This window comes from Ailuropoda melanoleuca, chromosome 12 (assembly GCF_002007445.2).
Source record: "Ailuropoda melanoleuca isolate Jingjing chromosome 12, ASM200744v2, whole genome shotgun sequence".
NCBI classification, from domain to species: domain Eukaryota; kingdom Metazoa; phylum Chordata; class Mammalia; order Carnivora; family Ursidae; genus Ailuropoda; species Ailuropoda melanoleuca.
Genome location: NC_048229.1, coordinates 32,826,111 through 32,896,745, shown reverse-complemented (window position 1 = coordinate 32,896,745; position 70,635 = coordinate 32,826,111). Strand labels below are relative to the sequence as shown.

Below are 70,635 nucleotides of genomic sequence, written 5' to 3'. Positions count from 1 at the left end.
GGCCAACCCCCTGGGGGGAAGGTGGGCTGTTGTCCAAAGGCCAACTCTGAGGTTTCTGCCTGGCCCGGAGATTTTTAAAGGGGTTTCATCAGTTAAGGGAGCACAGGGGTCTGTGACATTTCTGGCTTATGTGCAGACAAGCATGATGCAAGCTAATGAGTTATCTCCATGCTCCAAGGTTCTGCAAGAAATTTTAGTTCCTTGGTGCCCAGGGTTTGGACGAGTTGCCCAAGATGGTCTGATTTCTCCATACCCAGGTGTTCTGCAAGAGTATTCTGTTCTTTCTGGAAAGGAGGGCAAGGTTTACAGATGGGCAAAGGGAGGTCGGTTAAGTCAAGGGCATGACCTTAAATAGGAACATTTTGCTAAGAGTTTTGGAGCGGGTCAGGAAGCCCAGGAGGCTTCAAGCAGACATGCTGGCCTGTGTGGCCTGGGAAAGTTCTGGTCCCTTGTTGCCCAAGGCCAGTGGTCTGTAAATCTCAAAGAAAGCAAATTAATTCTCCAGATCAAGGGTCTTAAGTCAGGAAAGAGTGAGTTACCTTGAAGCAAGTTAACCCTTAAGACAGGCTGGAGGGCTGTCATAATCTGAGGATGGGTGCATATCCATGAGCCCTCCTCCCCTAATTTGGCAGGAGTCTGCGTGGGTTAGTGTGTGGTCTTGTTTGTTTGTTTTAAATATGGAGCCCTTCACAAATTTGCGTGTCATCCTTGTACAGGGAGCGTGCTAATCTCTGTATTGTTCCAATTTTAGTGTATGCGCCGTCCAAGCCAGCACTGTGTGGGTTGGTATTTGCATGTGCAGATTTCCACAATGTCTCCCCACGCCCAGGACGCCCCAACAGGAGACCCAACCCTGGAGACGCCCTTACACAGAACAGCTGAAGGGACCACAGACCTGGAAGAATTACATTCCTGTCTTCTAAGTGAATTAGCTGGTATTTCATTCATAATCCTGAACCTACAAGCGAGGAATTCCTGGCCACGTGGAGAATGCTCTAGATAAACATTTCAACCGACTATAGAGGGAAATCATAAAAGTTATTAGTAGAAGAATTAATCCCCATAGAGTTAAATCATCTTCGTAGAAATCTCATGAACCCTCTTGTCAAGCAAGAAGCAAGGCTGGTAGATTCGGCCAGTAAAAACCCAACCCAGTGAAAACCGACTGGCTCAGTCGGCGAGCACGAGACTCTTGATCTCGAGGTCGTAAGTTCGAGCCCCATGTTTTAAGCCCAATGCGAGGCTTGAAGGTGTGACTCTGAGATCAAGACTTGAACTGAGATCAAGAGTTGAATGCTCTACCGACTGACCAACCCAGGCACCCCCCAAAATAAAATGCCTTAAAAAAAAAAAAAAAGAATCCAAATTCTTATGTCTTGAAACATTGTTATCCAAAATGTTTCCGGAAACGGACTCAATTTGGATCATAAGGAGTATGCTGGAGTCCCCAGGTTCCGTGGTATTTACAAATGCGTTTACTTTATTTGATACTTTTAAGTACCAGCTAGTGAAGTGTGGTTATTGCGTGTATGCGAAGAGACACCAAAGTTCCGAGAGCTAAGTCATTCAACAAAAAAATCCCACAGCTTATAAACGGTAGGGTCGGGGCTCTAAAATCATCAAAGAGAATTCCAAGCATATTATTTAAAACTATGAAGGGGCTAACCCCAGAAATTGGTAACAAGCATGGGACTCAGGAGTACAGATGGGATGGAGGTCAAGGGAAGGGAGAGCGATTTTTATTTTTAATTTTTAAAAAAGCATGAGCTGGAAGTTTTACCCTATCTATGCATGTCTTTGAAAATTTAAAAGGAACCTAGGTTGGGCAAATAACCAGGGCAGTCTCCACCTGGCCGATAAGAATAATGATAGTGTTAAGCATGGGTGCTATGGGGGACAAATATGGGGTTCTTCTTATTTTTTTTTAAGAGAGAGAGATAGTGCGTGCACAGTGGGGAGAAACAGAGGGAGAGGGAGAGAAGAATCTTTTTTTTTTTTAAGATTTTATTTATTTATTTGACAGAGACAGCCAGCGAGAGAGGGAACACAAGCAGGGGTAGTGGGAGAGGAAGAAGCAGGCTCCCAGTGGAAAAGCCTGATGTGGGGCTTGATCCCAGGACCCCGGGATCACGCCCTGAGCGGAAGGCAGACGTTTAAGGACTGAGCCACCCAGGTGCCCCGAGAGGAAGAATCTTAAGCAGGTTCCATGCCCAGCATGGAGCCCGAGCCAGGGGCTGGATCTCATGATCCTGAGATCCTGATCTGAGCCGAAATCAAGAGTTGGTCACTTAACCCACTGAGCCACACAGGCGCCCCTGGATCCTTATTCTTTATCGGTGGGGGAAATTGGCAGCATTTGGAGCGTGGGGAGGAGGGGTGGTCTGAGCCCAACCCTGCAAGAGGATTGAATGACTCACATGAAGGGCCAGGGGGGCGTCAAGCAGGGACCCACAGGTGAGCCATGTTTGGAAGCCTGTTTGGGGAACCGTGGGGACTGAGCGTTGGGTGCTCGGCGGAGGCCAGCGGTGCTGTTGAACAAGTAGGGCAGATGCTGGCCGTGCTGGGCAGGTTGGGCTGGGTTTTATCCTGGAGGCAGCGGGGAGCCGCTCCATGATTTCAAGCAGCCTCTGGATCCAAACCGGGTCACGTTTCTGTGACCCTGGTGTCTTCCCTCATGCTCAGGGCTGTCACAGCCATTGTAGCAAGGGAACAACTTCCCCAAATCACACACCTGCTCCCCGTTATTAATTCATTTATTTACAGCAGCCCCCCCCTTTACCTGCCATCGAGGGGGACAGATAATCCTCCTCCCGAAGGATTGTCTCAAGGTCAATAGCAGCCTAATGTTGTGTCTCAATGCCTGCCATTCCTTTCACTTCATCTCCTCACGTGGGCATTTTATCACTTCACCTCATCACTGGGAGGATGAGTGCAGTACAATAAGGTATTTTGAGAGGGAGACCACACTCACATAGCTTTTATTACAGCACATTGTTATAATTCTTCTTTTATTATTAGTTACTGTTATTACTCTATTCCTGTGCCTAATTTATATATTACACTTTATCAGAGGTGTGGGTATGGATACCTATGGTACCCTATGGGAAAAAACATAGTATTTATAGGGTTCGTACTATCCACGGCTTCAGGCATCCACTGGGGATCTTGGAAATGTCCCACCATGGATGGGGGGGGCTACTGTAGGGGTTTCTTTGTTTTAATATTGTTTGTGGGTGTTGGTGACCATTCTCAGTGGGTCTCTGGCATTTTTGCATGTCTTGCTGGGAGGCATTGACTGCTGTTTCTTCCAGGCTCTTTTCAAGAACTGTTTGTAGTGTGAATAGCCTTGAAAGAGGAGAGGGGAGTGTCCCCCTCCAGGGGAAGGACGGATTTGTTTAGTGTCCTGTGTAATAGTGGTAAGATCGTCCTCTAGGACGAAAGCTAGGCAGGCTTACCACCCATTACGAAAAATTCAGATTCCTGACTTCAGATACAGGTTCATTTCCTGTAATACAATCCACTGTGTGTGCTGGCTGGCGTCCCCTGGGCCTCCTCCCTTGCCCTGTGGGAACCATGGCTCAGGGGACAGGTGCCGAAGCTGGTACCTGGTTACTGTCTATTGCTGGAAGCAAAAACTATCCTTTGTCTCTGACTCAGAAGTCTTGTGTCTTCGGGAGAAACTGTAGAATGCGGCAGGATACAGTAAGGTTAATATCTCAGTCCCTTCCCAGTTTCTGACAAATGGTTTATTTATGTTTGTCTTTATTTATACCTTGCCATTTCTGAAGATCCTTAAATGTAGCGTGCTGCTATTGACCATCACAGGTAAAGACAGACAAACTCGGGACACCTGGATGGCTCAGTTGGCTAAACGTCTGCCTTGGCTCAGGTCATGATCCCCAGGGTCCTGAGGTTGAGCCCCATGTCAGGCTTCCTGCTCAGTGGGGAGCCTGCTTCTCCCTCTCCCTCTGCCCCTCCCCACTGCTCCTGCGCTCTCTCTCTCTCTCTCAAATAAATAAATAAAATCTTTAAAAAACAAAAAAGAAAGACAAACTCATACATAAGTTTTTTTGTCTTATTAATAGAATTTATACTACTTTTGAACAACTTTATTGGGATCTAGTTTACACATCATAAAGTTTACCAGTTGGAAGAGTATATGATTCAGTGATATTTTTGCAGACTACATTTTGAGATTTTCCATTTTGTGTCTAAGGCCACAGTCAGTGACTTTCCAGGAACAAGTTCTGGGAGAAGACAGTTCCCACAGGGCAGTGGGGAGCTGTCCAGGCAACACAACCACAGCAGGTTACATTGTGGGAGAAAACCCACAACAGTTAAGAAATGAGAATCTTTCTTCATTTTGCTGGTTTTTATCCACTCCATTCCTGAGAGGATTTGTTGAATTCTCTTTGACTTCACCTCTCACAGCAACTCAGTTAGCACCGTTCAACAGAACTTTCTGCAACAATGGACATGCTCTCCATCGCACTGTCCAACATGGTAGTCACTGCTTTAAGTGTGGTTAGTGAAATTGAGGAACTCGATCTTATATCTTATTTAATTTTAATTGATTAAAATTGGAGACTGTAGTTCTTTAAAAAAATGTCAGTGCTGGGGCGCCTGGGTGGCAGCGTTGTTAAGCGTCTGCCTATGGCTCAAGGCGTGATCCCGGTGTTATGGGATCGAGCCCCACATCAGGCTCCTCTGCTATGAGCCTGCTTCTTCCTCTCCCACTCCCCCTCCTTGTGTTCCCTCTCTTGCTGTCTCTATCACTGTCAAATAAATAAATAAAAAATCTTAAAAAAAAAATGTCAGTGCTGTGGCTTAGGAGAGACCCTCAAGATTTGTGACCAGATCCCTATTTTCTCCAGGATTTCATCCACTGGAAGACATTTCTGAGCTATAACCTGAAGTCAGCAGGTCCTGGGAGAGCTCTGGGTTCCGGGAATTCACTTCAGGCTGCGATCTCTCTGGCTAATTGCAGGCTGCAGCTGACACTGTCTCTGGTAGGTGAGAAGAGGGCTCCAGGGCCAGAAATACAGTGTTTCTTTTTTTTCTTTTCTTTTCTTTTTTTTTTTTTTTAAAGATTTTATTTATTTATTCGACAGAGATAGAGACAGCCAGCGAAGAGAGGGAACACAAGCAGGGGGAGTGGGAGAGGAAGAAGCAGACTCCCAGTGGAAGAGCCTGACGTGGGGCTCAATCCCATAACGCCAGGATCACGCCCTGAGCCAAAGGCAGACGCTTAACCGCTGTGCCACCCAGGCGCCCCAGAAATACAGTGTTTCTGATTGGGGAGGGTGGCAACAGCAGTGAGACCCCCATTTAGGCACACACATTGGGAGAAGCAGTCATTCCCTGTTTCTGATCCATAGGTTGGTTTCAAAAAGAGCTAGGACTGCTAGGCTGTGTGCCCATTTTTCCAGCCTTCCAGCTGATTCTCGGGGCTCCCTGGTACCCTTTTGATAAATTCTTTTTCTTTTTCTTTTTTTTTAAAGATTTTATTTATTTATTCGACAGAGATAGAGACAGCCAGCGAGAGAGGGAACACAAGCAGGGGGAGTGGGAGAGGAAGAAGCAGGCTCACAGCAGAGGAGCCTGATGTGGGGCCCGAACCCATAACGCCGGGATCACGCCCTGAGCCGAAGGCAGACGCTCAACCGCTGTGCCACCCAGGCGCCCCGATAAATTCTTTTTCTAACTGAATGACTCCGAGTGTGTTTATCCTGATTGAAATTTTGACTCCTCACTGATGTAGAGGATATTTAAAGTTATAGCCCTGAAAAAATTGTTTCGCAAACACTTATAGGGATATTTATCAGGAGGCATTGTTCTGTCTCACTAGACACATTTGTCATGTTATGTGCTCGTGGATACAAACACCAGTACCATTGAATGTACATATATAATAGGGTTTACTGGGATGAAATGGAGAAATAGCTGATCAGATTCGATCCCTGGAACATTTAGTAGCCCCCCGAAAGTTGTGTTTGGACTAGGCATAGCTTGATGGGTTACACCATCCCAGCCCCTCCCATCCCACAGAGAGCTCACACAAGCTTTCCTCATGTCCAGTCTGACTCCCTTCGGAGTGACTTGGGAATTGGTCATTCTTCCAGGGTCCTGGAGAGCCCGAGACCAGCTCTGGGGACACTGCCCACTTCCTGCTGGAACCAGATCCCAAAGAATCCGCTTCCAACTAACACTGAGCTTTAGCCAGAAGCCCAGCTCTCCTCAGAGCATATCCCAGGCAGGAAACATGACTCTAGCTCAGCCCCATTGCCAACCCCGTTCCTTTCCCACGAGCTGGTCTGCATCCTCGTGCACTTGTGCTCAGACTCAGAGGGAGTCTAGTTGAGGATAAGGAAGAGGGAGAAAGCAATTCATAGGGTGATGGGGTGGGCTTCTATATGACCCCAGCTGGGAACCAGGTTAATTGCTCCCTGGGGCCCCCAGCTGCTCTGGCTGAGGCTCCCCCGGAGCTCTGGGCCCTGGCCATGCCAGCTAGCCTGGTGTGGGAATCAGAGCCATGCCACCATGAGAACTGTTGTATCAAAGGGACCATAGTGCCCTTTGTCGCATAGGTGGCTATAAGAGCACCTACTGGTCCTGCTTCCTGCCTCACTGCCTTGAAATCGTTGGTTTCCTAGGAAAGGTGACTTTGAGGCAAAAGGTGCCAGGTGGGACCTCTGACTGCATGTCCGTTCCTGTTATCAAGAAATGACATGAGACGCCTCTAGGCTGGAGGCAGGAGTGGAGAGAGCCGGGGAGGGAATTTCTGTGTGTGGGTCCTGTGGGTAGGGCACCCTACCGCACCCTCCAGCTCTTGCCCCAGATGCTTGTCATCCCCAGTCTCAAAAAGCACCTCTCACCATCTTTCCAGTTGAGGAGCAGCTTGCCAGAGGGACTGGAACTGATGTTTCCTGTGGCAGCTGAAAGAGGAGGCTGGAGTCCCCCTGGCCTGGGATACAGGGGTGCGCAGGGCACACGGATGGCTTTGGAGACCACAGCCCTACATCTGCTATCTCATCGCGATACCACTCAAAATCAAGCAAGGCTGAATGTGAACGCCACACTGAATTGTGTGCTGAATTGCAAAGAACTGTTCTTTCTTGATTTGTTTTGCTTGCAACTTGTGGAATAAGGTAACCAGATGTGAACTCTTTCCTTAATTGTCCTCCTGGTTTGCTGGTTTTTGAAACAAGGGTGTGCTGTGCATTTTGTGGGGTGGAGGGCTGCCTCTGCGTGGCTTGTCTTGCCTATGGCTTTCTTCCTGAGAGGTCGTTGGGAAGACTCCAGACAAACAGTCTAAGTGTTTGTGATTGCGGTCGGAGGCAGTACGTGTAGTAAGAGGAAGAATTTCAACTGGCTCGGGCATCCCTGGACCCAGCCAGCCTCAGGGCCCCTCAGGGTGGCGCATGGCAAGGCACGTCTGCTCTGAGCTCTGGGGACCTATATCGTTTTGTCCAACTGACTTAAGTGCCCACTCAAGCTGGGTGGGTCCTCATCTAGGGACAGTTTCACCAGGGATTAGGATGGCAGGACCTATCTTCCCTCTGTTGCTGGATTCTGGCTGGAGGATCGTGCTTAGTTCTAGCTCCGTGACTGCAGGCAGCAAACGGAAGGCTGTCCAGTCAGCTCTGCATAGAGCAGGTGGTCAAGGGCAAAGGGCTCCTGGACTGAGAATATCTATTCCTATTACTGACTGTCCCCAGAAAAGAATGGGGACAGAGAGCTTTGTTACAGGGCCCACCCCAGAGGTCAGGCCAGCCACTGCCAATGCTAAAAAACGAAAGCTCCTGTCTCTCCCCCCCCCCCNCTGTTGCTCTCCCCCCCCCCCCCCCCCCCCCCCGCCTTTCTCTCCATCTGGATTTTCCATTGCTGAGGCCTTTTACTTTGTCTTTTTCCATTCTCTGTGACTCTTCTCTCCCGTTAGTCCATCCATGTATCTCTTCTTTTCTTTATCCATCCTTCCTTCCTTCCTCCCTCCCTCCCTCTCTCTCCCTCCCTCCCTCCCTTCCTTCCTTTCTCTCTCTCTCCCTTCCTTCCTTCCTTCCTTCCTTCCTTCCTTCCTTCCTTCCTTCCTTCCTTCCTTCTCTCTCTCTCTCTCTCTCTCTCTCTCTCGTAGGCTCCATGCCCAATGTGGGCTTGAACTCACAACCCTGAGATTTAGAGTCACATGCTCTGGGGCACCTGGGTGGCTCAGTCGGTTAAGTGTAGGACTCTTGATTTTGACTCAGGTCATCATTTCAGGGTCATGATCTCAGGGTCGTGAGACCAAGCCCCACATCAGGCTCCACTCTCAGTGTGGAGTCTGCTTGAGATCCTCTCCCTCTGCCTTCCCCCCTGCCCCTCCCCACACTCATGTTCTCTCTCTCTTTCAAATAAATTAAATAAATCCTTAAGAGTTGCCTGCTCTACTGACTGAACCAGCCAGGTGCCCCTCTTTGCCTATCTTTCTTAATCTTTAAATATGACTTAAATTAACAATACGGACAATGGGAATATATTTTATTGAAAAATGTTGCATCTGTTGAGAACTAGAAATTATACAGTGAGAGCTGATAACCTTCTTCATTACACCCCCTCCCCTCCCACATGGTAATGGCGTTTACAATGTAGTGTTTGTATTTTTCTATAAATTACACACACACACACATACACATACCTGTAAATACATGCACATATATACCACACTTGTCCATTTATAAAATAAGACAATATTATATATACCCCTTTAAAATCCCCAAAGCACACAGGTATTTTTTTTATAGCTGCCTAGATTTCCATTTTACAAATAAATTGTGATTTATTTCATCCACGTCTTTTTGAAAGTTACCTAAGTTTTCTCCAATTTCTCAGTCTTACCCTAAAAATGTGGCAATAAATATTCTCGTGCTTACGTCTTTGCACACATATTAGAATACTTTGCCAGTAACAGCATTTGAAGAAGAAATTCTAAAGCAACTTGGGTATGATGCACTGAGTCACATGCAATGGAAACAGCGAAACAATATACCAATTGGTTATGTCCTACATAACAAGGAGTATGACTAGCCTGGGCCCAGGGTTTTAGTTCCCGGTGTTTAAGCATGGTTTTTTTTGGATGGCCTCCAACACATAATTTGCACCGATTCCAAGCCCTCCAAACAAGAGATAGTCATGTTTGTTGGAGATTTTATTTCTGGAGATGTTACTCATTGTTGTGCAATTGCGCAGGTTTCAGGGAACTTCTGATTTAATTATCCCACACTCAGGTCAAAATTTCCAATCCTATTCTAGGAAATTAGACTTTATTCTGTAGCGTTTGTCATGGAGAAGCGTCCTTACTAACTCCCATCAGAGGTTACATCTATCAGCTTACCAGCTCGCCTGCATTTTATTAAAATGAAGCTCCTCTCAAAAACTGAGACCTAGTTTAGGGAACTAGACAGGCTTGCTTCTAAACCCTCTCTTACGTGGGCGTAATATTTATTTATTTATTTATTTATTTATTTATTTATTTATTTGACGGAGAGAGAGAGAGGCAGCAAGAGAGGGAACACAAACAGGGGGTGTGGGAAAGCTGATGCAGGGATTGATCCCAGGACCCTGGGATCATGACCTAAGCCAAAGGCAGACGCTTAACAACTGAGCCACCCAGATGCCCCTGTGTATGTATTCTTTATCAAGGTGGCGGGATTTGATTTATTCTGAGTATGTATTTTGTGTTGAAGTTGTTTTTTCTTCAAGTTATTGTATCTTGGGAAGAAACGAGTCATCTTCAATGGGTTCACTTGCCTAAATCTCTCATGTGGCCCCCAGGAGATGGCATTACCCTGTACTTCCCTGAGTCTGTGATATCTGCCCAACAAAAGACAGCCCCCAACAGGCCTACAGCCCTCAATCCACTCTGCTCCTTACAGACCCAACTCTGCGGTCTGTTGGCAAATGTAGAATCCAGCTCCATGACTCTCAGGGGCCAGGAACTCAAGGACTTGATCCGGTTCTTTCTCTGCCCATCTCTGTGAGTTCAGCTTTTCTCCCCAGTTTGCTTTCCCTCACTCCAGTGGCACAGGAACAAGTCAGCCAGCTCAGGGTTTCCGTATGAATTCAACTATGACACCAGTCACATTCACCTCTCCTTTGAACCATCTGTGAATGAAGGGACGTTACAGTTGCTCTAGAAGAATGATTATTCTCCCGAAAAACCACTCCCTTTCTTGTTTCCAGTTCCCTCCTATCTGTCTAGTTGGTTCAGCTCCTTTGCCACCTAGAGACCTAGGGGAGTTTCACAGCAAATAAAGAGACATACAAAGAAATAAAGAAATGATCTATATTGAATGGGAATGGGGAGGTAGACGAGGAAGATAATCGTGACTTGTTGGGAGAGAAGGTGATGTGAAATCAGGAGTCTTGATGGTGCAAGCCTGATCTGTTGATCAAGGACATGAACAGAACTAATTGGGAGTTTCCTCATGAACCAGAGAAGGGGCAGAATAGCATTTTTAAAGAGGTAAAAGAAAATGGCAGTCAATCTACTCTTGGTTTTGGCTCAGGTCGTGATCTCATGGTTGTGAGATCGAGCCCCATGTTGGGCTCTGTGCTGAGCTGAGCTTGGAGCCTGCTTGGGATTCTCTCTATTCTCTCCCTCTGCCTCTTCCCCCCCCCCAAACCCCCCATGCTCAACCTCTGTCTCTCAAAACAAAAAAAAATTTTAAAAAATCAATCTAAAATTGCATACCCTAATAGAATGCCTTCTGAAACAAATGTGAGAATTCTCCCACTTACGGTCATGAGGGTGCTGACTGACACCAGACTAGTTTTTCTGATAATGATAAATATAGGGGCTCCTGGGTGGCACAGCGGTTGCGCGTCTGCCTTTGGCTCAGGGCGTGATCCCGGCGTTATGGGATCGAGCCCCACATCAGGCTCTTCTGCTATGAGCCTGCTTCTTCCTCTCCCACTCCCCCTGCTTGTGTTCCCTCTCTCGCTGGCTGTCTCTATCTCTGTCGAATAAATAAATAAAAATATTTTAAAAAAATAATAAATATAAAGCTGAGGCCAGTAATTTCGGGTAGTGGATAAAGGCAGCATAGGGCCTTGACCTCTGAAAGAGAAGAAACTCCCAAGTGAGTACCCGGGTAATCAGGCTCTCTGCCTGGGGACATTTTCCCGGACTGAGTTGCGCAAGCAGCAAGGATCTGAGTAGAGCACAGCCATCCTTTAGAAATGAGGTTGTTCTGGAAACTGGGTGGAGCTGGAATGTCATAGGTGTGTGGCGTCAAAGAGAAAGTGTACAGAGTGAGCCCCAGAAGTCCACGTGGGCAGAGGGCCAGGCTGCGAATACACAGGCAAGGCCTCCCAAAGCTGCCCAGAGAGGGAAAGCTAAGGAAGAAGTATCTGGCTCATTTGTACCCAATGTATGAAGGTTACTGAGAGATGACGCAAGCCAATGCCATTGAAAGGAATTTGATGTTACTTACAGTTTCCCTAGAAATGAGACTCATGCCATGCAGAGTCACACGAGGAAGCACCAGGTTTGGTCACAAGGAAGAAGCAGGAGGGAGAGGACAGGCCAGAGACTTGCTGTGTTTTCCAAGGGAAAGGCAGGGCAGGGCACGGGCAACAGTTTGGGACTGACTAGCTGGGCTCTGGGCTGTAGCGGTGATCTCTAGTTGTCTGGTACTTGCCCTTGGGTTGATTTAGGGCAGGGGCAATATTGGCTTTGTGTGTGAGAGTAGATAAAGGGAGTGGGCCAGAGCATGAACACAGATCACAGGGGAGATGTGACCTCTAGTTTGGTCCTATAACGGATGCTAAATAGACAAATACAGACTCTAAGAATTAAACATAGAACACTATTCCAGATGGAAGGGCACAAAGGAGTCACGTCAATCAAATGTAATGTGGGATTCCGGATTGGATCCTGAGCAGGTAGTGGACATCAGGGGACAGTGGGAAAAATTAAAATAAGGTCTGTAGATTAGTTAATAGTATCATGTCAGTGTTAGTTTCCTGGTTTCAATAATTGTATTAGAATCATGTAAGATGTCAACATTATGAAAGATAAAAACTTCTTATTGTCTTTGCAACTTTTTTGTAAGTCTAAAATTTTCAAAATAGTAATTTAGAAAATATTTTAAATGATACATACGAAAATATTACTACCATCGTGAAATCCATCTCCGCTAAACCAGGAAGAAATCCAGTCATTGGGAGAACTAGAGGATTGAGACGTTGCCTTAATTCGGGTGGGCATGTCTGCTAAAACCGGATACACTGGCAGAGTCATTTGGGATATATACAGAACATTCAGTCTCAATATTAGCATAAGTTCCCCTTTGACTTGTAGTCAGGATATCAAGGGCTATTAGGTTTTGAAGGGCCACTTTTTGAATTTGTGCATGACTCCGTGTTGGGTTGTGTTAAAGGTGGCCACTGTATGCTTGGCTAAAGCCTCTACTTGTAATTTTACATCCATAGAGGTGGCTCTTGGGACAAATAAGGCTAAGGGGTAAAATCATCCAGAAGCCCTCTTTGCGGGATGCCTGGGTGGTGTAGTTGGTTAAGTGTCCAACTCTTGGTTTTGGCTCAGGTCATGATCTCAGGGTCCTGAAATGGAGTCCCGTGTCAGGCTCTGCACTCAGTTCAGAGTCTGCTTGGGACTCTAATTTTTCCTAAAATAAATAAATAAATAAATCTTAAAAAAAAAAAAAAAAGAAGCCCTCTTTGCTTGCTGTCTAGAAATAACAATATCCTAATTATGAGGAATCACTGTCAAGTGGGAGATGACTTGTCCCGGGAGCTAAGGGCATCCCCAAGTGCATTCTCCAATCCAATTATATAGAAGGTGGGGCCATCCTTCATCTCCACAAGTTCGTAGTTAGTCTCATGGAGTGACGGGTTTGCTCTGACTTTCAAGGAGTGATTTTATTATCCCAGCCACATCGAATTGATCGAGGTGACAATACCAACCACAGGGCTTACCCGTTTCAGCTGAGCTGCCTATTTTGGGCTCTGGAAAGTACCACCTGGATAGTTTCAAGGCATCCCAATAAAGATGTGTGTGATGCTGTCGTGGTGTGTGTTGGGTTTCCCTCCTATGTCTTTTTAACTCTGCTATGCCAAGCTGCAGCCCTGTGGCTTGTGTACGTGAATGTCAACTTGAACTGAAAAAATCTACCGCTTGTCATACATAGTGGTTGTAAACAGAAAACACAGAATAGGGAAACTCAGTGTAGCTTCCAAAATACACAAGTGTTATGCTCAGAAACAAGAAACTCCAGGGGCACCTGGGTGGCTCAGTTGTTAAGCGTCTGCCTTCGGCTCAGGGCCTGATCCCAGGGTCCTGGAATCGAGCCCCACATCAGGCTCCTTCGCTGGGAGCCTGCTTCTTCTCCCACTCCCCCTGCTTGTGTTTCCCTCTCGTTGTCTGTCTCTCTCTGTGTCAAATAAATAAATAAAATCTTAAAAAGAAAAGAAAAGAAAAGAAAAGAAACAAGAAACTCCACCCAGGAAAACCAAGGCTTATCTCTTAAACTGTTCTTTGTAGCCCAGATGACACAGGCCCTCTGTCTGGCTCTATGTGTCTGTTTGTTACCTCTTGGCATCTTGGTGTGTGTTGAACCAAAAGACGCAATCAAGCCAAAGAATAGGAAAAGAAAGGGTTTTATTTTCAACAAGTAAAGGAGAACACCAGGGATCTTTTCCAAAGTAGTGTCTCCCTGAACAAAATTGGAGAAGTTTTAAGCTAAGGGGCATCCACATTCATGAAGGGGCTTGCTCAATGGGGAATACAGCATGGACTTGGGGCAAAAATCATCTTAAAGTGACTGGGTCCACGTCAAAATCACCAGAGTTGCCAAGGGTCAGTGATGAGGGAACAGAAGGCAAGCTGAGGACAAAGCAGAAACTGACACCCACAACCCGCCCCCCCAACCATGGAATGTATGTGACACTTTTCAGGCACTCCCAGCTGCCCTGAAGGACAAACAAATAGTCAACCTATAGAGACCACAATCCTGCAAGACATGAGTCTCCCTCAGTTTATAAATGTCTTAGCGATCTACAAGAATAAAGAATTTCTATCGGTAACCTAGCTTCCAAAGGAAATGTAGATACAATTAAATGTCCTTATAATCTGGAGCCTCCAGGAAGTTCCCAACTATCTTCATGTTAATGCCTTATTAGAGGGGTAAACAACCTTAACTTGACAATGGCAAGTCCTCCTAGTATCCTGTGAGTCTTCTTTAACATATGAAAATATTTTCTCAACCTCCCTTTTTCCTTACCTCCCCCAACCCCATAGTATATAATCAGCCACCCCTCACAACCCCCATGCAGCAGCTCTTTCTGCCCATGGGTCCTGTCCCNTAACCTATAGAGACCACATTCCTGCCAGACTTGAATCTCCCTCAGTTCACGAATGTCTTAGCAGTCTACAAGGACAAAGCATTTCTATCAATAACCTAGCTTTCAGAGGGGAATGTAAATACAATTAAATGTCTTTAGAACCTGCAGGCCATAGACAGATACTTGCAGGAATCCAGGAAGTTCTCAACTATCTTCGTGTTAATCCCTTACTAGAGGAGTAAACAACCTTACCTTGACAATGGCAAGACCTCCAGTATCCTGGGAGTCTTCTTTAACATATGAAAGTACTTTCTCAACCTCCCTTTTTCCTTACCTTCCCCAACCCCATTGTATATAATCAGCCACCCCTCACAACCCGGGGCAGCAGCTCTTTCTGCCCAAGGGCCCTCTCCCTGTGCTTCAATAAACCACCATTTTGCACCAAAGACATCTCAAGATTCTTTCTTGGTCGTCGGCTCTGGACTCCACCCCATTGAACCTCACTGATATTCCCCAACCTCATCATATGGCCCCCGAACGTGGGGCTTTGAGTCTTTACATCCAAACGTGGGACTCTGAGCTTCGGTGCAAAATTGGTGAGTACTTTCTCTCCTCTCCCTTTACTCTCATTCCAGGGGCTCTTCAAGGAGTACGGTCTTATTGGAACACTTTCGTGTTGATAGGTCAGGCTGCAATCCTCTAGCCCATGGCTACTCTACGGGGAGGAGAAAGCCTGCTTTTGGCTGGAAGTGAGTACCCTGGCCGGGATGGTAATAAGACCCAGAAACTTGATGCCCTCTCTTTACTGCTGTCCTTTTACAAAGTTGTCTGCCTTGGGCACCGGACAGCCACCTAAGTGACTAGCATGGCTGCCAATCTTAAGACTCCTGTGTGAGGTTTCCTCCTGATTGATCTAATGTGATCCCCTCCACATCCCTGGTCTAACCTCTTCTGGCCACGGGACCTCTACTCGGAGCCGGCCGAAACCAGTACCCAATGGAATTACAACCCAACCGGGGACCGTTTCCTAGGGAACTTGGCTGTAAAGATCACATGTGTTAGAATGTCGCCTAGACCATGATGGATTTCTATTTTACTGTTTTCCATCAATGTCCTCTACTAACTTTTAAAGCTACAAAATTCGGTAATTTTCCCTTGCAAAACTTTTCCAGTGTTTTCCATGGGTTAAAAGCAGCTGGTTCTTCAAGGCAAGGCAAAATTACTTTCAATGCAAGGCAAAATAATGCGTGACCTTCATGGCATGACCTTCAAGGCATGGTGTTCCAGTCCATACGCCAGGCACCCACCTGCAGCCTAGGATTCAACGGGGGAGCGGGGCAGTGGGGGAGGGGGGAGGGCAGGCCTCCTTCCTAATGGGGCCTTTAACGGCTGCGGTGATCATAGCGATTTTGTTAAGGGACGCCTTGGGTCACTTTGACACCAGGAACCTCTTGACATATCCTGCGTGTGGGACGCCATCCGGGAGTCAGGAGGGGATTTTCTTTGGTAATGGACCCTCTCCAGCACCCTCTCTAGCATGGGAGGGAGCTTCTTCAGTCCCCAAGGATTCTCCCTTGGGATGCCTTTCAACCCATTGGGAACAGTTTGGATTGCAAAATTTAAGAAAGTATTGACCTCCTGTAAGACTGCATGACCTCCGTGGGAGGTTTCGGCGTTTCGGCAGCTGCTTGGGAATATTCCTGAAAGCCCCCATCCCGAGGGAGACTAACCACAGATGGCTCCAGTTATAGCCGTTAAGCCGGGAAATGGTGAGGGAGAAGCCCCCACATCTGTTACAAGGAACAATGAAAGAGAAGAGAGTCAAGAGTCCCCTTTGTCTAGGATGGCCTGTGTTTCCTCCAGCAACCTGGGTTTCCTCGGAGGCGGCCTATTTAGATAATCATCATCAGGACAGTTTACTAGCCAAGTATGATCTGCAAGAGGCCGTTGGGGTCCTGGTGTAGAAAACGAAGGCCTAGGAAGGAGCAATGAAGGCACCCTTGGTCCATTTGCCCTAGAAGAGATCTAAATGTGAATGCAAAGGAAAGTTGTAGAAGGTTTGTGAAGGGAAATCCTAGGAAAGGAATTTTAGGTGTGGTCAGGACGGACTAAGAGTGAAATGAACGGATTTTTAAAGTACAGTGGTATAAAATATATGTCTGCTTTCTCTCTGTTCAAAAGACAAAGGTTTCTTGAATTTTTCATCTATTCCGGATAAGAAAACATAACCAACAGGTTTTTCCTCTTTTGTCTGCACACAAAGCAAAGTTTTCTATGTTTTGTCATTATCAGATTTCTTGGTTAAAACTTCTCAATATTAAAGGAGCTAAATTTTGCTAACAACTATAGAACCCTGCATAATTGCCTTTCGAATCTCTTATTGTCACCTTGGTTAAATACAAATTGTTTTGTAATGATCTGTAATCCTATTCAGGCATGTGCTTCAAAACTTTCTTTCTAAGGTTTTAACACACTTTACCAAGATTTAAATTGTAAATGAAGTCTCTTTAACTCAATAGGCCTTTTTCTTTGATATGCTAAGTTACTCGGAAGCACTGTTAAACAAATGATAAGCCATAGGTTACATTTGGGTAAAGCCTATAACTATTCTAGAGATTAATATGCAATTCCTAAAGTTTTAGTGTGTTACGGTAAGGTCATCATCACTTTCTTCTGGCTATTGAAGTGTTAATGTGTTACAGAAATAACCTGATTTCCTTGCCAGCTATATTGTAAACTCTCATCAGATCTCTAACCATATCCATTCTGAGTTTTTGTCATTCACAATTGTTATTCTGTCAAAGGAGTTTCATCTTCAAGGAGATGCACGTAAAGGATTTTTAGGACAGATACAGGCTTTCGATATCTTTATAGAATCCGAAAACTGAAATAGGTAAGAATTTCCAGAAGTAACTAAAGCTGCTTTCAAACTAAACAGAATTAGTAACATGGGACTAAATAAACTGAAAGATTATAGCGTTGTGACTCTTGTTTAAAACATTACTGATTCTCTAATGTTTGCTCTTCCAGATTGAGGAAACTTTCTCTTAAGACATCAGTGATACACAGAAAGAATAAAGCAAATTAAAACATTTAACTTTCCTCTCTGCCTGAACCCTCTGAAATTAAAAAGGTCTCAGTAAGTATTATTTCTTCCATGGTAAGCATAATCATTTGCATAAGTTCAGTAAGAATCTGTCTCCTTGTAACAGGACACCCTTGGAAACGTTTTACCAAGCCTTTGACTGGAATGTCATATTTGAGAGACATGCATAGACTCAGATGACCAAACAGCTTTCAGGAACTAAGGTTGACTTTTTATGAAACCTGGAGCCATAAAGCCCCCGGAAATGGCCTGATACCTTGCTTACAGAGTTCCCAGCAGCCTCACCAGGTGAGTAAAGAATGTCACTTCCTGGCAGGTGCGGGAACCTCAGGCTACCTTGGGGACCTCGTGAAGAGGAATCTGCCCAAATCTACAGGTATTGCAGGCACGTCTGATGGCAAGTACTTGGCTTGGTTTCTGGCCTGGAGAGGCTACTAAAAGTTCAACCTGGAGATTCCTTATACAAGTTCCAGCAAAGCAGATTCTAAAAGATCTATGCGATCAGTCACTATTCTTGCTGAGCTTATGTAAATAATTACTCCAAACTTGTCAAAATTGGACTTGTTTTTCAAATAAATTAGTCCTGATTTGGCTATCTCCGGAAATGAGGGTTATTTTAGAAAGCAAAATTATGTTTAAATAACCCACCTTTGTGGATGTTGAATTCTAGATCTGATTGTCCTTAAGCTAGACAACTTGAGGTAAACTTCAGAGAAACAGCTTTTTTCTATTTCTATACAATAGCTCATGTATAGATAATCTTCATGCTTTCTGTTCTGTGGGGCTAATAACAGGACCCCATGGACATATAATTAATTATTTGAACAATGGAGAAAGGGATTGATTCCCCAACGATTGTATAACTATCACCTTGACCAAGTCTATGTGTCTGGGATGATGAAATCACTCCTTAAAAGCCAGAGCATGCCCCACTCCATAAGGTGAACTATGGGCTTCCAGAGATAATGGATGACCCCACTTTCCTTGTGGTTGCTGATGAGGTTACGGAATACAGGTGAGGTTCAGCGGGGTGGAGTCCGGAGTCGATGACCAAGAAAGAATTCTTGAGATGTCTTTGGTGCAAAGTGGTGGTTTATCGAAGCACAGGGATAGGACCTGTGGGCAGAAAGCTGCTGCCCTGGGTTGTGAGGGGTGCCTGTTATGTACCATGGGGTTGGGGGAGGTAAGGAAAAAGGGAGGTTGAGAAAGTACTTTCATATGCTAAAGAAGACTCCCAGGATACTGGAGGCCCTGCCATTGTCAAGTTAAGGTTGTTGACCCCTCTAGTAAGGCATTAACATGAAGATTGTTGGGAATGTCCTGGAGGCTGCAGATTATAAGGACATTTAATTGTATTTACATTCCCTTCTGGAAGCTAGGTTATTGGTAGAAATGCTTTGTTCTTGTAGACTGCTAAGACATTTGTAAACTGAGGGAGACTCAAGTCTTGTCGTCTCCATAGGTTCACTATTTCTTTCTCCTTTAGGGCAGCTAGGAGTGCCTGAGGAATGACACATACATTTCATGGGGGGGGGGTTGTTGCAGGATGTGTTTCTGCTTTGTCCTCAGCTTGCCTTCTGTTCCCTCATCAGTTGGACTGGATGATGACTGGGGGATGCCCTTGTCTCTTGACAAGTCTTCCCCAGCTTGCCAGTGATTACTTGTGAAGATATGAAGGCTAGACCTCAAACAAAGAGGGCTTCTTAATGGTTTCATCCCATATAGTTATATTTAACCTAAAGCCACCTCTGTGGATGTACAATTACAAGGAGAGGCTCTAGCCAAGCATACAAAAGCCCTCCTGGTAAAAGGAGCCTCAAAGTTGACTATGGGACAGTCTCTGACTGTAATGACTTCACATCAGGTCCAGAATGTTTTAGAGACCAAAGGCCAGCAATAGATGATAGAAGGCCTACTTATTAAATACCAGGCTATGCTAATAGATACACCTGAAATAATACTTGAAACCTGTCAGACATTAAACCCAGCTACCCTTAAGCCTGGACCTGACCATTGTACTTCAATAGAGCATAACTTTCAGAGGTTATTGATCTTGTTTATTCTAGTCGACCAGATTTAGGATGTCCCTATTGAGAATACAGAGGACAATTGGTTCACCAATGGTAATAGTTTCATGGAAAAGAGGGGTAAGAAAAACTGGGTATGCTATAGTCAAGTCTAACTCAGAACTGTTGTGGGCAAAGCCCTGTCAGCAAACGTGTCTGCCCCAAAGCAGAATTAATAGCTCCCACCTGTGCTTTGCAATTGGCAAAAGCCTTAACAATATTTATACTGACTTCAAATATATTTTCCTGGGCCTACATGCTCATGGTGCAATTTGGAAGAAAAGGGAATTATTATCAAGCCATAACTCCCCTATCAAATATGGGACTGAAGTCATTGCATGAATGGCCCTCCAAAACCAAGTAGCCCTTGAAATCCTGACTGCAGTTCAAGGAGGCTCAGTATTATATGACTGGCTCTTGGCTAGGACCCAATGGCTATGCGACTCTAACCTGTGTCTATAGCTTCCCCATTGCTGGGTAAGCCACTGTACTCTAGGTTTTGCCTGGATGCATTATTAAAACCATTACCAACCCAGCCAACCTTCCAAATTTAAAACCATGGTGGACATGTTCTGTGTCTCATTGGTATGACCACCTAGCATCTATCTTTGTTAACCTCTTTGAGACTGGAGAATGTTGTTTGGCACATGTAAGTTCTCAATTAATACACGGTCAAAGCCCTAAGCGATACTCTACAGTATAGAGTGACATTAGATGTTTTTAACTGCTATACAAGGTGAAATGCGTGCTAGCATAAAAACAGGATACTGTGTATACGGTCCAGATTACGACCAAATATTACTTCTGGGTTTCTAACTGACATACTCAAATTGGCACTTTAAATGATCTCTTTCCTTTAGTGATTGCTCCAAACTCCTGGACTGGAGAAAAATTATCAAAGGTCAACTATCAAAGATCTTTCTTTCTCCTTACAACATTAACCTTATTTTTGTCATTTCTGGTGTCTCCCTCCCTAAGTGTCAAGACCCCTTCACTGCCATAACTTCCAGGTAAGAGACGATCTTTTCTACACAAGGAGGCTCATCGATGTTGCCCACATTGGATTCAGCTGCCTCCCCTTTCATAACTCCCCTGTATGTTCCCCAACTGACCAGTATTGATCCATAGGGAGGGACTTCTTTACGCCCTATTCAGCAGGAAGATGTTACGGAAGATGAGACCTTCCACCTTCAACAACCTTAAAGATTTAAGATCAAAATTGTTCAGGGAGGAAATGATGAGGGAACAGAAGGCAAACTGAGGACAAAGCAGAAACTGACCCCCACAACCCTCCCCCTCCATGGGATGTATGTGGCATTCCCCAGGCACTCCTGGCTGCCCTAAAGGAGAAAGAAATAGTGAACCCATAGAGACCACAATCCTGCGAGACTTGAATCTCCCTCAGTTCACAAATGTCTTAGCAGTCTACAAGAACAAAGCATTTCTATCAATAACCTAGCTTTCAGAAGGGAATGTAAATACAATTAAATGTCTTTAGAACCTGCAGGCCATAGACAGATACTTGCAGGAATCCAGGAAGTTCTCAACTACCTTCATGTTAATCCCTTACTAGAGGAGTAAACAACCTTACCTTGACAATGGCAAGACCTCCAGTATCCTGGGAGTCTTCTTTAACATATGCAAGTACTTTCTCAACCTCCCTTTTTCCTTACCTTCCCCAATTGTATATAATCAGCCACCCCTCACAACCCGGGGCAGCAGCTCTTTCTGCCCAAGGGTCCTCTCCCTGTGCTTCAATAAACCACCATTTTGCACCAAAGACATCTCAAGAATTCTTTCTTTCTCTTTCTCTTTCTCTTTCTCTTTCTCTTTCTCTTTCTCTTTCTCTTTCTTTTCTTTCTTTCTTTCTTTTTTTTTTTTTAAGATTTTATTTATTTTAGAAAGACAGAGATAGCAATAGACATAGCAAGAGAGAGCACCGGCTGGGAGGAGGAGGAGAAGCAGGCTCTCTGCTAGGGAGGAATCCTGATGTGGGGCTCGATCCCAGGACCCTGGGATCATGACCTGAGCCGAAGGCAGACGCTTAAGCAACTGAGCCACTCAGGCGCCCCTCAAGAATTCTTTCTTGGGCGTCGGATCCGGACTCCACCCCACTGAACCTCACTGATATTCCACAACCTCATCAGTCAGCATGATCAGTTCTCTGGCTCCTTTTGGTCTCTTATCTGAGTGCTCAAAGGGGTTTGGATCCAGCAAGGATAACTCATTAGTGTGCATAAGGCTGACTTCACTTATGAATGAGAACTGGGAGTTTTAACACTGATCCTTTGTTCTGATCCCATTAGTCCACCTCCTGGCCCTTTGTTCTTACATTCTTTCACAAGATGGGGGGCCGGGGCAGCTAAAATAACTTTCCTTGTATCAAGAAAGCTATGTCTGTTTTTTTCCAAGGATCCCTCTTTCTGGTAAACATTTAGTTTTTTTAGTCCAGATCAGGCATCTTCTTAATGATAAACAATGTTGCCTGATGACACAGTTGACACTCCACATTTATCCTAACCCAGGATGGTTTCAAAGAAACTGTATGGAGAGAAGATCGCCTGAGGTCAACTTCCCCCGAAGAAGGGACTAAAACTAAATCCTGAACCTTTTTTCACTCACCGCCCCCCCCCCCAAGCCATGAACTTGCACGAACAAATTTAACATAGACCACCAGCACCCTACTATCCCAAGAGGCATTAATGGAGTCTTCACCCCCTAAGATTGGTCTGGGTTTTTGGCCATTTAGTTTTTATAGGGGTTATAAGATCATCCAATCATGGGATCAAGGGCGGGTTTAAAATGCACCAAACGTAGCAGCATATTGCCTTTACACTGTCACTTAAAAGGCGTGCGGGCGATTCTCTCCTGGGATCTCCCACCCATCATCCCCAGCTGTCCTCCCACATGGTAGGAGGAGATGGATTGCAGTGCGGAACAGCCCTGCAGTGCGCAGGCACCTCCAGTGAGCTTGCTCATGCGCACTGACGTGGTGGAGGGGCCGCCATGTTTCCAGTGAGGTAGCCACGTTGAGGGTTACTTTGTCGTGGCTTTTGCTGTTCCCTCGGGCGCCTTGGAACCTGAGAGGCCGCAGAGTTCGTGGCTAGGACCACCCTTCCATGGGGCTGCGATCCTCCTTAATGGTTTCTTTTGCCCCAGGACTCTTGTCAGGTCTCCGTCGCCCCCAGGACTCTTGTCAGGTCTCCGCCGCTTCTGGGGCGTCAAAGCCTCCAAGTTCCGCGTCTCGGAGTCCGGAGAGTCGTGCCTCGCGCAGCGCGCCTGGGCAGGTTACACAGGTGCGTCTTCCTCGGGGCAGGAGCTAGCGTGCACCCCTTTATCCAGACCGAGATCCCAAGTCACACACGTGGGGTTCGGGCCCGCATAACCCGCGTCTGCTCCCATCAAGGCCTCGGTGTCTCCAGGCAGTAGCCCGTGCTTTGGAAAAGCCGTGGCACCTCCGTGGCTGGCATTGGCCCACCTGCTGCAGCTGCATGGACATCTGCGTGACGCCTGCCAGCCTAGCTGCCGCTGGGTTTTGGTTGCTGACTTTTCGAGGTTGATAAGGAGACGTAGATACGCAAACGGAACCGAGGCACTTGCCCTCTTCAAAGGAAGGTCAGGTGAGAGATCTGTGTCTGTGTTGAAGCCAAAATGCACCCCGAAGGGAAAGCAGTAGCTTTAAATGTTTGCAAAGCCCAGGGGGTGTCAAGTGCTAGACCACCACGATGGTCTTTTTGGAGAGGGAACTTCGGTGCCCCTGTCTCGGAACTCCCTGAGGTTGACTGTCATCCCTCCCAAAGCTGCTTCAGCGGTAGGTTAAGAAGCTAAGTCAGCAGTCTGGGAGAAGATTCATAAAAGTGCGTGGGGGAGAAAAAAGTCAAAGGTGCCCACATTCTTTCCTCGGGTTCAGGCTTCCAATTTTCCTGCCAGCCAGAGCTAGGCGGGAGAAAAATGGAACTTTCAATCAAAATGGTTGGTTTTAGGGACGCCTGGGTGGCTTAGTCAGTTAAGCGTCTGCCTTTGGCTCAGGTCATGATCCCAGGGTCCTGGGATTGAGCCCATCGTTGGGCTCCCTGCCCAGTGGGGAGCCTGCTTCTCGGTCTTCTTGTGCCCCTCTCCCCTGCTGGTGTTCTCTCTCTCAAATAAATAAATAAAATCTTAAAAAAAAAATAAAATATGGTGGTTTTCACTTTTACATACTTCTGGACTTATTACTTTTTTTTTTTTTAAAGATTTTATTTATTTATTTGACAGAGATAGAGACAGCCAGCGAGAGAGGGAACACAAGCAGGGGGGGTGGGAGAGGNGCCACCCAGACGCCCCTACTTTTTTTTTTTTTAAGATGTTATATATTTATTTTAGAGAAAACAAGAAGGGTGAGTGGACATTTTTATTTTTTTATTTTTTTTTAAGAGAGAGAGCCTGCGTGGGGGTGTGTGGAGTGGTGAGGGTCGAGGGGCAAAGGGTAAGGAGAGAGAGAATCCCAGGCAGGCTCCACGCTCAGTGTGGAGCCCAATGTGGGGCTTGATCTCACAACACTGAGCCAAAAGCAAGAGTTGTATGCTTAACCAACTGAGCCACCCAGGTGCCTCTGGACATTTTAAATTGGCCAGAGGAGGCTATTCATTAAATAAAAGAGACCATGATTAAGGAGGGCACGTATTGCATGGAGCACTGTGTTATATGGAAACAATGAATCATGGAACACTACGTCAAAAACTAGTGAAATACTGTGTGGTGACTAACATAATAAAAAAAATAAATAATAAAAGGGACCAGGAAATTTCATGGGATTTGAACTTTTTATCCAGGGGCAGGGGAAGAACTAGGACTACAGAAAAAAATGTAAAAGGAAAGCGGTGTGAAGACAAAAGCTGCTTTGTAATTATATTCCATAAGTCATGCTTCGTTCATTGAAATGATCCCACTTATTTTCAGCTTCGTTGAGGGATAATTGACAGATATAACTGTGTATGTTTAAAGTATTTTATGTGATGATTTCACATGCCTATACATAGTGAAAGTATTACCAAGATCAAGATAATGAAAGCATTCATCACCTTACAGAATTGGCTTTTTTTGTGGTGTTGACATGGGAAACAAAGGCAAAAGAAAAAAATAAATTTCCTCGCTGCCCGTCCCCACCAGGATGTCTTTCGGCAATTATACTCCCAAGCATTGGCCCACTGAAGGGTCTTATGACTGAATTTTTACTTAACAGTAATAAATGACTTTTTCCTAACAATTGCTAGCCCCCTCAGGGCCCTGTTACAAAATACCTTGGAAGTTTGTGCTGTTGGTAACCTCCTTCCAACTTTAAAGTATATAATCAGTTTCCTGTCACAACCCCAGTGAAGCTCCTTCTGCCCACGGGTCCTGTCCCCATGCTTTCATTAAACCACCTTTTTGCACTGAAGACAACTCAAGAATTCTTCTTGGCCATTGGCTCTGAACCCCAACATTTTCTGCATCATTGTTAGCTTTAAAAATAAACTTAGGCAGTTATTTTATCAGCAAAAGATGGGTTTATTGGAGGAAGACAAGAGAACTGCACTACGAGACAAGCAAGTTGTGGCCAAAACACAGGCAAGTTTGGAATTCTGAGAGAGGTGGCTTCTCACTGAGGGAGCTGTTGCTTGGAGGGATGAGGAAAGCCGCTTCCTTCAGCCTGTGAATGGTATCCTCCTGAGAGTTCAAGTTCATGCAAGGTCAAGTCCATCTCTTCCCGTTGGTTGTGCAATGGACTGTGAGTGGTAGGGTGTGAGGGCTCCCCGTGCCCAAACCTCCCCACTTCATTTTAATGAGGTTTGCCATTACTAGTTTTCACAATATACATTTATATTGTGGGATGATTTTTTTTTTAAAGATTTTATTTATTTATTTGACAGAGATAGAGACAGCCAGCGAGAGAGGGAACACAAGCAGGGGGAGTGGGAAGGAAGAAGCAGGCTCATAGCAGAGGAGCCTGATGTGGGGTTCGATCCCATAATGCCGGGATCACGCCCTGAGCAGAAGGCAGACGCTTAACCAACCGCTGTGCCACCCAGGCTCCCCTGTGGGATGATTATTAATTAACACATTCATCACCTCACATAGCAGACCTCTGTGTGTGTGTGTGTGTGTGTGTGTGTGTGTGTGTGTGTGTGTGTGTATAGGCTGGTTAAGATACTCATAGCTCATGGCAACTTTCAAGAACACCATACCATATATATTATTAACTATCATCACCATATTGTACATGAGATCCTCAGAATTTATTCTTTTTTTTTTTTTTAAGATTTTATTTATGAGAGAGAGCGAGAGAGCGCACGCACAAGCAGGGGGAGGGGCAGAGGGAAAAGGAGACTCCCCCGCTGAGCAGGGAGTGTGATACCGGCCCTGGGATCATGACCTGAGCAGAAGACAGACACTTGACCAACTGAGCCACCCAGGTGTCTCCCTCAGAACTTATCCTTATAGCAGAAAGTGTGTAGTCTTTGACCTCTGTCTTCATTTCTCCCTCCTCCCAGCCCGTGGCCCCCATCATTCTACTTGTGCTCTGTTTCTACGAAATCAGCTTTTTGTTATTGTTGTATAGTCTACGTATAAGTGATAGTATACACTATTTGTCTTTCTCTGTTTGTCTTCCCACATAATGCCTTCCTGGTTTATCCATGTTGTGACAAATGGCAAGATTTCCTCTCTTTTACTGCTGAACAACAGTCTGTTGTATTTCTCATGTCTCCACATTTTCTTTATCTGTTCTTCTGTCCATCCATCGTTTAGGTTGTTGGGTATGGATATCTTGGCTACTGTGAATAATGCCACAGGGAACATGAACTTGCGGCTGTCTCTCATGGGTGTGTCACTGTTTCTTCGTGTGATTTCATCTCATTTGGATATGTAATGTCGACGTTAGAAATAGAAATGTCATTATTTTACCAGAGGCCCCCCGCAATTTTTTTTTTTTTTAAGGAATAGCAGATAGTTGGAATCTGACACACACAAGTCATGGCAAAACCATAGGCAGGGGGAAGGAAGAGGCTTTGCTCTTCCCTCCAGGCAACAGCTCCCTCAGTGAGAAGCCACCACACTTGAATTCCAACTTGCCTGTGTTTCGGCCACAACTTGTTTGTCTGGTAGTGCAGTTCTCTCGTATTCCTCGAATGAACCCATCATTTATAGAGGAACACGGGAGGTGGGAGGGACTGTTAGAAAGGAAAAGCCCATTGGAGTACTTCGGGAGTTCTGCATGTAGTGGCTTCTCATTGACTAACTGGGCTGTTGCCTGGACAGAATCTTCCTCTTCCTGAGGTCACGTAGGCTTTTTCCAGTTGGTTCTGCAAAGGGTTGTGTGTGTTATAGCATGAAAGCTTCCCCTTCTGGGCTCCTGACTCCATTTTCAGTGAGGTTTGCTTTATCCAGTTTCAGAGGAGATTAAGACAGGAAGAAAATGAAAAGAGAAGTTTCGAGTTTACAAATTCATGCAGCATGAAGCTGTCAGGTAGATACTCTAGAAGCTGCTTTCTAAATTTCACAGGTCTTTGGTTGATGTACATTCTTTTTTTATTTATTTGTTTCCATTTCAAAATACACATGCACAGTTGTCAAGAGAAGGGTTTTCGTCTCATCCTGCTCACCCCTAACACTCAAATCCTGAGTATCTTCCTTACAACACCTCAGAGGCTCAGGGAGATGGGTATTCCCCCTGTTTTACAGATGAGGGACTGAGGCACAAGGAGACAAAGGTCGCGGGGGAGTCCCTGAGTGTCCTAAGATGAGCAGCACAGGGCCCAGCACAGGATCAGCTTCTCTCTTTTCCTGTCTGCCTTGCAGGAACTGGGGGGAAGCTAGCGATGTAGGTCAGGGTCTTTGCTGGCATGTGGAAAACATCACATTTTCATAAGGAGCTTGTCTAGAAAGGTTTCCTTTGGCCACAGAGAAAGAAAAATTAGGAAATTATGAGACACAGGCAAGGAAGAATGGAAAGATTCCAGAAATGACAAGAGCGAAAACAACAGGACGTTGTGGGGCGGGGGAGAGGGGAGAGGTCTGGCTGGCTCAGCCGTTAGAGCATGCGGCTCTTGATCTCAGGGTGGTGAGTTTGAGCCCCACGTTGGGTGTAGAGATTACTTAAATAAACTTTAAATAAATTAAGAACAACAACAGGACGGGGGATCCTCTTGTGACCCTCTGCATCCCTCATCCCTCCTTTCTTCTTCAGCCGTGAGCAGTTAGGGGCCCTTACCTGGAGCAGTTTCTGGAGATAGGGGATGAGAAGCACCAGGACTTGACCCCCAGGACCTTCACCTTCACAACAAACCTCTGGGGGCCAAAGTATTCAGGACAGCAGAGCTCAAAGCAGGGCCAGAAGGTGCAGTCAGGGCCACAAAGGCGAGTCCGATTCAGAGGCAGGATGGTGTCATCACAGCACTGCTCCCAGGGGTTGTAGATCTGGTCCCCACACCTGGGGGCAGGCTGGCACAGCCACAGCCCGGAGGCATGGGGGCATCTGGCGGAGATGCTGATGGTGTGGGTCCAAGGAGGACCAGATACCCAAGGGCAGCCTCCTCTCCCCGTTCTTCGCGGTCCTTGTCCTTACCTGTAACTGTCTTCGCACACAGGAGGAAGGAGATTGCTATGCAGGCCGAAACTAGGGGAGAAAGAAAGGGGGGCTCTTTTTTGGTTCCTAATTCCAACATGCAGGGGGCTTCCTGCACACACCATACCACAATTCTGAGACACCAGCAGGGTGTCTAAGAATTCAACTCCAGTTTGACCCTGTCAGAGACAGAATCGGATTCGAACAGGTTAAGGGCTCAGTCCTTCAAGGCTGTGCCCCACCCCATACTGCAGATGCTAGTCACAGGCCCCGGGCGGTTACCTGTGCTTTTGACCCACCAGCTACAGATGGGAGGTTCTAGCCACCTTCTCCTGAGGTTCTTTGAGTTTGCTAGAGTGGCTTACAGACTCAAGGGAACACCTTATGTTTACCAGTTTATTAAAAGGTATGATAAGGGGTATAAGTCAACAGCCAGGTGAAGATCATAGGGTGAGGTCTGGGGAAGAGTGTGGCGCATCCATCCCTCTCTGGGTGCGCTGCTCTCCCCAGAGCCCATGGAGTCACCAGGCTGGAAGCCCTCCAAAGCCCATCCTTTTGGGTTTTTACGGGGGGGCTTCACTGCATGATCATGACTGAAAGTCATTGGCCATTGGCTGATTCGGTCACTAGCCCCTCTCCCCTCCCAGGAGCTAGGGAAGGTGGGAGTAAAAGTTCCACTCCTTCATTCACAGGTTTGGTCCTTCTGGCTACCGGCTCCCATTCTTAGGTGGGGTCCAAAAGTCACCTTCATTAATAATAAGACACCCATTTCACCTTTATGGTTCTGAATCATTTTCACAAACTGTGAAGACCAGATATACCTGAGGAATATATTTTGGTTATCTGAATGACCAAATATATATTTCTTTTTTTTTTTTTTTTTTAAAGATTTTACTTATTTGACAGACACAGCAAGAGAGGGAACACAAGGAGGGGGAGTGGGAGAGGGAGAAGCAGGCCTCCTGCTGAGCAGGGAGCCTGATGCAGGGCTCCACCTGGGATCATGACCTGAGCTGAAGGCAGACGCCTAACGACTGAGCCACCGAGGCGCCCCCAAATATATATTTCTTATAAATCATTATATGGCAAGGTGGAGCATGGGGCGGAGAAAGTGAATGTGCAGTCCTCAGGGAAGGCAGGTGAGTATGGAAGAAGCCGCAGGTTAGGGTGACTTAAAGGTGCGGGTTTTGGTTTGGGGCCACTTCTGCAAGGGAGATAGCTCAAGGCAGGCCTTGAGTGGCGGGGGCTTTCCAGGGGAGGGGCATTCAGGGAAGACTGAGTCCTCAGCCTTGGCTCCCAGAAAGAAGGTTTCTGGTTTGTTAAAGAATGGAGCTGTTTGTCAGAGATGCTTCTGAGGTGACCATGGGTTGAGGGGGGGGGGATGAGGCTGAGGGTTGGGAGCTGTGCTGAGGACAGGGTGAGAGGATGCTAGCATTTGGGGTCCTCCTTACCTGAGATGGAGCTTCGTGGTGTCATTGCTTCTGAAGAGGCTCTCAGACAGTGAAGGAGGGTGATCACGTCTGGAACTTTACTGTAGACAGCTGCCCTAGCCTGGTGTCACCAGTTTCTGATTGAGCCATTCTGGTCAGGCCACCCCCAGCTCTCCAATGGATTGTATGGGAATCACCAGCACATAGTTGCTTTATGAGGGACCTCGCTGGTCTGCCTTTAAGTGTGGGCCCCTGAAAGAGAGTATCACAGACTGACTCATTGCTGCTTCCTGGGCTACCCCAGGCTTCACCTGGCTGCAGCTTGGCACCCACCCAGGTTGAGCTTCTCAGCAGTTTGCATCCTGGGCACTGAGGGGAATGAAGACTTTATCAGAGCAACACGCATTACACATCCCCAGGCTCAGCCCCATCCACATCCCTGATTCACTCCCAGCTCGTGCCCAGTGCCATACACGTCTTGGTTCCCACTCCAAACCGAATTCTCTAAAAATTTTTTTTTATTTTTATTTTATTTAAATTCAGTTAATTAACATAGAGTGTATTATTTGTTTCAGAGGTAGAGTTCAATGACTCATCGGTTGCATATAACACCCAGTGCTCACGTATCACGTATCCTCCTTAATGTCCATCATCCAGTTAACCCATCCCCCCACCCACCTCCCCTCCAGCAACTGTCAGTTTGTTTCCTAGAGTGAAGAGTCTCTCATGGTTTTTTCTCCCTCTCTGATTTCGTCTGATTTTATTTTTCCGTCCTTTCCTTTATGATCCTCTGTTTTGTTTTTTTAAGATTTTATTTATTTATTTGACAGAGATAGACAGCCAGCAAGAGAGGGAACACAAGCAGGGGGAGTGGGAGAGGAAGAAGCAGGCTCATAGCAGAGGAGCCTGATGTGGGGCTCGATCCCATAATGCCGGGATCACACCCTGAGCCGAAGGCAGACGCCCAACAACTGCGCCACCCATGCACCCCCTCTGTTTTGTCTCTTAAATTCCACATATGAATGAAATCATACGATATATGTCTTTCTCTGATTGACTTATTTCACTTAACATAATACCCTCTAGTACCATCCATGTTGCTGCAAATGGCAAGATTTCACTTTTTTGGTGACTGAGTACTATTCCATTGTGTATACACAGCACATCTTTATCCATTCGTCTGTTGATGGACATTTGGGCTCTTTCCGTTGTTTGGCTATTGTGGACATTGCTGCTACAAACATTGAGGTGCAGGTGCCCCTTCAGATCGCTATGTTTGTATTAACTTCATTTTACAGAGGAGGAAAAGGAGGTAAAGATGTGTACCCACTGTCATGCAGGTGGTAGGGGCATAGTCAGGAGTCTAACCAGGCCTGGCTACGCGGAAGACAGATACCTGATTCTCTTCATCCTGGGATGTCACTACCAGCTGCTCTGGTCCAGCTCGTCCAGGCCCTTTCATTATCATCACTTATCACTCATCACTCTCCTGGGGACTAACAGTGCCTCCCCTTCTCTCCCCAACAAGGCAAATAGTAGGATCTTCTGAAGTACCAGTATGAACCAATTCCTCTCCTGCTTACACCTGTCCAGGATCCCCAGGGCCTTTGGTTGGCATTCAGACCCCTCACCGTGGCCTGTAGGCTCTTTGTCGTCTGATTTCTGTTGATATATCCCCTTCTGATGGTTCCCACTCATGCCATACTCTTTCTTCTCGGATTTCTCCAAGCCAACCCCTCTGCCTGGAATTCCAGCTTCTTTGCCACTTCAATTTGCCAGTAAATTTTCATTATGGATTCCAACAGTACCCTGCACTTGGTTGGACTGACCACTCCTTCTGTGTCCTACCCTGTGCTGGGAGTCCAGCAGGGATCATGACATCCTTGGTCCTGTCTTTCTGAGGCTCACAGTAGATGGGGAAGACAGACACATCCCAGGATAGTGACAGCCCCGGGTAGGTACCATGGGGGAGTCCAGAGGGTCAGAGAGGTCTTCTGGAAGAGCCATGGGATCAGCATAAGCAAAGGCCTGGGGATAAAGGGGACTTGGAGGTAGGACTCAAAGATGTTGCACTGGGTCAGAGGTTACCCATGGACCAAACACTCAGTGAGGCTCTGGGGCTTGTGGTGGGGATGTGGGCTGTGACCAGGCCAGCCAGTCCCAGTCCCTGCTGAAGTGGAGGCCACACACCAAGGGGGGAGAATGTCAAAAACAACAAAAGAAGCAAAAACAGACAAGCAAATGATTAAAACAATCAGAGATTGTAATAGGAGCTAAGAAATTATGCGAGTGTGGAGAAAGCAGTGGGGGAGACCTAGGAAGCTAACATGGTAGAGGAAAACCCAGAGGAGGGTCACTTCATAGAGATCTGAAGAAGCCAGCCACCGTGGAAAGGGAGTTCCGGGTAGAGGGAACAGAATAGTGAGTACAAAGTCCCAGAGTCTGGTTTGGCCTCATTGGGGTGGCAGCAGGCCAGGGAGCCTGGAGTGAAGGGTGGGGCAGGAGGCCAGAGGAGATGGGAGGGCCACGGAGCTATGTAGGCCCTGGGAAGGAGTAATAGTAGTTATGATATTGGAGTATTTACACTCCTGGCCCTGCCCTGAGCATTTTACATACATTATTTCATTGGATGCTCACAACCGTTATAAGGGTGGTATTTTACCTGAATTTTGAAGAGGAGGCAACAGAGACTTGGTGGGGCTAACTGATTTGCCCAAGGTCTCACAGTGATGATGTGGCAAAGCTGGGATTTATGCTAAGACTTTAGGACCCCACCTCTTGGTTACAATATCCTTAAACCTCAAGAGGCTTATTGCCTATTGTTTGGTCATCATGCTGTCCCCAGCACCTAGAACAGTGCCTGGCTCACAGCTCAGGACACATTTGTTAAAGGATTAAGTGAACTTGGATTTTATAGAGAATGAAATTAAAGTTAGATACATAAAGGTTTCCAGTTGATACATGGTCGTAAAACACTGGCAGGATTTGAATTTGGGACTGCCTTATTCTAAAATCCTGGCTACACTATGTCCCAGTAAGGAGCATTGTGTCCTCAGGGTAATCCCAGACCAGCAAGGCCCTCTGGTTCTTCCTCAGGCTAGAGGTCACCGCCCAAATCACCCAAAAGAGGCCTCCTTGGGCCACTGCAAAGGTAAAGGTCAAGGAACAGAGTGGGGGCTGAGGCCCCCTCCACAGTGACTATAACAGGAAGCTGCAAAACACAGCCCCTTGCCAGCTACCACCCCACCTTTACTCCAGAGCCCCAGGCCGCAGCCCCTCCGCAGAGCAGATCATCTGGAAGGACCTGGGAGGGGCAGAATCTCTGGAAGCCCCAAACCACCAATAATGTGATATCCATTGAAATTGTCATCCTGAATTTTTTTTTTGTTCAAAATGCTTCCCTGGGAGCGGAAGGGTTTTTCAGTTAAAGCAAATGGCATTATGGAGGTGGGGTTTTCAGCATGAATCTTATTTTGCATTAATTTTGATTTAAAAAAATGTTCCGGGGGCGCCTGGGTAGCGCAGTCGTTAAGCGTCTGCCTTCGGCTCAGGGTGTGATCCCGGTGTTCTGGGATCGAGTCCCACATCCGGCTCCTCCGCTGGGAGCCTGCTTCTCCCTCTCCCACTCCCCCTGCTTTGTGTTCCCTCTCGCTGGCTGTCTCTCTGTCAAATAAATAAATAAAATCTTAAAAAAAAATAAAATAAAAAAGTGTTCTGCTAATATATTACTTATCTTGATCACGGAAGTTTTCTGTGGCACCTTCTGAAATTTTGCACACGAGGTATATGACTGCAATCGCTTCAGTATACCTCAGTTACTTCTGTTACTAAGTCACGCTCTTCCTGACCCGCATGGAGGCATTCTAGATTTATGTTGACGAACGTGAGCTCTAGTGTTAGTTTGGATTCAAATCCTGGTTCTGTATCTCACTGGCTTTGTGGTCCTGGGCAAGCTGCTTAACTTCACTGGGCTTCGTTCAGTTTTCTTATCTATAAGTTTGCAATAAGAATTAGCACCTAACATAACTGTTTGTTGCGAGAATAAAATAAGGTAACACACATAAGAAAATATGGGTAATATTTTACACATATTATGTGCTTGATCCATGTTAGCCATTAGTATTAGTCTTACAGAAATAGTTTCATGAATTACTTTATTACTTCCCTGCCAGCCGCCAACGTACAGGTAATGTTTGAGTAATTTGTTGTTTTAAACTCTTCTGTGGCTCTTGCATGCTTTTCAGATTTCAGTCACAGTATTTTTAGACACCCAGCTTCTTGACAGGCAAATGAATAGTTGAAGGATTTTAAAATTCAGGTAATACATCTTGGCTTACAGTAATAGCAGGCTAGGTGATTTGGATCAACCCCCTTGCTGAAGACAACATAAGATGCTGGACAAGGTATAAAAATACCTTAAAAGCATCAAAGATCTGACAAGACAATGAGGAATAACCAAGCCAAGTTCCAGGAGAAGATGGTAATTTAAAGAGTTAATCTTGGAATTTGGGGTCACCTTTACCCCAGGGTCCTTTGCCAATTCCAAAGAGCAACCCTCCCTCAAGAGGCTGGACATCCCCTGAGGATTGGTGGTCTAAATGTCAGTTTCAAGGCTGCCCAGGGTGGGGCCCATGGTGAAGTTTCTATACTTTTGGCCTGCCCAATCCTCATACTTTTATTCTGTGGGATTGCTTTTCCCTGTGCCCTAGATGAAATTGAAGGCAAGTCTCTATATGTATCTGGGTCCTCTCAGGTCATAACACGCAGCTTATAACTAAAACAGCCCTGTAAGATTGTGAAGACTACAAACATGATATTTAAGAACGAAACTTTCCCTCTACCACCAGGTTCTCCTGTGAGTGGGAAACACAGCTCTGATGGGAATGTGACCATCTCTGCACTTGACTTTCTTCCTTCTCTCACTGCCTGTGGCTTTGTCTGTGGAAAATGGGGAAGGAAAAGTTATTTTATGACTGTCACCTTGTGAGGGATCTAACAGGGCGTTCATTGATGTCCTCTTACGGATGGTTCCCAGAGCTGGGTTCATGGGTGTGTAACCCACACTTAGAAAGGCTTTGAGCTTGGTTTAATGTCCTGTAATCACCGTTCTGAACTTCCTCATAGGTTTTGAACGAAGGGCACCACATTTTTATTTTTCACTGGGCCGTGGAAATTCTGTAGCTGGCTTTGCTCTCGCTCCAAGTGCCAGGAGAGCTCACTTGGACTTTCCTTGGTGAGGGCAGATGGATCTTTATTCTGGAAAGTACTAAGTCCTTCCTCAGCTCCAGGCAGCCAGCAGGGCCTCTAGCTGGTCTCTGCTGAGTGTCCCCTTTGCCTGATCTTCCAGAACTTGACCTCATGTGTCTGCACTTGTTCATGGGCCCATGTCTGGCCCAGAGGGGTTGCCCCCACCCTCCCGTCTCTGCTCAGCAATACTAGGGTCTGCAGGCTGCTCAGCACAGCCTTGTCTCTCTTGGTCCACCATACGGTACCTACACAGAAACTTACCTTTTAACTTTTCCAGCTGCAAGTCAGGTAGCAATCCGCCGTGTCCTAGGAGCACATATTAAATTCTTAAAGTCCATGGGCACCTTGAAGGCCTCTCTGGAGGCTTCAGTGAACAGAGAAGCAACCTGCCGGCCCTCCCCTTTTTGAACTCATACACAACACCAACAACCGTCTTCAGAATTCCTCCCTTCTCCCCAGCTTCCTCTTCTACACTCCCAAACTGAATGAAACCCTTTCGTTGATTTCCTGTCATATTTAAAATAGACCTCAGATTCTGACCCTTGCCCAAAAGGCTTCTGCAAGTTTCCTCACCCTCATTGCCCCTGACCTTCTCCTGTCCTCTGCTCCTCCTGCTCTGACTAGCCTGGCCTCCTCCCTGCTCCTTACAACATGCCAGGAAAATACACTGATGTACTCTGTGATGAGTTACCACTTGACACCAGCTGTATGCATTGGAGAATTCCTTGGACTCTGAAATATTGTGTACGTTTGGAAGTTTTCCTAATAAAGATGTTTTTCCATGTCAGTAACAAAGAGCATCCCCATCCCGCACCATTGTATGGTGACACACTAAGTTCCCGAATATCAAGAACACAGCAGAGTACGCAACACAGAATATCTGGTCCGTAGATGGTGTGGCTGTGACAAATGTTATTATGATCCCCTCAGCTCCCCATCTGCTGCCAGAAACAGTCAACCCCCAAACTGTATCTTTGTCTCAAGAGCAAGGAACACCTGAGGCTGGCAGCAGGCCAACCCCTTTCTGCTGTGATCTGCTAAGAGAGTCCCCTTGCCACACCCTCACCAACAGAGGTCTCAGTTTTTCCACCCACTCACCACCAGCCAACCAAAGGCCACCTCTGTCCACCACCTGTTCCTCTGCCAGCCCAGTTATCATTGCCTTCTAGGGCTGCAAGACTCCCACCTGTAGAGCTGAGTGGGCAGAGATCAGAAACCATTCTAGAGGTCCTGGTGGCTTGACAGATGGCCATCATACTGAACAACCAGGCATAGGTGTCTCCCATGGGGAGTGAATTAATGGGAAAAAAGAGATAACTTTTATAAAGACACACATCTTTGCCATGACTGGGACCAGCTGTGCCCAGGATGCAGCTCCATGTGTCCATCGAGCAACTACCCCCTCATGTTCTGCCATTTTCCGAATGTGAGCCCAGGGCCTAGCTGACCTGCATTTCCTTCTGGCCTGCATATGTCTTGTGACGCTCAGCTCACCCTCCCCACAATGAGGATCTAGTGTGCAGTCTTTGGAGAACTTGGACTTTCCCAGAGGACAAGAAAAGGCAAAAGAGCTTCTGCTTTCTGCCCTGCAAGAAATACTGAGGCATAAAAATACAAAAATGACTTGCTCCTTTCTGGAAACACAGGGAGAGATTTAAGGGAATAGTTGTCTCAAGAAATTACCCAGCCACACTAGGAAGTCACAAAGCAATAGGAGATGGTTATTAGAATCAGATGCTTATTATAAACTAAGGGGAGAATGTGAGGAGTTTTCACCTCTGAAGCTGGCAGCAATTTCATTCTCTTCTTTTTTGGGAAGCCTTACAGTGAAGAGAGAAAGCAAAAAGAAAGACCCATATTGGCTTGAAAAGTTTTGCAGTCTACCTGCTCCTGGAATGGGGCGTGGGGACAGTGCCTCATTCAGCTTAGAACCAGATCCACGAGCTGCCACCCCACGTGACACCTTCATAAAGGGTTGGACCTCAAAGGGAGGACTGCCATGGAGAGTACCAGTGGATAATGCAGTCAGTGGGGAGGGGCAGGAGGCAGCAGCAGAACGGGGGCCACGTTACTCCCCACAGAAGATTTCAGACTTTTTAACAGGAGCTGGAAGGAGCAGAAAACCCTAACATCATTTTGGGAAGAAAAACTGATTCCTGATATATGTGACTTTTATTAACACACAGTGTACATGCAGCAGAGTATACAAATCATGAAAGTATGGTGGGATGAAATTTTATTATTTACCCATTCTGTGATAGGGGAGAAGAAAATAATTTTCCTTCTATCCTCCTGAGTTCTGAGCTGAGATCCCTTTATTTTATTTATTTATTTATTTATTTATTTAAGATTTTATTTATTTATTTGACAGAGAGAGACAGCCAGTGAGAGAGGGAGCACAGCAGGGAGAGTGGGAGAGGAAGAAGCAGGCTCCACAGCAGAGAAGCCTGATGTAGGGCTCGATCCCAGGACCCCGGGATCACGCCCTGAGCCGAAGGCAGACACTTTAACGACTGTGCCACCCAGGCGTTCCTGAGATCCCTTTAATACAGGATTAATGAGAGAAAAACAAACAGAAGTTTACTTACACGTGTACTTCTTATGTACATAGGAGATACCCAGGGGGAGAATGGTTAACTCCCCAAGGTGACAGAGATTTGAGAATTAAATGCCATCCTAATAGTTTGAAAGGGGAGGAAGGAAGTAGGCCTGTTAGGGAAAAAATTGTTTTTAAAGATGTATTTATTTATTTTAGAGCAAGAGAGAAAGAGCAGAAGGGAGGGGTAGAGAGAGAAGGAGAGAGAGAATCTCAAGCAGACTCTGTGCTGAGCAGGGAGCCCGACTCAGGACTTGATCTCTCAACCGTGAGATCATGACCTGAGCAGAAATCAAGAGTCAGACGCTCAACCGACTAAGCCACCCAGGTGCTCCAAGAGTGAATAATTTTTAAAAGATGAATGGGCCCTTAGAAGGATAGATGGGAGGTATGATAGTTTGTGACAATGTCTGTCTGGGTTTGATATCAACTTCTCGTCTCCTGTGGTAAGAGTCCATCTTTCCTGGTTGATAAAACTCATGGGCAGGGGATTTCTAACACATGAATTCCTTCTGGAGGATCTGTCTTTAGGCAGATATGTTCTTGAGTCTGTAAGTCTGTGGCTTTTGCCAAGTCCGGGAAATCTTCAGTCATTATTTCATCAAAATCTTTGTTGGTTTTCCTCTTTCTCTTGTCCTTCCAGTACTCTCCAGTGACACTAACGTAAGATCTTTTGTTATAGGCCCAAAGGCCCTGGAGGCTCTGCTCATTTTGTTCCCCTGTTTTCTGTTTACTCACTGTTGTTTACACTGGGTTTTTGCTGTTGTTCTATCTACAGGTTGAATGAGTCTTCTCTCTCTAGTCTTCATTCTGTTGCTGATCCCAGAGGTGTGGTGGTGTCACATTTTTCAATCCTACAATTACCATTTGGTTCTTTACATCTACTTTCCTTCTTTCCTGAAAGGAAAGCATGTTTGTGATTGTGTCTGTAAGCATTTTTATGACTTACAGATCCTTGCCAAGTCACTCCGTCACCTGTGACACCTCAGTGTTGGCATCTGTTGGTTGTCTTTTCTCATTCAGGTGGTTTTCCTGGTTCTTGGTATCATGCATGATTAAAAAAAAAAGATTTTATTTATTTATTTAGAGAGAGAGCATGAGTGGGGGGAGTGGCAGGGGGAGGTGGAGGGAGAGAATCTCAGGCCGACTCCCCACTGAGCGCGGAGCCTGATGTGGGGCTCGATTCCAGGACCTGGAGATCATGATCTGACCTGAATCCAGAGTTGGCTGCCCAACCAACTGAGCCACCGAGATACCCCTCATGCATGATTTTCTGTGGAAATCTGGACATTGTGGATATTGTGAGACTCTAGATACTGCTTGCATTTTCTTGCATCACAGACCTACGCTGGCACTGTGCCAGTGGGTGACTAGGGTAGTTATCATCTGAAAGTTTTCACATAGGCTGCCCCTTTCCTGACCCTCTGGCTGGAGAAAACAGGCTTTTCTTTTTTTCTTTTCTCTTTTTCTTTTCTCTCTCTCTTTCTCTCCCTCCCTCTTTTTTTGCCTCAGCCTTTGGCCTTTCTGGCCTACTGGCTTCTTGAAGCCACATCTGGGATATGTGAAGCACAAGGAAAACTCAGGCAAACTCACTGCTGTGCCATTTCTCAGGTCTCAGGGTCCCTATTTGGTCTGCCTATTCTGTCTACCTTTTTGAGTCATCTTATGTTTCCTTTTATAGCTATACCAAGTGGAAGAGATAAGTGAAAGGTGCACATTCTCCATCTTCATCTTTCTAGAGGTCCACTCCTACTGAGGGTTTTTTAAAAAAGATTTTATTTACTTATTTGAGAGAGAGAGAGCACGAGCTGGGGGAGCAGAGGTAGCAGGAGGCAGAGGCAGAGGGAGAAGCAGGCTCCCCGCAGAGCAGGGACCCCCCCCCCCCATGCAGGGCTCGATCCCAGGACCCGGAGATCATGACCTGAGCCGAAGGCAGACGCTTAACCGACTGAGCCACCCAGGCGCCCCATGAAAGCCATTTTGAATCGTAAGTCATATATGAAGATACATGGAGATCTATGTGCAAGTAGCTTAAATGACTCTGGGATATTAGGAAGTAGGGCTAGAAACTATTAAAATGTGCTAATGGTCTCACCTCCGTACAAGAACAACAAGGTGGATAACAGAGCAGAAAACAATTGCCCGATGGCTAAATCACCTGCAAGATAAATTTTGGTAAAATACAAATTGGCAGAAACCTTCAAAACTTAAAGAACTACCCCCAAATCATCCAATCCAACGCAGATTGGATTTCAGTGAGCTGAATTTAGCGGATTAACCTAAAGACAGAGAGAAATCAGTATTGTTTCATTTGAATGCCACATCCATAAAAATAAAAAGTAAGTAAAGGGCACCACCTCTAAAAACAAAACTAATAAATGATTTCAAAAGGAGAAAGTGGAGGGAGAAAGTGAGTAGATAATTTCAAAGTGGGTACATGAGGAAATAAATCCATATTGTTGGTAGAGCTGGAAACCGGAGAGGAGTACAACCGGTAATAATCGCGCCAGGAAATAGGGGAGCATGGAATGAGGTCTCCTTTTTAGTTTGTACAATTAAGTTCTATTCCAGTTCTTATGTTAGCATAGCCTATGTGTTATGTCTGCCTCAGAGAGTTTTCTGGTGGGTTCAGATGAGAGGAAGTTAGGGAGGGAACACGCTCCTTGAATGTGCTGCCCATGGTTTTCCCCCCAAAGTTATTTATGGGAAGATCTCCCTAATTGTGCGAATTAAAAGGTCAGGTTTCCTTAGCATTGAGTAATCCTTTCTGTTATTTAGCACTAATTTTTGTGTGTATTGATTTTGTAAACCACTGCAGTTTTGTGATATTTTCTGTAGGATTTCTACATTCTGTGACACAGGATAATTGCCTAGAGCAGAGTTTCTCCGTGGAAGTTTTTCTATCCTGCTTAAGTCATTTCTGGCAAAGGCTAGAAAGTATCTCCTACTCCTGTGTCTAAATTGCTCTCATTTATCATGGCCAGGCTTGAACTCATCTTATTGCCCTCATACTGGTTCTCATTCAACATTTCCCAGGACACGGCTGGAATTACTACTATCCATCCCGTGTCTGGAAGCTGGAAATTTACAGGGGAAGAATAACAACAAATTTAAGATTATTTTCCCTTAAGAGAATATTAAGTTCGGGGACGCCTGGGTGGGTCATTTGGTTAAGCCTCTGCCTTCGGCCCAGGTCATGATCCCAGGGTCCTGGGATTCAGCCCCATGTGGGCTCCTGGCTCAACAGGGATTCTGCTTCTCCCTCTCCCTCTGCCCCTCCCCCCACTCATGTTCTCTCTCTCTTTCAAATAAATAAATAAAATCTTTTTTTAAAAAGAGAGATAAGTTCCAACAAGGAAAGGGTGGAAGAAAAAAACCCCAGAAAACCTAAAATAACCTGGAGTTTTCAGATCTGGCCCTGGTTTGCCAGGGGCATGGTTCAGGAGCCGGGGAGCTCAGTGGTGGATCTGCGGGGTGGGGAGGGGCCAAAACCCCAGGGGGAGATGCTGGCTCCCCAGGTCCTGGCTGCATTCCTCATCCCTCTTGTGTCTGGATGCTGCTAGTCCCTCCCTGTGCTCAGAGATGTGCTCTGCTGATGTGTCATGCATGGTGCATTGGTCCATGAGCGTAAATAAACCAGAGCAGATGTTTCCAAATTTAAGACAGAAAAAGACAGTGATGAGCCAGAAATTCAAGACTGCTCACAAATAGAGGGTAGTTGATGATGGATTATTTCCAGGACAAGTGTTCTGCAAAGACTCTTGAGAGAGAAATGTCATCCCACGAGGAAAAATTAATCAGAACTTATTTTTATCTAAATGAGGGAGCAAGTGGCAAGGAAAGCAGGCCAATTCAACATCAGCAAGTAGCCAGATGATTAAATCTCTGTCAAAATGATAGAACTAGTCTGCTAACGTTTACAGAGGGCTTAAAAAAAGAATCAACCTCGTTGAATAAAAATTGTGAGTTTTTCCAAACTGACTTTTATGAGTGAAACTGTCCAAGGCATAGGGAATTGTATTGCTTTGCTTGGGTGAAAAAATAGAGAAAAAATTAAGGTAGGAAAAAAATAGTCATCAGTGCCGTTCATTTCTCCTCAAAAATTTACAAATTACAACTCATAAAAATGAGTAGGAAGAAGGGAGTCCTACAGACAAACCAAGAAAACCTCGTTTACAAGGCCTAAAACCAGAAAAAGTTCATGTTGTACTTTAAGGTGTGTACCTAGACCAGGGTGCTGGAGGTGGGGGGATGGACGCTTCATTTTATTTCTTATAATTTGGTTCATCTTATTATTACGCTAATCTCACACATTCCTGCTGCTTTACAGAATTGTTTTGGACTCTACAAGTTGCTATAAGCCTTCAGGAAGTTAGGATGGGAGGCCAGTTCGCTGCCTGTCTTGCCTTTGGACTCCATGCAAAGCCACTTTTCAGTTGTGTGAATTAAGAAACTTACAGTCAGGGACGCCCGGCTGGCTCAGTCACTGGAGCATGAGACTTCATCTCAGGGTTGTGACTTTGAGCCCCACATTGGGTGTAGAGATTTCTTAAAAATAAAATCTTAGAAAGAAAGAGAGAGAGAGAGAGAAAGAAAAGAAAGAAAGAAAGAAAGAAAGAAAGAAAGAAAGAAAGAAAGAAGAAAAAGAAAGAAAGAAAGAAAGAAAGAAAGAAAAGAAAGAAAAAGAAAGAAACGTACAGTCAGATTGTCTAATGGTAAGCAGTCCTTGAAGCCGAGAATTGACCCCAACTTATCATGGCGTTGGATGGTGATGGGTATCAGCATGTTGATCATTAGATGTTCAAAAAGGAATTCAAGGTGTGCCTGGGTTAAATGTCCAAATGTCTTGCTCTCAGGGCCATGAGTGTGTTTCTTTTTAAAAATAACCAGAGAGGGGGTGCCTGGGTGATTCAGTCGGTTGAGCGTCCACCTAAGAGGGTGGGTTTTGGCTCAGGTCATGATCTCAGAGTCGTGAGATTGAGCCCCCCCACCATGCTCGTTCTCTCTCAAGTAAATAAATAAGATTTTATTTATTTATTTATTTGACAGAGAGAGAGGCAGTGAGAGAGGGAACACAAGCAGGGGGAGTGGGAGAGGGAGAAGCAGGCTTCCTTCTGAGCAGACGCTTAACAACTGAGCCACCCAGGCACCCCTAAATAATATAATCTTAAAAAAAAAAGACAAAGAGGGGCACCTGGGTGGCACAGCGGTTAGGCGTGTCTGCCTTCGGCTCAGGGATGGGATCGAGCCCCACGTCAGGCTCTTCTGCTATGAGCCTGCTTCTTCCTCTCCCACTCCCCCTACCTGTGTTCCCTCTCTTGCTGGCTGTGTCTCCTCTGTCAAATAAATAAAATCTTAAAAAAATAAAAAATAAATACAATAAATAAATAAATAAAAAATGATTGGATCATTAAAAAGAATATTGGTACAGGAACGTTATTCACCTGGATTGGAGAGAGAACATTGTAAGGGTGTCGACAGGCTTCGGGTCAAGCAGAACACAGTAGTCTAGAAGCTTTCACTAAGGAAAGGTTTCTTTTTGTCAGTTCTCTCTTTGCAATGTAGACTGGATTGCAGTGTAGACTGCAGCATAGGCTGCATTCAGAAGTGGCTTCCAGAAGCTTTCAAGGCTACAGTCTTTCTTTTGCACATTCCTCAGCAAAGCGTGAGGCAGAAACTGTACCTTGACGTTCTACCGCAGCCTCTTCCCAGTGGTCACCTCACACGCAAACGTGTGGGGATTGCTTGAGTGTAAGCCTTTAAAAAAAAATGAATCTTGAGTGCTCGCTTTGGCAGCAGCTATGCTAAAATTGGAAAGATACGGAGATTAGCATGGCCCCTGCACGTGAGGATGACGTGCACATTCATGAAGCGTTCTGTATTTTTTAAATTAGCTTTGAAATAAATTTAGGCGTAGAGTTCCAGATACCCTTCACTCAACCTCCCCTAATATGATCTTTTTGTATAACCATAGTACAATGATCGGAACCGGGAAATTAACATTGCTGTAATACTATTAAACTCTAAGCCTTATTCAGATTTCCTGAGGTTTATCACTTGTATGCCTTTTATGTCCCAGGATCCATTATGCTGCACTTCCTTGTCACGTGTCCTTGGTCTCTTCCAAACTGTCAGCATCTCAGACTTTCCTGTCTCCTGAGACTTTGACATTTTGAAGAGTAGGTAAGTGACCTGTTCTTTTATAGGGTGGCTCTCAGTTTGGGGACTGAGATTCTGAATTTTTGGTGAGGAGATCCTGAAATTCATGGTGTGTCTTTCCCTGTGGATCATATCAAAGGGCTTGTGATGTTGCTGTTAAACATAATCACTATTTAGGTGTTTGGTGTCCAGGTTTCTTCCCTGTAAAGTTACTCACTTTTCCATCACCAGGTAAGTTGTATTATACCTGTTAAGTCAGTTTCATTACTTAGATTCTTTGGCCGGTGTGATGGTTATTTTTACGTCCACTTGACTGGGTCCAGGAATGCCAGAGTCTGGTTACACATTATTTCTGGGTGTGTCTGGGAGGGTGTTTCTGGAAGAGATTAGCATTTGAATAGGTAGACTGAGTAAAGCAGATGGCCCTCCTCAAGGAACAGGATTTGTCTGCCCTCACCTTATGATCAAGGACTGGGCAATGCTGCGGATTGCGGAATGGCCTGCGAGCGCCAAACGACCTCGGGGATTCTCTCAGAAAGCACACCCTGCCCACCTTGCTGGAAGTAGTGGTAAAGGAAAGGGGCTCTTGCAGCTGGTGGCTGACCTTCAGCTTGGGGTTTGCGACCTCTCCTTCGTTCCAAGCAGCATTGAGAACAAAGACAAAGCCCCATCCCTTGTGGAGTGGACTGGAACATGAAGTCCCATGACAGCAGGAGTTTTACTCCAGTGGAGCCAGCTACTGAGGTACAAATCCCAATGGCCCCCTGAATGCGTACTTTGAAGCATTATGCCTATCATAGGACACCTGATTCGTGAACTGGGGTTGAGTAGGATGGGGAGGGTGGGAGGAACTGGGTCTCAGCCATCCTCTCTCCCCCTTCTCTGCTTTAAGGGGGATTGACACTTGCAGACCCTTTCCCAGTCTCCAATGTCAGCTGCTTTGGGCTTGATTCAGCCTGGAGGGTGGGGTAGGGGGACATGGGCAGGAGATTGGAAGCGAGGAGAGAACCAGGGTATTGTGGGGCATCCCGAGGGGGTGGGGGCTGGCAGCTGGTAGCTTCGGTGGTGAAAGAATTGACCTGAGACAGAACAAAGGAGATAGAAGAATATTGAATACACCGAAAGGGAGCAGTGGACAGGACAGCAAAGGAGAGACTGTGTGCCACGAGGTGGTGGCAGCGAGGGGCTATAGTTACAGGGCGGAGTGAGGGAGTTTGGGGACACATGGGATTTTCCCTTTTTGGTAATCTTAGGGACTGTACCTGGTTGTAATTGGTCAGTTAGGGCCTATGGGTTAATGAGCCTGTGCGCGTCAGCTTGGTCGTCACTTGGGCCCTTTTGCCTTGCTCAGGTTTCTGTTGCTCAAGCCTGTTGCTTAAAAGCGGCCTCTACAGGTATCTCTTCCCCCTGTCCCCCTGCCTTGGCCAGCATCTGTGGCAACAGCTGCATCTCCCCTCCCCAGCCTTAGCTGCCCCCCTACTGCCCAGGTCAGACCCCCCCCATTCCAGTTTTCAATGGGTGACTGCTTCCCTGGGCTCTGAGAGCCCCACCTCTTGCCTTTTCTTTCCAGCCAAGGGGTGGGCATGGCTCGCCTCTGCTGCTGATCGGGTCAGCACGCCATGCCCTGCTTGACTCTCAGCTCTCTGTATTAAATTCCTCTGTTGTTAATACTCGAAGTGATTCCTGTTTTTCTGGAGAGACCCTGACTGAAACGGATCTCTAGAAAACCATAGATTTCGTGAAACTGGCAGGTGTGGTGATGGAATTAAAGAATGACATGTATTTTAGAGAATGGAATCAAAGTAAGTATTACCATTTTGTTAAGAAACTTACTGGCCACCGTAAGCTAGAGACGAAAACCAGAATTACAGGGTCTTGTTTACATACCCTTAACGAGGGAGAGGCTAAGAAACTCAACAACATCAAAAGTTACTTAGAGAACATGAGAGAACAGATAGGGATCTGTCAGACTGTGCCTCAGGACTCCTGGTCTTAGGGACACTGGAGACCTTGGGATAGAAAAGTAGATAAAAATCAGCTGTTAATGTGAAGGAGAATTGAGAAGAAGGAAGAGCATCATGGTGTTGTATTTATTTAAAAAAATATTTTATTTATTTATTAGAGAGAGAGTGCGTGCACAAGCAGGGGGCGGGCAGAGGGAGAGGGAGCAGCGGACTCCCTGCAGAGTGCAGATTCCGACTCAACTCAGACTCCAGCTCAGTCCCAGGACCCAGAGATCATAACCTGTGCCCAAGTCAGATGCTTAACAGACTGAGCCACCCAGGCGCCCCTGCGGAGCCATGTTTAGCACTCGTTGGCGGCTAGGCTAGAAATCCCCACATGAAGGCAGTAGTGTGGCGTGATGGCATGGAGCTCCTTGGTGGGAAATATTGGATAAGCTCTTTGAATGCCTGAGTTGAATGACTGCAAGGACTTTTGGCAAAAAGTACATCTTTTTTTGTGGGACAGAATTCATTTTGTGACAGACACACTCCTTTTGCAATGGTTATTGGGGCAACTTTGGAAGAAGCTTATCTAGGTTTAGCTTAATTTTAACCAACAGCAACCCTTTGTTGACATGTTGAGAGCACAGGGGGAAAGGCACCCAGACAGGAATTTCTTTTTGAATCTCTTGCTGACTAGCAGTCTCTGCAATATGACGTTTAGAATCGGGTGCCTCTGTCAGGGCTTCTGACAGAAAATAGTTCCTTCTAGAAAGAACCTATCTTGTGAGTAATACATGGTAACCCTGTTCTGCAAAGATTTCTACTCAGCATGGCTGACGAGAGGGGAAGGGGCTGAGAGAAATAGGTGCTGCTCTGAGACGGGTGCCAAGATGGAAACAGCAGAGGGGAGAAGACAAGACAGAACAGTTCTCTTAGGGGAATCTTCAGAGACAAGCCTCCTGTCTACGAAGCGTTTGACTTGGGGGCCATCTACTGTGCAGAGGGTGGAGGACAACGGAAGCCGTTTCCTTTCCCTCCTTGTCCCGATCTGCATCAGCAAGATTGGTAGATTTTGATCTTTGATCTTTCACAAATCCCGTTCTTCCCTATTCATGGTTTCTCCCCCCTCTGTGGGGGACTTCAGATTCGACAATTTTTTTTTAAACTTTAATATAGTTCAAATCAGTGGGCCAGGTGCGTTCCAGCTCCTTCCCTGCCAAACCTGGGGGCAGGGAGTTTCTCTGCCTTCTCCTTGTCCCTGATGACCAAGGTGTAAAGGTATCCGCTGCACCGAACTTTAAACTTCACTTTATCCTTATTTTTCTTGATCTTGACGGATTTGGCGTCCTTGCGCCTGGCGGTGAGCAGAAAGTCCTTGATTTCCTTGATTTTGTGAGGCATTCCTAAGAGGGGCACAGGGGAGCGTGCGGCAGGCACAGCAAGCAGCAAGAAGCAGATTTGACAGTTTTGTTTTTTTTTTAAGATTTATTTATTTATTTGACAGAGATAGAGACAGCCAGTGAGAGAGGGAACACAAGCAGGGGGAGTGGGAGAGGAAGAAGCAGGCTCATAGCGGAGGAGCCTGATGTGGGGCTCGATCCCATAACGCCAGGATCATGCCCTGAGCCGAAGGCAGATGCTTAACCGCTGTGCCACCCAGGCGCCCCAGATTTGACAGTTTTAACCCTAGGAGTTTGGGTTCATTCTGTCTTCTTCCCTACCTCCCTCCCATGTTCCCTCCCTCCCTCGCCTCCTTTTTGTAACACACAGGCCTGCGGTGCCTCAGTTGTAAGCTCTGCCTGTTGTTCCTCACTTGATGTGAGTGGATTTCCACAAGCCTCGGGTCTCTGGCAACAAAGCAGGGAAAAAGCGTTGTGCCTGACTTCGAAGGCACATGACTTTGAAGGTGGTCTTGGGAGCGTGTCTCTTTCCGAGCTTCCCTCAAATGTGTCTTTCATTGTTCCTTGTGGATATCAGATTGTCCTTTCTTTCTTTCTTTCTTTTTAGAAATCGACTTTTTTTTTAAAATATTTTATTCATTTGAGAGAGAGCGAGCACGAGTGGGGGAGCGGCAAGGAGAGGGAGAGGGAGAAGCAGACTCCCCGCTGAGCAAGGAGCCCGACTCAGGCTCCATCCCAGGACCCTGGGATCATGACCTGAGCAGACACTTCACTGACTGAGCCACCCAGGCACCCCTGTTCTCCTTTATTTTATGTGCAGTGGTCAATTGGGGTCCTTTCAGTTTTTCTAAAACAGATTTTTAGAATTTTAGAATACGTCTGGCTAAGGAGTTGAATTTGAGCACTTGAATTGAGCTCAGGGGGCGGCTGTTCAGCTTCTAACAGCAGTGTCTAATCTGAGAAAGCAAGCTTGCGTAAAGCATTGTATTACTGTCTGCCCAGATAGCACTGCAGCTGCTCTCGCAGCTTCTGATTTCCCCCTGAAACTTCATAGATGCTGCTCATGTTAGCAACTCTTGCTGAATTTATGAGGTCCTCAGACATGCAAAGGTGTGAACGTTAACAGCGCATTCTGGGTCCTTTAGTCAGCGAGCTGTGTTGAAGGACTCAGTACATTTAAAATTTCCCAGGTGCTAATGGATGGTCAGTGGAAGCTGTTGCAGGCCCGCCACCTTGACAGTGAGTTTTGTAACTTGACACCTGGCCAAATGAAGCCGAGGGTGATTCCCCGTCCTGTAAAGCAGTCATTTCCCCCAGTAGCTACTTCTGCGTCAGCAGAGAACACTGTGTGACTGTTGTCACTGGATAGCATTTAAATAATTTAAGAGGATGATGGTGGCTGGCCAGTGAAATCAAGGATAGCTTTGATTTTAATTTATGGAAGTAATCGCTAGACCCAGTGTGGGGCTCAAACTCACAACCTTGAGATCAAGAGTCACATGCTCTTCTGACTGAGCCAGCCGGGCGCCCTGTAGGATATCTTTGATTTCTTTAAATATTTAATTAAATTAATTAATTAATTGAGGGGGGGGAGGGCCAGAGGGAGAAAGAATCTCAAGCAGACTCCACACTGAGTGTTGACCCTGACGTGGGGCTCGATCTCAAGACCCTGAGATCATGACCTGAGCCAAAATCAAGAGTGGGACACTTAAATGATTGAGCCGCCCAGGCGCCCCTGGGTATCTTTGATTTTTAACCTTAAAGGTTATACTTGCCAATTGGGTTTATAAGGGCGTTGTTGGAAATAGATACATACATGTGTACATACACATCATGCTTACATATCTGCACTTAAAGTTGATCTTTACATTTTTCCTGGTATCCCTATGCCCCTTATCTTGGGCTTGGGTGAGCACTTCACAGTCTCCTAAAATCAAATAGGAGTTTCATTGAATTTGAGAGACTTAGGTCCTTTATTCCTAATTTTAAAATATCTTTGCAAGTGAGAAAAGAGAAGAGCCCTCCCTCTCCCCTTCCCCCCAAACATCCAGGAGCTGACCTGGCACCCCCAGCCAGGCTTTGGTGTTCTCCTGTGGAGCATAAACAATGCATAAACAATTTTACAGATCATCTACATCAGGGAAGGCCACTCTGTGACTCTGGTGGAAAAAGATAAAAATCAGGCCACTCTGGAATCATGTCTGAAGAAAAACAAACACATGAGCATTGCTCAAACCCCGGAAGGGACCCCCTGTCCCAGCTGAGTGACTGCTGCTTCCTACCAGTTCCAGCTGAACTTCACTGTGTCTTGCCGCCTGGATGATACCGAGATCCTCAGTCAGAGAGTGATCCCAGCTTCCTGGCAGCGCCCAACCCAGAGCAAGGTCTCGCTTCTTATCCTCTTCCCAAAATAACCTAACATGGGCCGTCTGAGTCTCGTGTCTAGGATTATAATACGTTTTAACTTCTTATCCTAAGTCCTTCCTAATGCCCTCTTTCTCAGATGCCCACAGTTGCTCACAGTTTGTGCCTCCAGCGCCACAACACGCAATAAGCTCGATTGGTTCGATCCCAGGTGTGCTCCTGGTGCCCTTCGGCTGGCTGGCATTGCCTCAGGAAGCGTCCTTCTTGATCATCCTTCATAAATTCCTACCAGTCCTTGAGTGACAGGCAGCTTCGGCATAGTTGCTGCTTCAGCACTAAGGAAGCGTGGCTCTCAGGTGCTGTGTGGAGCAGTTGGTGAAGCATCTGACTCTTGGTTTAGGCTCAGATGATCTCAGGGTCGGAGGATCAAGCCTCATATCAAGCTCCATGTCTTATCTAAAGAGATTTTTAACAGATTTCTGTTGCAAGATGCTATCTTTCCCCCTGTGGCTCCACCTCCTTCATTGCCTCTTGCTTTTTAAATTCTGAAGACTAGGGACACCTGGGTGGCTCAGTGGGTTAAGCATCTGCCTTCGGCTCAGGTCATGATCCCGGAGTCCCGGGATCAAGTCCCACATCGAGCTCCCTGCTCAGTGGGGGGGCCTGGTTCTCCTTCTGACCCTCACCCCGCTCATGCTCGCTCTCTCTCTCTCAAATAAGGAAAATCTTTAGAAAAAAACAAACTTGAAGACTGGCCTTTTAAGAGTCAGTTCTAGAATGTAACTGCAGTTGACTCTTGAACAACACAAGGATGAGACGCCAACCCCCTGTGTGGTCGAAAATTCACATATAACTCTGACTCCCCAAAACTCCACTACTGATAGCCTACTGTTGACTGGAAGCTTTATGAATAACATAAACAGTCAGTTAACATGCATGTTGTTCAGTGTATTCTATACCGTATTCTTAAAGTAAGTAGAGAAAAGAAAATGTCAGTAAAATCATGAAGAAGAGAAAAGACATTTATAGTACAGATAAAATCCACACGAGAGTAGACCCATGCAGTGGTTGAAGGGTCAACTGCAGATAGCTTTCAGTGCACAAAATTGACGTGTAGTGATAAGTTGCATTGGTAGAAATGAAGAAGGGTTTTCTGTATATAAGGTCATGGCATCTATGGAGACCATTTTACTTATTCCTTTCCAGTTTGGGCACCCTTTATTTCTTTTTCTTGCCTTAATGCTCTGGCCCAGACTTCTAATAGTGTGTTGAATAGAAGTGGCAGGAGTGGGCCTCCTTGCCATGCTCTCGATCTTAGAAGCTTTCGACCTTCCACTATTGGGTGCGGTGTTACCCCTGGGCCTGTCATACACGGCCTTCATTATGTTGAGCCATATTCCTTTGATACCTAATTTGTTTTTTGTTTTTAAACCATGAAAGAGTGTTGAATTTTGTCAAATGCCTTTTCTGTTACCTGTTGAGATGATCATATATGACTTTATCCTTCATTTTGGGAGGTGGGTGATGGTTGCACAACAACAGTATGAAAGTACTTAATGTCACTGAACTGTATCCTTCTAAACAGCTAAGATGGTAAAATAAAATAAATAAATGCCTGGCTGGCTTAGTTGGAAGAACATGCAACTCTTGATCTCAGGGTCGTGAGTTCAAGCCCCACATTGGGTGTAGAGATTACTTAAATAAATAAAACTTAAAAAAAATAAATCCCATCTGATCACAGTGTATGATCGATTTTATATGTTGTCAAATTCAACTTGCTGCTGTTTTGTTGAGGATTTTTGCATCTATTACAGCAGGGATATTGGTCTGTAATTTTCTTTCAGTGTCCTTGTCTGGCTTTGGTATCCCGGTCATACTGGTCTTGTAAAATGAGTTTGGAAATAATTTCCTCCCCTTCAGATTTTTGAAAGAGTTGGAAAGGGACTGGTATTAATTCTTCTTTAAATGGTTGGTGGGGGGTGCGCCTGGGTGGCTCAGTCAGTTAAGTGTCGGGCTCTTGATCTCAGCTCAGGTCTTGATCTCAGCTCAGGTCTTGATCTCAGGGTTGTGAGTTCAAGCCCCACATTGGGCTGCATGCTGGGTATGGAGCCTACTCAAAATTGAATGAATGAATGAATGAATGAATGTTTGATAGGATTCACCAGTGAAACCTCAGGTCATTATTGGTCTGTTCGTCATTTCTTTTTCTTCATGATTAAGTCTCAGTAGATTGTATGTTTCTAGAAGTGTATTAATTTCTTTTATGCCAAACTGTTGGCATATACTTGTTCACAGTAGTCTTTTAAGAGCCACTGCTCTTTTCTGGTGTCAGTTGTAATGCCTCCTCACTCATTTATACTTTTGTTATTTGAGTCCTTTTTTTCTTTGTTAGTTCAGCAAAAGCTTGGTCAATTGTGTCTGTTTGTTTGTTTTCCAAAAAACCAACCTAATTTCATTGCTTTTTTTGTATTGTCTTTCTAGTCTTTATTTCTCTTACCTACTGACAGAACTAAAAGGAGAAATAAACTTAAGTACAGTAATAGTAGGGCCAGGCATCCAAGTTCACAAAGCTCCTTAAGTCCCCCCCACCAAATTTCAACCCAAAGAGATGGTCTCCAAAACATATTATAATAAAACTGCCTTAAATCGAGAGAATTTTTTATTTCTTTTTTTTTTTTAGATCAAGAGAATTTTATAAGCAGCAAGAGAAAAAAAAATCCTCACCAATAAGGCTATAATGGATTTTTCAACTTAAACTCTGCAAGCCACAAGAGAATGGGACGATATATTCAAAGTTCTGGGGGGAACAACTTGCCAAGCAAGAATACTTTACTTTAAAAAAAAAAAAAAGAATTACTTTAAATGTAAAGACATTAATTTCTAAATCAAAAGGCATGGAGTGGCTGAATGGGTATAAAACCAGACCCAACTATATGCTGTCAACAACACTTAAGTCTAATATAAAGGTTGAAGGACATAAGTATTAAAAATAACTTTAAGAACACATGTAGGCTCAAAGTGGAGGCACAGAAAAAGATAATTTTTTTTAAAGATTTTATTTATTTATTCAACAGAGATAGAGACAGCCAGCGAGAGAGGGAACACAAGCAGGGGGAGTGGGAGAGGAAGAAGCAGGCTCATAGCGGAGGAGCCTGATGTGGGGCTCGATCCCATAACGCTGGGATCACGCCCTGAGCCGAAGGCAGACGCTTAACTGCTGTGCCACCCAGGCGCCCCTGAAAAAGATAATTTTTAATTATTATTTTATTTTGAGAGAGTCCATTGAGCATGAGTGAGGAGAGGGGCAGAAGGAGAGAGAGAATCTCAAGCAGGCTCAATGCTGAGCATAAAGCTGGATGCAGGGCTCGACCTCATGACCCTGACATCATGAACTGAGCTGAAATTAAGAGTCAAGACACTCAATTGACTGAGCCACCCAGGCGCCCCAGAAAAAGATAATTTCATGCGAATGAAGCCAACAGAGAGCAAGGGTAGCTATACTTACATCAGACAAAATAGACTCTAAGTCAAAAACTGAAAAGAGCAAAAAATCCCCAACCCCCCCCAAAACTAACAAGAGACAAAGAAGGTCATACGATAAGGATAAAAGAGTCACTTCATCAGGAGTATGTAACTATTGTAAGTATCTCCACGTCTAATACCAGAGCACCGAAATATGTAAAGTTGACACTGACTTGTCATTAGTGACTTGAAGCATAATGAACCCAGTAGCTAGGAGTTGCCCAACAAGGCCTGCTGGCCTCTGTCATATCTCTTAAGTTAGGAGGCCATCCAGAAGTACAAGCAAGCCTGGTACCTGCTGGAAAATCTTCTGTGGATAAGTTAGAGTCTGAAGAACATACTATTTTTGCAACAGAAGCCCGTGGATATTTAATCGCAAAAGGTGTTGCATAGAGCAGGTCAAGAATCAAGGGTACCTCTGGTACAGGGCACCTCCCTGAGGTGATTGCCTAACATGTATCAGCAAGGGTGGAGAATGAGGATGGAGGGACAGGAGGACAAGGAGCAATGACTGAGACGATGGGCAGACCCCAAAATGGAGCATGTTGGGAACATCAAGTGGCAGTCAGACAAGGCCTCTCAAAGGTGTGAACCCCAGACTCTTCACCGCACAGACTCTGATGTCTGCCCCAGCCTTCCTTTCTGAGCCGCCATAGTGGAAGTTGATTTTCTTCGGTATCTTTCTCAATGAGAAAACATCTTTCTGCTGCAAAGAAGGAGGAACCAAGAAGTTACAAAGCACAGGCAAGGAGACGAATGTAAGAGTTGAATCACTGTTGGATATTAAGTTGGCAGGGTTTCCTTGACGGAGTGGCCTGGACACCCAAACTCCCTGCCTCCTTTCTCTTTCCCCACCCCCACCCCCATTCTGTAGCCAGGGGCAGTCCCCAGAGATGGGGGAGGAATAGCATTGAGCATTTACACCCAGAACCTTCAAGTTTATAACATACTTCTCCTCAAAGGACTCAGGACAGCAGAGCCCAAAGCAGGGCCAGAAGGTGCATTTGGGGCCATAGAGGTTGTTCCGATTCAGGGGCAGGGTGGTGTCGTCATGACAGCATTGTTCCAAGGGGTTGTAGATCTTGTCCTCACATTTGGGTGCCTCATGGCACAGCCACGCCCCTGGGCCAGTAGGGGCGTCTGAGCAGACATTGCTGGTGTGAGCCCAAGGAGGACGAGGCACTGCCTCCCCCAGTAAGGAGCCCTCTGTGAACCATGACCCCACTTCCCAAGGTGATCTTTGTCCCTCTTCACTCTTCCCCATCCTTGTACTCACCTGTGACTGTCCTTGAGCACTGGAGGAGAGGGAAGACTAACACACAGGAGCTGGAGGAGAGGGAAAGGAGGTTGAGGATGGGGCTGGAGTGTGGCCATTGGGCTGACTGACCTCAGGGAAGGCAGGCCAGTATGGGGAAGGCTTACACCCAGATTTGCTCTACAGGCTTGTGTTTGGGGCCATCTCTGCATAGGGTCTAGTTCCTGATGCAGGTGAGAGTCCAGACAGCTGAGCCTGAGCAGCCTGGACCCTTTAAGGGGGGAGAATGCAGGGAAAACTCTTGGGATGCCATAGCTTAGGATTCTAAGAATGCAGTGAAGTTTCCCAGTTGGGAGAGAGGGTGGGGTGGGTGTTAAAGCTATCCAGAGGGTGAAGAGGAAGAGGAAGGAAACAGGTGAGATTGACAAGGAGAGCATTTGGGTGCAGAGCTGCTTTGGGGATATGATTGGGCTTGAGTGGGTCTTGGAGGTGGAGCTCCTCTTACCTGTATTGCAGCTTCTGGGCCCCTGTGACTATGGATGGAGTTGGAGAGATAAAGGAGATGGGAAAAAAGGAATGGGGCATGAAGGGTTTTTATAGATGCAGTCACATGACTGGGGTAGTGATTCACCAAGTTTGCCACAACGCCTTGTATTTCTGTATTTCCCAAATACCTTATCCTTAGAAGTTTCAAGAGATTCTGTCCCAAACCACTTTGTTTACTCTGTGGAAAGCTATTTGAAGTCATCCTCACAGTTGTCACATGACCTAGCAGAAGAGCACAGGCCCCTAAACTCCAGAAGGGACCCAGAGGAGAGCAACAGTTGCAGTTTTTTTTCAGGGGGTTGTTGGGAGGATCCAAAGAGCATATGATTCTAGAGGGCAGATCATAATAATGTTAATAATAGCAGGGTGCCTGGGTGGCTCAGTCGGTTAAGCATCCAACTCTTGGTTTCAGCTCAGGTCATGATCTCATGGGTCATGAGATGGAGCCCCGTGCCAGGCTCCGTGCTCAGCATGGAGTCTGCTTGTCCCTCTCCCTCCCCTCTGTCTCTCTCCTGACTTGCACGCTTATATTTTTCTCTCTCTCTCAAATAAATAAATAAATAAAATCTTTTTAAAAAAATGATCCAGGGGCACCTGGGTGGCTCAGTCGGTTAAGCTTCTACCTTTGGCTCAGGTCATGATGTCAGAGTCCTGGGATTGAGCCCTGTGTCTGGCTCCCTGCTCAGCAGGGAATCTGGTTCTCCCTCTCCCTCTACACTTCCCCTCCTGCTCTCTCTCTGAAATAAATAAAATCTTAAAAAAAAAAATCCAGTACTAGAAGGGAAACTACCAGCCAAAATCAGTTTGGGGAAAAAGAGCAAAACTGGGGGAGAAGTTACCTTTACTAGATGTGGTCTGCTTATATAACTTCAGGGAGAGAACTGCTTTTATGATAATAGTTGTTTCTGAGATGCGTCTATCGAATTGGTAAAGTAATACCAGTGGCTTTTTATCATGCCCCACTTCCCCTTAAATTTCACTTTAAAAGTCTAAAATCCCCAATACCTTTTGCCCTTGGGATTTTTCTGGCCTCTGGGCTTTTTTTTTTTTTTTAATGTTTAAAAATACATTGGCATGATAATCCAGTTCTTTACCAGTGACTTAGACATAATACAGTTATTGTCATTGGGATTTAGCGAGTATTAGTCATGTACATATGGGGAAATATGTTTGGGTATGCTGTTGTGAAATTGTAAGAACTAGTCCTGTTGCATCATACACATGATTACTAATCACTTTGCTTCCCCTTTACAGCACAAATAAAGGTTTTGAGTTCTAAACAAACAAGAAAGATAGACAATTCAGCAATAATAGCTGGAGACTTCACCACCCCCATTGTCAGTAATAGAACAATAAGGCGGATGGTCATCAAGAATATAGAATACTTGAAAAATCGCTAGAAACCCACTAAACCTAACAGACATCTGTAGAACACTTCAAAATAGCAAAATACACGTTCTTCCCAATTATGCACATGACATTCTTCAAGATATGCCATATTCTAGGCCATTTTTAAAAGCCCCGGTGATGTAAAAGGATTGAAATCCTACAAAGTATGTTCTCTGACCACAATGGAACTAAATGAGAAATAACAGAAGAAAATTCAGAAGACTCACAAACATGTGGCGGTCTAAAACCCAACCCCTAAGTAAAGTAACCAGTGGGTCAAGTAAAAGAAATCACAAAGGAAATTCAAAAATAGTTTGAGACAAATGCAAATGAAAAACACAGTGTATCAAAACATATGGCACACAGCTCACAGCAGTGATGACAGAGAACTTTATAGACATAAACGCTTATGTTATAAAAGAAGAAAGCTCTCAAAGCAATAATTTAGTCTTCTGACTAGAAAAATAAGAGCAAACAAACCCAGAGGAGCAGAACTAAGGAAATAGTGAAGATACCAAAGAAAATAAGTGAAATGGGAGAATAGAAAAAAAGTCAATAAAATTAAAAGTGTGTTCTTTGAAAAAATTAACAAAATTGACAAACCTTTAACCAAAATGACCAAGAAAAAAGAATCCTTAAATTAATGCCAGTCATTCCTAAACTTAAAAAAAATGAAACAACAGAACTTTCCAACTCACTTTATGAGGCTAATATTACCCTGATATCAAAACCAGACAAAGATATCACAAGACAACTATAGACCAACATCTTTTATGAATATAAACTAAAAAATTCTCAAAAAAAATACTAGCAGGGGCGCCTGGGTGGCACAGCGGTTAAGCGTCTACCTTCGGCTCAGGGCGTGATCCCGGCGTTATGGGATCGAGACCCGCATCAGGCTCCTCTGCTATGAGCCTGCTTCTTCCTCTTCCACTCCCCCTGCTGTGTTCTCTCTCTCACTGGCTGTCTCTATCTCTGTTGAATAAATAAATAAAATCTTAAAAAAAAATACTAGCAGACAAAATCCAACAACTTATATAAAGAATTTACACTATGACCAAGTGGGATTTATCCCAGGAATGCAAGGTTGGTTCAACATTTGAAAATTAATCAATGTAAGAAACCTTACTAGTAGAATATGGTGGGGGGAAACATAGGATTATCTCAAATGGTACAGAAAAGGCATTTGACAAAATCTGCATTCTTTCATGATTAAAACAACAGCAAAGAACAAACTGGGTATTGAGAGAGCTTCCTCTACCTGATAAAGGGTATCTACGAGAAAACCCCCAGCTTACCGTAGTGGCAAAAGACTGAGCGCTCCCCCCCCAACATCAGGAGCAGGACAAGTACATCCATTCTCACCACTCGATTTAACACAGCACCGGAAGTTCAAGCCAGAGAAATTAGGCAAGAAAAGAGAAAAACAAAATCAGACTGGAAAGGAAGATGTAGAACTGTTCCTATTTGCAAATGACTTGATCATCCTGTATGTTAAAAATGCTGTAAGGAAGCTGCTAAGACCACAGTAGAACTAACAGATGAACTGAGCAAGCTTGCAAGGGACAAGACCAACATATAAAAATCCGTCGTATACACGAGTGAAGAACCATCTGACACTGAAATTAAGAAAATAATTCGACTTACAACAGTACCAACAATAATAAAATACTTGTTCGTAAATTTAACAAAAGTGCAGAACGCGTACACTGAAAACAAACTCTTGAAAGGATTTAAAGAACATGTAAATAAACTGAACTGCATCCATGTCCATAAATTGAAAAGCAGTATTGTGAAGATGCCAGTGCCCCCAAGTTGACCTACAAATCCAGTGCAATCCCTATCAAAATTCCAGCTGGTTTCTCTGCAGAAATTAACAAGCCGATCCTGAAATTCATATTGGAATGCAAGGGACCCAGAATAGCCAAAGCAAAGAGGAACAAAGCTTACTACAAAGCCTCAGTAATTAGTATGGTACTGACCTAAGAGATCCACATAGACATCGATGGACAGAATCAACAGTCCAGAAATAAACCCGTATATTTATGGTCAATTAAATTCCACCCAAAGTGCTATGACAATTAAATAGGGAAAAGAATAATCTTTTCAACAAATGATGCTGGGAAAACAGGGTGTCTATATGCAAAAAGAGACTAAGAAGGGGGCGCCTGGGTGGCACAGCGGTTAAGCGTCTGCCTTCGGCTCAGGGCGTGATCCCAGCGTTATGGGATCGAGCCCCACATCAGGCTCCTCCGCTATGAGCCTGCTTCTTCCTCTCCCACTCCCCCTGCTTGTGTTCCCTCTCTCGCTGGCTGTCTCTATCTCTGTCAAATAAATAAATAAAATCTTAAAAAAAAAAAAAGACTAAGAAGGACATGGAGAAGGAGAGAAAGAACAACGAGGGATCCCTTCTACATACTGTACACAAAGATGAACTTCAAATTGATCATAGACTTAAATATAAGAGCTCTATAAAACTCTTAGCAGAAAACAGTGGAGTAAATCATAAGGACGTTGGTTTAGGCAGTGTTTTCTTAGCTATGACATCAAAAACACGAGACAAAGAAAAAAATAGAATTTATCAAAATTGAAAACCTGTGTGCTGCACACAAAAATATCAAGGGTGCGAAAAGACAGTCACATCGTGGGAGAAAATATTTGCACATCACATATATGATAAGGGATGAGTATCCAGAGTATGTTGATAAACTGTCACAACTCAGTAATGAAAAGACAACCCAATTTAAAAGTGGAAAAAGTATCTGAGTAGACACTTTTCCAAAAAGGATGTAGAGACAGCCAGTCGGCACACAAAGAGACGCTCATCACTGTTCACTAAGGGAATGCAAGTTAAAACTACAAGATATCACTGCACACCCTCTACGCTGACTGTAGTAAAAGGAAAAGTGGAAAATAACAAGGATTGGAGAGGAGGTGGAGAAATCAACCCTCGTACGTTGCCAACAGGAACATAAAGTAGTTTTAGCAACAGTGGGAAGCAGTTTGACAGTTCCTCAAAGAGTTAAGCATAGAATTACCATTTGTCCAGCAATTCTGCTCCTAGGTCCTTACCCCACTGAGAACAGGTACTCAAAACAAATGTGTGTATACACATGTTTGTAACAGCACTATTCCCAGTGGCCAAAAGATGGGAACAGCCTAAAGGTCCATTAACAGGTGAATGGATAAACCAGTTGTGGGATATATGCTCAGCTCTACAAAGGAAGGAAGTACTGATAAATTCTACAGTGTCAACCTCAAAAATATTATGCTAAGTGAAAGATGAAAGTAACATAAAAGGTCACATACGGTAGGAATGATTCCCTTCATACGAAATGTCTAAGGTAATAGGAAACTCCATGGAGACAGAATACAGATTGGTGGTTGCCAGGGGTAGGGATAAGAGGGAGTGAGGAGCAACAGCTAAACGGGTATGGGGTGGCCTCTGGCTCCAGTCCTAGGGTGGCTCAGATAAAAAGCAGTTCTGGACGATGGTTGGGCTACTCTTCCTTCCACTTGAGAGAGAGAAGAGAGGGGGGAAGGGAGGGGAATACAGGGAAGGAGGTGAGAGAGACGTAGTTACCCAAAAGCAAGTGTTACGAACGCAGCAGGCATTGCTCTTCTGGGTGGACCGTAGATGACAAAACTCCATCCAGGGGCGCCTGGGTGGCACAGTGATTGAGCGTCTGCCTTTGGCTCAGGGTGTGATCCCGGCGTTATGGGATCGAGCCCCACATCAGGCTCCTCCACTGTGAGCCTGCTTCTTCCTCTCCCACTCCCCCTGCTTGTGTTCCCTCTCTCGCTGGCTGTCTCTATCTCTGTCGAATAAATAAATAAAATCTTAAAAAAAAACAACTCCATCCACATCTCCTTCCTCCCGGAGCCTGGACTGGAATAGGTCCCTAACTCGGGCACAGAGTCTGGTGCGGTTGAGTTTCATGCCCACGACCTTCCACCTCCCAGCAGCCTGATCTGAGAGCTCAAGGACTCAGGGAAACTGCAGGAGGCAGAGGCAGAAGGTGCAGTTGGAGCTCCAGAGGCAGGCCTATTTAGAGGGTCGGAAGGCGCCCTCATGACTGCTCCAGGGGGTTTGTAGGCCTCTCGATAACCTGAGTACCAGCAGGTACACCCACAGTCCAGTATCTGGGGGAGTCAGAGCTGGATTGGATTCCAAGGACCAGACTCGGACCTCTGGAGCCCCCACCTCCGTCCGTGGTACCATCTCCGCCCTCCACACTACACCTGCTCTCACCTGCGATTCCTTCCGAGCCTGAGCTCAGGAGTTCAGAATGGAAGGCAGCAGCTGAGAAGCAGAGGGGCATGAGAATGATGGAGAGAGTGTAAGCATCCGGTCAGCACCGGGGTACGCAAGATGACGTCACTGAGCAGCGTTCACTGTGGGCAGCAGCTCAGCGTGGATGTCGGCAGGGACTCGGGGTGACAGGGAAGGCTCCAGGAAGGGCTGGGTCTAATAGTTGCAGGTCAGGGGAGGGACTGAGGTGCAGTCAGAGCTCACCTGGGGATGATTACCAAGTAGGAAGCCAAGAGTTGAGCAGGCGAGAGAGCATTACGTTTGCGGTTCAGAAGTGCACTGGGGATGTGACGAGACAGAAGCTTGGGGCCGGAGTGCCCCGTGGATCCTCACCAAAGATCCTGGGTGCCATGGTTCTCGATTCTCGGCTCCAGAGCAATTGAGGGCAGAGCAGCCTCAGAGCTGGGGCTGGGACTTTATACCAGGACTTTTGATAAACACCCTTACCCACACCTAGGGAACCTCCTGGACTCACATGACAACAGAGGAGGCTGCTGCAAAAGGGGAGGGGCATGAAGACTCACGGTTATGTTGAGCCTACCTTCAGCCTCCCCAGGGAGCACCTGGGACCAAGGATGGGCAAGCTGAATCCATTTTTTAGAAGGAGTGATGGGGCAGCTGTATCAGTGGCTCTTAGGAAAGAAGAGGAAGCTCGTGCCTGAGCCTCTGGCGGCCCGTGCTTATTAACCATTTGTATGCGACTCACTAGGGAAAATAGACATTACATCGTTATATGGCTCACAGTCCAAAAGAAAGCTTAATTACCCCGTAATGGTCAAGACTCTCTGCGGTGCATACATTTCTATTTCTAGTCTATTCTTTTTACATTTTTAGGGTACCCATGATGACAAACTCCTTGCTTTTACATCCTGACCAAATGTCCTGAGCCACAGTTTGGAGAACACTTCTTCACCTTGTACTAGCTGAGGAGAGGGGAGACCTGGAGAGCAGGGAAGAGAGGGCTGGGAGGGGAACGTGCTGTCCCCCCACCCCTTGGGGACGACTGTGGTAATTGCACAATTGTTTCTGCTTCAGAATCCTCCTCCCTGGCTTCCTGCCCCCTGTCTCAATCCTCCTGTCCACCCCCTTCACAGGAGACAGACACTGAGATCTTCCACAGACTGAAACCTCATCACCTCCACCCCTGCTGAGGACCCTGTGAAGTTAAGTCCAAAATCCTCGCCAAGGCCCAGAGGGCGACTGGCCCTGCCCTCTGTCCTCCCAGGGCTGAGCCCCACTGAAACAGTCGGTTCTTGCTCACTCTTAAAGTCATAGCTCAGATGTCCCTTCCTCCCAACCCTACTCACTATGGGTCACTATTGTCTGGGGTGGTCTGTGTCCCCTACTGGATATAAGAACCAGAAAGACACCTGGGGCTCAGTCACTACTGTGTCCCCAGCACTGACTAGCACAGAGCTGGTGACAGAGCAGGTGCTCGGGGAATAATGAGTGAATGAATGGATGAATGAATGAATGAATGCACTGTGTTCAGGATGTATCCAACTCCACATGTCTGTTCTGACATACTACTGGCTTTCTGAAAATTGGTCAGAAAGTAGCCTGGGTGGCTCAGTCAATTAAGCGTCTGCCTTCAGCTCAGGTCATGATCCCAGGGTCCTGGGATCGAGTCCCATGTTGGACTCCATGCTCTGTGGGGAGTCTGCCTCTCCCTCTCCATCTGCCTTTCCCCCCAGCTCGCCTCTCTCTCTCTCTAATAAAATAAAATGTTTTTAAAAAATAAAAATAAAAACGGTGTCATTCATGACCAACTCAACAGGTTCTATCACCTACTAACACGGTGAGACCCAGTTAGGAGAACGCTGCTCTGTGGTACAGCAGCTGGAGAGAGCAGGTCAGAAACCGGCGATGTGGGGCGGGAGGGGAACATGACCTATTTGGGTCTCTCCTTTCCACTGCCCTGCCCACGTTCTGTCCCTCCATCTCTGTCTGTCTCTCTTGCTCACTTCCTCTGTCCTTCTTCAGTGTCAGTGGACAGAGGATCAGGTGACCAGAGGACCTGCTGGATTCTGCTTTGTAAATGAGCCTGGCGAGCGGGGTCTCTTGTTGACTTAGATCTGGAACATGGAGTGGTGTTTGGGGACAGGAGACACTCGGCCTGAATCTAACCTGTGCAGGGTGACTGGTCCCCTTTCTAGGATTCTGGACAATCCTCAGGGATGAGTTTACTCCAGGAAGCCCCCAGGGCCCTGACCCCTGACTCTTACCCTACAGCCAAAACCATTAGGCACAATCCACAGGCTGGCACTGGGGACACTTTTCTGACATATTTTTCATGACTTAGGTCCTTTTCTTGTCAGATGTGAAACACAAGGCACTTCATAAATTTTGCAGTTTTACATAGACTGTCATCCGGGAGCTTGAACGCTTGGGAAGTGTGAGAAATGGTGGACGTGGGGGGCCTTTCTCTGCTTCCAGAGATGGCAAGGTATGGGCACTTGGCACGTATGAACAAACTTCAAGATACTCACCATCATCTCCTGGTTTCCCTGAATAAAATCCCATCTTCATCAAAAGGCTCGGGGTTCTTGCACCGACCTCACCAGGATGTGCGACAGGGAGTTGGGACACGCAGGAAGCCTAGGGAAGGAGGCGACTGCGCTGAGCCTGAGTCCCACCTGTCTCCAGCCGCCCAGGGAAAAGAGGACGGGGCCGCCGCGCCCCCTGGTGGGCATCGGGCGTCTGGCGGTGCTGCGCTGAGCGGGGACCAGACAGAAATTGCCTACCCTCGGGAGAAAAAAAGTCACCTCTCCTGGAATCCCAAACCCAGGCTGGCCTCACTGCTTGTGCCCCACCAGCCAGTAAGCAGTGGTGTGTGGGGGGGTCAACTGCATTGGCCAATCGGCCTCTAATTGAAGGAAAATATTTAAATCCCAGATTTACATCATTCAAAAAGTCATAAATTGAGCTGGATGTGAATGATGTCAAAGGAAAAGCAAACACAAATATTAAGAGAAAATATGGGGTAATAAACTTAAAACAAAGTAGCAATTGCCTTATGATGACATCTGAGAAAGGTCAGTGATTCAGACTCCATCCAAACAAAAACCTTCCTATGGCATAATCGTTCTGTGTGTAGGGCTGAGCACATGACAACAGCCACTGGTGTCTTGGGAGGAACCATGGTTTCTATGTGGGAGAATGGAATTAGAAATATGGAATTTCAGAGGAAAAAAATGACCAGATAAGAAATCAGGCTACCCCCAACCATGGAGTTGCCCTTTAGAAAGTCTGGGGTAACCTAGATAGTTGGCTGCTTGAGTGACCTCCTGCCCTTATGCTTTAAATTCGCCAGTGAAGAGTGAACCCGTGAAACCCTAGACGTTCCAGCCTCAGCCCCTAACAGAGGCGGAGCCCCCCGGTGCACGCATCTTCCCTCTCTCGCTAGCCAGGACCTCACTCTGTGGCCCAAGCATGCCATGTACCCCCCAGGGCTTGCGAGCGATCAGTCTTATTCACAGTTCCCTGATGGTTGTTGCTAAGGTGTGTCCTGCCTGTGATCATAATAACCACAAGGGCAGGTCCAGCCACCACACTGGCTCCAGTGGGGGAAATGCTGTGTGGCCTCCCCCCCACATACATGTATGGGCCCAGGTGAGTGCCTCGGGCATTCCTGTCACATAGCATCACTGCTGAAGGCTGAGACCTGCACGGTGCCCATTCATCAGGTGATAGACATGTAGGTTTCCAGTTTGAGGCTCTTAGGAATAATTCTGCTCTGAATATTCTTGTACAAGTGGGTGTGAAAAGGCACTTCCTGCTTTTCACCTGGGGGGAGCGGGGGGAGGGCCTTCTGAGCAATGATGGAAATGATGCCCTCTTGTTGCCAGGAGGGAGAGTTGGCTACTTCCTCCTGGAGCAAAGTCGGAAGCCCGTGGGGAAGCCAGTGACGCGAGGAAGGGAAATGTCCTTTTCTTTTTTTTTTTAAAGATTTTATTTATTTATTTGACAGAGATAGAGACAGCCAGCGCGCGAGAGAGAACACAAACAGGGGGAGTGGGAGAGGAAGAAGCAGGCTCATAGCAGAGGAGCCTGATGTGGGGCTCGAACCCATAACGCCGGGATCACGCCCTGAGCCGAAGGCAGAAGCTTAACCGCTGTGCCACCCAGGCGCCCCGGGAAATGTCCTTTTCTGTTTCACCTTCCAGAAGTACAGATCCCTGGCAGCCATACCCAAGAGCTGTGGGGACCTTGCACTGGGGGCCTGTCCAGGGGTGTCCGAGGTCAGGACCTTCCTGTCCTTTCTGGAGGGGCTGGCCCCAGACTGAGGGAGGTGGGCTGGGGGTGGCAAGTGTGAGAAATGGTGGACGTGGGGGCCTTTCTCTGCTTCCAGAGATGGCAAGGTATGGACCATATGTCTGTGACCTGCAGTGGGTCTTCCTTGTATCCGGGGACCCAGGGTGAGAGAAGACACCAACCCCAGGATGGGGGTTGGGAGATACTCTTCTATCCTCTGAGACCCTGAGCATCCTGAGTGGAGACAGAGTCCCCAGCAACTGTGTACATGGCATTGGTTAGGGCAGCCCTAGTCCTTGTCCTCAGAGAGCTCTGGGACCAGTACAGATGATCGGCTCATCCCCAGACAGTAACAACCAGAGGGATCAGGGCTGGGATGAGGGACGAGGCAGCTGGTTGTGGAGCTTTTTCTTTGAGGATCTAGTGTCTCCTGTTGGGAGGCTGGACAGCTCCTGCCCAGGAATTTTATATTGATACGGGACAGATGACACACAGGTGCCAATGTGTGTGAAATAAAGTTGATCATGCCCACAGACAGCGACAGGAACGTTCCTCTGTAAGGAGCAGGGTTCATGAGCCGTCTGGAGGGAAGGCCATGTGAGATGAGGTGAAGGGTGGCTTTGGTCTTCCTTTGGGCTGGGACTTGGGGTCAGTGAGGGTTCCTGGACGTGGGATAGGTTTATGTGGTTGGAACTTCTGTTGGTACCAAGGGAGGGAGCATGTTGGCTCTCTTACCGATCTGCCCATGTGCAGCAGAAGCGAGGGGTATGGGGCTGAAGCTGTCAGGATCTAACATCAAAAGTGGAGCCTTCCTCTTTATTCGTGGAGGTGGACGGTACTGCCAGCAAACGGTTGGTGCTGGGTTCTGACTGAACTGTGGGAGGGTGCCACAGCCCAAGGACACACCCGTGTGGGTAGGTGGGTGAGGGGTGTCTTCCAGACCCATTGCTGATCCTTCAACTGGAGAAGCAGAGGGTCCCCAGGTGTAGGCCTGGGTCTCAGACCTCAGGCCCCAGGCAAGCAGGAGAGAGAAGCCTTTTCTCTCCAAGAGCCTGAAGTAGGAGAGGTGCCCTTGTTTCCAGCAGTAACACGCCGGAGACTCAGGCTAGGTGATGAGGCATGACGCCGGCCACTTACCTCAAAGGGCTCGGGAAACAAAAGTGAGGTCATAATATTTACTCACAGGATAGATGTGAGGATGGAGTTATGTGCCCTGACATAGCTTGTCACAGTCCCTGGTACATCATCTTTCAATGAATCGGTAATTGAAATGTAAAATCAGGGGCACCTGGACGGCTCAGTCGGTGGAGCTCAGGATTGTGAGTTCAAGCCCCACATTGGGCACAGAGATGACTTTAACCAAATCTTAAAATGTAAAATCAAGCCACTAAAAATATTTAACCGATGTGACCTTTCTATGTTGCTGTTTCTTCACAACCAAACACACACACACACACACACTTCAGAGGTCTGTGTGTGAGTGTGTAGATCATCACACCCACCCTGATTTCTGCCACTAGAGGGCACCTCAGGTCAGGTTAGATTAGATAGACCAGCAGTTCTGAACTCCTTTATACTCTTAAAAATTATCGAGGACCCCCCCAGAGAGTCTTCGTTTATGCAGGCTGTGGACAGTGTGGTGTACTGGTAAGCCAGCTGTCTTAAGGAAAAGGAACCCCGTGATGTGGTGTTTCCACGGTGTAATACTCTCACCATGACCCATTTCAAGCTACCAAAGTTTTGTTTTTTTTAAGATTTTTATTTATTTATGACAGAGAGAGAGAGAAAGAGCACAAGCAGGGGGAGCAGCAGGGAGAGGGAGAAGCAGGCTCCCCACTGAGCAGGGAGCCCGATGTGGGACTCGATTCCAGGACCCTGGGATCACGACCTGAGCTGAAGGCAAGCGCTTAACCGACTGAGCCACCCAGGCGTCCTAAGCTACCAAAGTTTTAACGATTGGTGCACATGATCCTGGAAATTTAACAGTTGGGTCTGCGGGTCAGTAGGGGCTGGCACCAACACACCACTGGAAAGCTAGCCATATTTACCTTACATAAATGTAAACAAAGTTTTTAAAGATGTATTTAGTCATTTTGAAATAGCAGAAATAAATCTATTACATTACTGTCAGAGCAATGACGTCATCATATATCACAGAGCCTCTGAAAAGTCTCACTGCTCTCTGGGGAAAATAATAGACAAACAGCATCTTAGAATTATTATGAAGGACGCCTGGGTGGCTCAGTCGGTTAAGTGTCTGCCTTTGGCTCAGGTCATGATCCCAGGCGAGCCCCCCCCCCCATTGAGCTCCTTGCTTAGAGAGGAGCCTGCTTCTTCCTCTCCCTCTGCCTGCCGCTCCCTCTGCTTGTGCTCTCTCTCTGTGTCAAATAAATAGAATCTTAGAAAAAATGGAAAATACTTTATAATATTATTTTATTATCGTGAAATGAGATCTGTACACAGCGCAGCTTACCCGTGCATCTAATCTCTAACTGAAATTCATTGCGGTGCATTGTCTGTAATATAGAGAAGAAACAAAGGAAAAATACAGTCTGCTGTCCTTCACCAGACACGTGCATTTAAGAATCGAGGAAGTGGCTAGATTTTAGAAGGGTGGTGTACATCCGGACACCTGGGCTGTAAGCCCAGCTGGGGTCGGGGTGGCTCCTGGAATCAAACTCTTCCGTATTTCTGCAGGGAAATGCGGGCTCTTCACCTCAGAGTGGGATGAATACCGATTGCCAAGAAGAGCCTGTGACAGATCAGCCAAAAAGCCAACTTTTTGGAGTTACTTGGACCTTGGGATTATGAGTGGCTGATGGAGAGCCTGTAATTTATAAGGAATGGGAAGCGCTCCGTTAGCTCAATGCTCACAGACATAACAGAGCCTGCTGTCCCTGCTTTTGGTGAATTACACGTTTAGATTTCGGGTGGATAAGACAGGATTCAGTAAAATGTCTGTTTTTCTTTTTCGCTGGCATTTTGGAATAAGGGCTAAGTAAGAACATTGATCTGTCCATGTGGACTACAGGACAAGCCAAAGCAGAGCGACCAGCTAGATTGTCTGGGATTCAAACACCACGATGAGGGGAGACGTCAATGACCGGATTCTTGGAAATGGCGAACGCTCCCAGTACCAACTTCTGCCCCAAATAGGGTATGATCTTCCCTTGATTCACATGGGCTTGCTTTTCTGGAAGATTCAGAGCAGATGAAAATAGTGCAAAAGTCTTGCTGTTTAGAGCTAGAATGGGAGCCGCTGTAGCCTCTGCCAGGGACAGGTTCCTTCTGCCCATGCAGACTCCAGCGGGACCCAGGAAACCCCGCCTCGTCAGGGCTGTGCAATGGATCACAAGAGGCTTGGGGTCCCTGGTCCCAGCCACCAGTTGCCAGACACCTTAGATTTACATACACCTCCTGGGGCAACTCTTGATTTCAGTTCAGGTCATGGTCTCAGGGTCATGAGATCCAGCCCCACGCCGGACTCAGCTGGGCATGGAGCCTGCTTGGGATTCTCTCTCCCTCTCTCTCTGCCCTTCCCCTCTCACACTCTCTCACTTCTCTCAAAACAAACAAACAAACAAACAAAAATGGCAGACCCTGGATTTGACCCAGACCTCTTAAACTCCAAACTGAGTGTTCTTAACCACTGGCTTGTTCCAACTGTGATGGGACAGTGCCCCCCCGCCCCCAATTCTTGGGACCCACTGGCATCCTTCCAGGGCAGGCACTCAGCAAGCTAGAACAGAAGGCAGCCTTCTGTCATCAGTTCAGAGAAGAAAAGAGGTAGACACAGTTTAATCCCAGTGTAATCCAGGAACACCTGGCCGTGTGTGTGGGGAGGGGTAGGTGGGTGTCTAGTGGACAATTAACTTTCAGGCAGAAGGGGGGGTCCTCCCTCCCCCATCGTCATGGATCCATAGCCCTTATGGACATACTGGATGTGGACATACTGGAACCCTTGTTCCTTGAAGTTCGACCTTCTAGGCATGTGCCCCAAAGAATTGAAGACATGGGGCGCCTGGGTGGCACAGCGGTTGGGCGTCTGCCTTCGGCTCAGGGCGTGATCCCGGCGTTCTGGGATCGAGCCCCACATAAGGCTCTTCTGCTATGAGCCTGCTTCTTCCTCTCCCACTCCCCCTGCTTGTGTTCCCTCTCTCGCTGGCTGTCTCTATCTCTGTCGAATAAATAAATAAAATCTTTAAAAAAAAAAAAAAAGAATTGAAGACAGGTGTTCAAGCAAATACTTGTCCGTGAATGTTCACAGCGGCATCATTTGTAACAACCACAAGATAGAAGCAAACCCAGATGTCTATCAGCTGATGAATGGATAAGTGGAATAAGTGGATAAGTGGAATGCGGACTAGCCAGGCAATGGGACGCAGTCATACCCATGCAAAGCAATGGCGTCGTGATACAAGCTACACCGTGCGTTACTGCCTGAACCTTGCAAACGTTGTGCCTAGTGAAAGCCAGATACAAACGCTACATGTTGTACAGCTCCACTGACATGAGACGTCTAAAATACGTCAATCCACAGAGACAAAAAGTAGGATGGTGGTTGCCGGGGGCTGAGAGGGACGGCTTTTCTTTTGGGCTGATGAGAAAGTGTTTTGGGACTGGGTACAGGTGATGAGTGCACATCGTGAACATACTCAATGTCATTGAATTATACACTTTAAAACAGTTAATTTTATGGTATGTGAAAGTCCCTGCAATAAAAAAAGATAAAGAGGTGCCCTGGGGCACCTGCGTGGCTCAGTCGGTTGCGTGTCCGACTCTTGGTTTCGGCTCAGAGCGTGATCTCAGGGTTGTGGGATCAAGCCCCGAGTGGGGCTCTGCGCTCAGTGGGGAGTCTGCTTGGGGATTCTCTCCCTCTGCCCCTCTCCCCACTCGCTCCTGCTCTCCCGCTCTCTCTCTCTCTCTCTTTCTAAAATAAATAAATAAATCTTATAAAAAGAAAAAGAAAAGCAGGAGCTACTCCAGAAACTAAAATAAAAAATTCAGGGGCGCCTGGGTGGCACAGCGGTTAAGCGTCTACCTTCGACTCAGGGCGTGATCCCGGCGTTATGGGATCGAGCCCCACATCAGGCTCCTCCGCTATGAGCCTGCTTCTTCCTCTCCCACTCCCCCTGCTTGTGTTCCCTCTCTCGCTGGCTGTCTCTATCTCTGTCGAATAAATAAATAAAATCTTTAAAAAAAATAAAATAAAAAATTCAAGTCCTCAGTCATACTGCGCACATCTCAAGGGCTCGGTAGTCACGTGGGGCCAGTGGCTACCATACTGGCCAGCACAGATAGAGGACATCTCCATCACCGTGGGAAGTTCTAGTGGACCGTGCTGGCCTAGGGTTTCCCGCCGTCTCCGTCTGGCTGATTGTGCACAGTGTTGTTTAATGTATTCTTCTGTCCGCTGCCTTTTCTATGAACGGATAGTTACACCCGGAAGTCTGATCAGGTTCAGGTTCGGTGATTTTGGTGAAAGTATTTTAATGGCGCCGCTGTGTCCTCCCAACAGGAGGCATCATATTGGTGGCGTCTTTGGCGTGCGTATAATTGACAGCAGCATCTTTCCCCTCTCGCTGGCCAAGCGATGTCACGTGACCCAGCGGGCCAGGGGATGTATGTGATCTACTCAGGAGGGCCTCCGTGGGCACATAGTGAAATCATGGATGTGCGGTTCTGTAATAAGGAGGAAATGGAGATCGGGAGACAATAATCCAGTCAACCCCGGGCAACAGCGTGGTAACGTAACTTGCCCAAGGTCACACAGCCGGCAAGCGAGGGATCCAAGGTTTGAACCCAGGCAGGTGGGCTCCAGCGCCCTGGGTCGTAATGCTACACTACAGGGAAATACCTGATGGGGCTGTCGTGATGTTCTAGTAAGAGCAGGAATGCGAAGGGCTTAGTAGAGCGCTTGGCACAGGACCCATGCATGATGCTTAACGGCCTGTGCAGTTTATTTCCATCACCTAATTCAGGTTAGTCTTGGCTTGAGTTTGGAGGGATTTTCAGCTCCTGGCAGTGTTCCAGGAATGCCAGCTGGCCCTTATAAACCCATATGATTAGGAGTCAGAGTCCGGAGAAGGGAGAGTGGAGATGGAATCAGATCACAAGAGGTAGCT

General features: G+C 46.3%; 1 protein-coding gene, 1 long non-coding RNA gene, 3 other non-coding genes and 1 pseudogene across 7 annotated transcripts in view; 2 read left to right on the top strand and 4 right to left on the bottom strand.

The window, feature by feature from the left end:
• LOC109491081 overlaps positions 1 to 15,019 on the top strand; it is a 19,106-nt gene extending 4,087 nt beyond the window's left edge. The window contains exons 2-4 of the long non-coding RNA XR_002144470.2: positions 4,875 to 5,009; positions 6,887 to 7,148; positions 14,973 to 15,019. This is a non-coding gene — a long non-coding RNA (uncharacterized LOC109491081). The remainder of the gene's footprint in view (positions 1 to 4,874; positions 5,010 to 6,886; positions 7,149 to 14,972) is intronic.
• Positions 672 to 775, bottom strand: LOC117795361. Its single transcript, XR_004619330.1, has one exon. It is a non-coding gene; the product is annotated as a U6 spliceosomal RNA (small nuclear RNA).
• Positions 15,020 to 27,118: 12,099 nt separating the features above from the next.
• On the bottom strand, positions 27,119 to 28,337 carry LOC109490201 (insulin growth factor-like family member 3). Its single transcript, XM_034638995.1, has 4 exons — positions 28,333 to 28,337; positions 28,091 to 28,141; positions 27,737 to 28,000; positions 27,119 to 27,416 (listed from the first exon to the last, which is right to left on the bottom strand). Exons 1-4 carry the CDS (start codon positions 28,335 to 28,337, stop codon positions 27,404 to 27,406), a joined length of 333 nt encoding a protein of 110 aa, XP_034494886.1. The 3' UTR covers positions 27,119 to 27,403.
• A 14,810-nt stretch (positions 28,338 to 43,147) lies between these two features.
• Positions 43,148 to 43,249, top strand: LOC117795364. The gene has a single exon (XR_004619333.1). It is a non-coding gene; the product is annotated as a U6 spliceosomal RNA (small nuclear RNA).
• A 3,379-nt stretch (positions 43,250 to 46,628) lies between these two features.
• On the bottom strand, positions 46,629 to 46,869 carry LOC109490200 (annotated as a pseudogene).
• A 5,539-nt stretch (positions 46,870 to 52,408) lies between these two features.
• LOC105239255 lies at positions 52,409 to 60,777 on the bottom strand. Of its 3 annotated transcripts, none has more exons than XR_858074.3 (4): positions 60,461 to 60,772; positions 54,031 to 54,080; positions 53,284 to 53,460; positions 52,409 to 52,468 (listed from the first exon to the last, which is right to left on the bottom strand). It is a non-coding gene; the product is annotated as an uncharacterized LOC105239255 (transcript). The 3 variants fall into 3 exon arrangements; XR_002143481.2 differs by having other exon boundaries at positions 52,425 to 52,468; positions 53,171 to 53,460; positions 60,461 to 60,776; XR_004619047.1 differs by lacking the exon at positions 52,409 to 52,468 and having other exon boundaries at positions 53,098 to 53,460; positions 60,461 to 60,777.
• Between the last annotated feature and the right edge of the window lie 9,858 nt (positions 60,778 to 70,635).

What these genes read in the sequence shown, in the direction of transcription:
- LOC109490201 (XM_034638995.1), bottom strand. An exon ending in GTGTGCGAAGACAGTTACAG is followed by an intron (nt 28,001 to 28,090) that starts GTAAGGACAAGG and finishes CATCTCCGCCAG; the next exon opens with ATGCCCCCATGCCTCCGGGC.